At 34.7% G+C, this 72,089-nt stretch overlaps 3 protein-coding genes and 1 pseudogene across 4 annotated transcripts in view; all 4 read right to left on the bottom strand.

Moving 5' to 3' along the window:
* LOC100924765 (keratin, type I cytoskeletal 28) overlaps positions 1-9,189 on the bottom strand; it is an 11,617-nt gene extending 2,428 nt beyond the window's left edge. Inside the window, exons 1-7 of the mRNA XM_031966239.1 lie at positions 8,679-9,189; positions 7,604-7,686; positions 5,933-6,089; positions 3,389-3,550; positions 3,180-3,305; positions 1,258-1,475; positions 25-80 (exon numbers count right to left, since the gene is read on the bottom strand). Of these exons, the coding sequence (XP_031822099.1) occupies positions 25-80; positions 1,258-1,475; positions 3,180-3,305; positions 3,389-3,550; positions 5,933-6,089; positions 7,604-7,686; positions 8,679-9,143 (1,267 nt within the window). The 5' untranslated portion in view covers positions 9,144-9,189. The remainder of the gene's footprint in view (positions 1-24; positions 81-1,257; positions 1,476-3,179; positions 3,306-3,388; positions 3,551-5,932; positions 6,090-7,603; positions 7,687-8,678) is intronic.
* Positions 9,190-30,111: 20,922 nt separating this feature from the next.
* On the bottom strand, positions 30,112-36,661 carry LOC100932884 (keratin, type I cytoskeletal 10). Its single transcript, XM_031968815.1, has 7 exons — positions 36,107-36,661; positions 33,903-33,985; positions 33,141-33,297; positions 32,881-33,042; positions 32,646-32,771; positions 31,395-31,609; positions 30,112-30,337 (listed from the first exon to the last, which is right to left on the bottom strand). Exons 1-7 carry the CDS (start codon positions 36,659-36,661, stop codon positions 30,112-30,114), a joined length of 1,524 nt encoding a protein of 507 aa, XP_031824675.1.
* Positions 36,662-40,747: 4,086 nt separating this feature from the next.
* Positions 40,748-41,167, bottom strand: LOC100922056 (annotated as a pseudogene).
* A 24,464-nt stretch (positions 41,168-65,631) lies between these two features.
* Positions 65,632-71,278, bottom strand: LOC105750380 (keratin, type I cytoskeletal 10-like). Of its 2 annotated transcripts, none has more exons than XM_031966240.1 (8): positions 70,573-71,278; positions 69,374-69,456; positions 68,787-68,943; positions 68,534-68,695; positions 68,299-68,424; positions 67,655-67,869; positions 66,605-66,933; positions 65,632-65,999 (listed from the first exon to the last, which is right to left on the bottom strand). In XM_031966240.1, the coding sequence occupies exons 1-8, from the start codon at positions 71,218-71,220 to the stop codon at positions 65,896-65,898; spliced, it is 1,824 nt and encodes a 607-aa protein (XP_031822100.1). In that variant the 5' UTR covers positions 71,221-71,278; the 3' UTR covers positions 65,632-65,895. The 2 variants fall into 2 exon arrangements, with proteins under 2 accessions (XP_031822100.1, XP_031822102.1); XM_031966242.1 differs by having other exon boundaries at positions 66,625-66,933; positions 70,573-71,277.
* Between the last annotated feature and the right edge of the window lie 811 nt (positions 71,279-72,089).

A 72,089-nucleotide genomic window follows, 5' to 3' on the forward strand; every position in this document is an offset into this window, starting at 1 on the left:
AAAAATAGGAATGCATTTTAATACCTTTAGTTGAATTTCCTGAAACTCCTGACCCATAGCCTTTTGTTTTGGAGCATGAACTATAAAAATAAAAATAAAGAAAGATGACTTTTTTCCTTTTTATTCTTGGTGTGATAGCAGGAATATTTAAATCCAAGTGAACTTTGCATCAAAACTCAAAATCAGATCTAGTTCTGCTGTAGAAGAAACCAAGGCTTGTATATTTAGAACCTGAAATTAAATGACATTTAATCTGAAATGAACATTTATTTAAAAGACCAGAACTGCCTTTTACTTATGAATCTTAACATTCTAAAGTGACAAAATAGACACATAGAAGTGTGAATTCACTTTTGTACTTAGGGATTTATGAAATTATTCTTTCTAGATTTATTTTAGGCAGATAGACTTACAAATTTCTCTTTTTACCTTATTCAGAGTTGCTAAGAAGTTTACTCATTCTCTTTCTCATCAAAACCTGGATTCTGCCCTTGGCACAAAGTTTTATTTTTATAGGGAACTTCCATACCACTTCCTGTGTACCATCCTTCCCCCCATCTCCTTCCAATTTCCCTTTATTTTCTTTCCTAATTGGAATATAAACTACTTGAGAGCAAGGACTGTTTTTCTAGCTTGTTCTAGCTGTTTCTAGCTTATTATTACCACGTTGTCTAGCATATAGTAACCACTTGATAAATTTTTTAAAATTAATTTTATTCATTCATTTTTAACAAATTAGTAGGATGGAAGTTTTCAGGTAGACTTGTCAAGATGAATTTGGGATGGATAATTTGATGTTATTTAGGGAGAATAGACTAGTTATTATGATAAAGTGAGGAATGGTTACTAAATGAAGTTATTTGATCAAATTGGAGTGCCAGAATTAAGGAGAAGAGAGGGAAAGAAGAAAGAGAAGATGGAGTGGAGAATCATGAATCCAATAAGAATCAATTGACAGAGAAACTAGTAAATAAGAACTTGTGAAAATAACAAGGATTTGATTTGAAGGGCAGGTAAACAGAATTCTGTTACATTCTGTGAATGTAATACCATGAGAGAAAGCATGATATAGTCTCTAGAGTTTATCTCAAAGTAAGAAAGACTTTGATTCAATCCTACCTCTGACCTGTGTGACCCTGAGCAAATTATTTAATCTCACATTTCTTTAGGCAATTTGATGACAACATGGTTGTGTTTTCTAAAGTCTTGTGATCCTGAAAATAAATAAAAACTGAATTTTCTAGTGGATTTCCTTACCTTCCATCCCCATCAATTAGTCGACAGTAGGTCTCAATTTCCTTCTCCAGACGAATCTTGGTATCAAGCAGCTGCTCATACTCCAGCTTCTGGCCCTCAGTTTCAGTCCTGACCTGCTGCAGTTGTTCCTCTAGAGCACCAATTTGGGCCTGGATTTGTGATAGCTGCACACAGTAGTTCCCTTCTGTCTCATTCAAGGAACATTCCAATGAGTGTTTCTAGGGGTACAAGAGAAAGGCATATCTAAGATTAAAATTAAATCAGAAAAATCAGGAATGAGTCAGATAGTGAAAATTGGCCCAGTGGATCTAGGGAAAGGATTCTAAATCTAATTTTTGGGTCATGGATTCCTTTTGCAGTCAGATGAAGCTTTCTCAGAATAATGTTTTTGAATGTACATTTATAAAGTCATCTCTCAATGCTGATGCCCTGCATTTCTGTGAATGGACACCTGGACCATCTACATAGAGTATTTGGTCTCAAGCTCATTTTTCTGAGAAATGCTGGGATGATGGACATGATAGAGTTAGCAGTTTAACACTTAAAAAATGCCATATGTCATACATTTCCTTTTCTTCCAGCTTAGTGAAAAGGAAAATGTGTCTCCACGCTGGCCTCTTCAGACACAGCCAACAGATGGGTAAGGCTAAATGGTTTCCATTCTTTGGTCATAATGGGATTTGATTTCTAGTTTTTGTGTTGCTAATGGACAGATAATGTGGCTCAATGGAGAGAGGACTGATCTCAGAGCCAAATAGATATTAGCTGTGTGACCCTGGTAGAGTGACTTAGTGCCCAAACCAACTTTCTAATTTATATATGTATTGCTGATTTTCATTGGTATGAGGAGTTTTCACAATGGGAGCGCCCTAAATCAATAAAACCATTCTGTGTACGCTCTGTTTTTATAAAATTAGATAAAAAATTCAACATAGCATATTAAAGGAATAATGACATAATTTCTTGGTTAAATTTAGGAGGACACATAATTTATAGTTATTTAAAATATTTTTAAAAATAATCCCTATGATTTCTCACTGACTTGTATATATTTTTGTGTGTACATAAGATTATAAAGCTAGAGCTAGAATGAATCTCAGGCCATGTAGTCCCACCTCCATTGTTTTACAGATGAGGAAACTGAGATGAGGGAAGTTGAGTGACTTACTTGAAGCAGTAAGTAATACAAGCAGTTTTAGAATCCACATCCATGCTTTTTCCAGTATACCAGGTTATGGTTTCCATGACAAAAATATAAGTTTCTTAGGAGTGGGGTGAGAGGCTGGAGAACTGTTTCATTTCTGTCTTTGTATCCATACTGCTTAGCATGTAGTAAGCACTTAAGACAGGCTGATGGATGAGGCAGAAATTATTTTATAACATGAACTTTAATCAGTTGACCAATAAGCATTTATTATGTGCCTACAATGTGCTAAGCATTGTCCTAGGGTGTTGGGTATTGGAAAGCCATAACTAAAAGGGTCCCTGCCCTCAATAACTAATTTTTTTTGGGGGGGGGTCTTCAGGTCAGGAAATTTTTCTGTTATGTAGATTTGTTATTATTTTTAAATGAGCATTCAGTCCTCCTTGGGAATAAAATACTATTTCAAGGAGAGAAATATAATTACCTTGTTTCCTTGCTTCCCTCCCTTCCTCTCTCCCTCCCTCCCTAACCTTCCTCTCTCCCTCCCTCACTCCATTCCCTCCATTCTCTCCCTCCATTCCCTCCATTCCCTCCTTCCTTCCTTCCTTCCTTCCTTCCTTCCTTCCTTCCTTCCTTCCTTCCTTCCTTCCTTCCTTCCTTCCTTCCTTCCTTCCTTCCTTCCTTCCTTCCTTCCTTCCTTCCTTCCTCCCTTCCTTCCTTCCTTCCTTCCTCTTTCTTTCCATTTTCAACGCGTTTGATCCGCACAATTCTCACTCACCGTGGCTAGAAGAGACTGTAGCTCGATCTCCAGGGTTTGGACAGTACGCTTCATTTCTGTGAGTTCGCTCCTGGCCGAAGTGGCGGCTCCAGCATCATCCGAGATTTGCTGTTGGAGCGTGGCGCTCTGAATCAGAAAACAGGTTAAGTCAGCGTGGTGAGAACGGAAAAAAAAAGGCGGGTAATGAATATCAGCTGTAATAGACCCACCTTTTCATTGAACCAGGCTTCAGCATCCCTGCGATTCTGCTCAGCCAGATCTTCATATTCGGCCCTCATGTTGTTCAGCAGAACGGTCAGATCCACCCCGGGAGCTGCGTTCATTTCCACATTCACGTTCCCACCTGCAGCGCACTGGAGGGCTTTCATTTCCTGAAAATAAATCACCAAGAAGACTTTCAAGGAGAAGTTTGATGCTAGTTCTTAGAGATCCACCAAACTGCCATATCAGTTTTGTAGGATGAATTTTTTTAAAAATTGAATTGAAATTCATTCCGAATCCTTTCTTTGATGAGATTTCTTGCTTTAAAAAAATGTTGATAGTTTGGTATAATGCAACAATTCCTAACCTGGGATCCATGAACTTCTTAAAAATTGTTTTGGTAGGTATTTCAAAATAATTTATTTTCTTCACAATTCTGTGCATTTTATTTTATACATTTAAAGACTATTCTGAGAAGGGGTCCATCTATAGGCTTTTTTTAAATTGTCAAAGGGTTGTGAGTTAAGTAAAGGAGTCCTAGTTTAGGAAGACATACAATCAGGTCTTGAAGTGTGACCCTAGAATAGTCACTGAATCTCTCAGTGGCCCTGGGCAATTTGCTAAGAATCTAAACGGAAGAACTCTTTATCAATGTACGCTAATAAAATAAATTTCCTCATTGGAACTTCAATTCAATTTAAATAACATTTATTAAGTGCCCACTATGTGCTAGGCACTATGCTTAAGTGATGGGGATAAAAAAAAGAGGCAAAAGACAGTCCCTGTCCTCAAGGAGTTTATAATCTAATGGTGGTGGTAGGGGACACATATAATGTATAAACAAAAAAATACTAATCCCCCCTCAAAGGATAAATAAATAAATAAATAATTTAAAAAGGAATTGAAATTCACTAATACCAATGAAACCATAGGTTTGATTTAAAATTTTTAAAAACCACACTCCCCCTAAAACAACAACAAAAAAACTCTGTTAGATCCCAAACATTTATCAAAAGCTTATAAAACATTGGGTACTGTTTTAAGTACTTTGAGGTAAGAATTTAGAGAAGATATTAAGCAAAGTGAATCAATCTTTCTAAACTGGACAAATACAATCCAAGCTGGATTTATAATGAGAAGATCTGGATTTGAATTCAACATTGACCATTAATTACATTGGGCAAGACATTGAGCTTCCCTAGATCTTGAATTTTTTCCATATAAAATGAGGAAATTGGATTAGATTATGTCTAAGACTAAGTGAGCCCTTATCAAATGACATTATTTTTGTAAAGCACTTAGCACAGTGCCTGGCACATAGTAGATGCTTAATATATGTTACTATCTCTTTCTCTTCCCTCCTATTTTAAACATTAATTTTTGGTAAAACTATATAAAATGTACTCTACTCTGTTAAACAAACTATACCACATGAATATATTTCATTCAAAAATATGTAGTAATCAACAACTAGGTGCAATGCACTGGAGCTGGAGGAGACCTCAGAAGTACCTAGTCTAACCTTCTCATTTGACAGACAAAGACACTGAAACACAGTGTAGTTTTGGGACTTGTCTGCAGTTACACAGGCAGTAGGTATTATAGGCAGGACATGAACTCAAGTCCTGTGATCCCACAGCCAATATTCTTCCCCTTTTACCCAAAAATGGCTAAGACATTTTCCCAGATCTATGTTGTTGCTGCTGGTTCATTATTGAAGATTAGACCAAATGACATCAGGAGGGAGATACCTTGACTTGCAAGTGAATGGGAAGGCTGTACAGAGTTATCAGCCTCACTCTCTCAACAATCACTGGAGAACAGTCGTAACACAACTGGCAATGGTCATGGATGCATTAGGAGATCTTGGCCTTTTAAAAGATCTTTACCAGATCTCAGTTTGTCTGAGACAATGTGCACTCAATAATTAAAGGCTACTTAAGAATTGAGACAATTGAATGCCTAGATTGTCTTCATAACAGAGTCAGTCTGGGATGGGAAAACCCTTAGAATTTCTGGCCAGAACAGAAACTATTACTATGAATATAGGAGATGATTTTTTTGAGATTTTGTAGTATTACAAATTTAGAGCTGGAAGAGACATTTAAAATCAACCCTATAATTTTATAGATGAAGAAACTGAAGCCCAGAGGGGTTAAATGACTCACAAAGGAGTCTATGGCTGGATTTGAATCCAGATTTTACTGTCTAAAAGTCCATTAATTTATCAACCACACCATCCATAAGAACAATGTATTATCACTTTTTTTCTCTTTAAATCGTCCTATATAGATTTTTATTTATATTTTAATATTCCTGGTTGATTGTAAGCTCTTTGACATCAAGAACTCTTTTTGTCTTGTCTTTGTTATGTCTGTGCCATGTACTGTGCCATGGAGAGCTTTTAAGAAGAATCTGACCCAGAATTGGTTCATTAAAGTGGGAGAAATAATTTGGCATAAAGGGGAAGCATGCACGATTATTATATTTGTAACTGACCAGAGGGGAAGTTAGTTGACTAAAGAAGGCGTGGGGCTTTAGTTTACTCCTACCTCTTCATGATTCTTCTTGAGGTAAGTAAGCTCCTCATTCATAGTTTCATATTGGATTTCCAGGTCTGTTCTGCAGAGTGTCAATTCATCCAGGACTCTGCGTAGGCCATTGATATCTGCCTCAACACTTTGATGAAAAGCCAGCTCATTTTCAAACCTTAGAGAACATTGCATTGATTTTCAGGTCAAGGCATGAGGCAAGACAAAAATAAAACCAAATTCCCTTTAAGTTGAAAATTAAAATAGGTCAGGATAGAGCTAGGAATAATTTCTTCTGGGCAATTATTATTAATACATCGTTAAAATATGAATTATACATACATAAACATATATTATTAATAATAATTTCCTCTGGAAAGTTATTATTAGTACCACAAACTGTTCTTATGACAAGTGGTATAAAATGTGGATTCAGTGGTGGGTGGGGTAAGACAGAGAACTCTCATTTACCCCTTACTATATCAATATGAGACCACTGGTTGGGAGGTTATGTTCCTATGGGAAGGAAAAAGCAGGGCGAAATAGAGGTAGAGCTCATTTTTGCACAGTGCCTGGCAGATAGTAAATCCTTAATAAATGCTTCACTATTATTTTGTGTTTATGTTGCTAAAGGGATGTCAATACCATCTTATTGTCAGTTGTTTCAGTCATGTCCAGCTCTTTGTGACCTCATTTTTTGCGTTTTCTTTGCAAAGATACTGGAATGGTTTGCTATTTCCTTCTCCAACTCATTTTACAGTTGAGAAAATTGAGGCAAACAGGTTAATTGACTTGGCCAAGGTTACATGGGTAGTAAGTATCTGAGGCCAGATTTGAACTCAGGAAGATGAGTCTTCATAATGCTCTAGCCACTGTACTACCCAGTTGCCTGTAAATATTGTTGGTGTTCTCCAAATCTGGCAATGTTTCAATTCAGTTTACTGGGGGAAAATCCCAGTTACTCTACCATAGTTATGGCTCTAACAACTAGTTCTCTGATAAACTTAAAAAGCATAAAGAAATTTTTATGCTATTTTATATTTAGAATTTATAATTCTATCTATAAATCAATTAACAAACATTTACTAAATGTTAGGCACTTTACTAGGCCCTAGGGTTACATGTATCTTACTCACAGTAATATCACTTCCAAATTATTTCACTGGTGTAAAGTTCCAAAAACCCATTCAAACTTTTTCTGTCTCATTTTTTCCTTTCTTTTCCTTTCCTCTTTTTTTTTTATATCATAGGTTGTATTTTGTTAAAAATTTAACTATTTTATAATCCTGATTTTGGTTGGTAGTATTACAATATGAATCCCCTTTCCACGTTTTTGTTATTCTTTCTTATTTATTGGATATTGAAACATTCAATCAAAGAAATAATAATAACTAGTATTTATATAGCAATGTGTGCTTTGCAAAGTGTTTTATAGGTATTATCTTATTTGATCACCTCAGGAACCAGGGAGAGAAATGTTGTTATTATTTCCATTTTATAGATGAGGAAACTGATGCTAAGTTTAAACAAGTTGAACAATGTCACATAGTATGGATCTGAGGCAATATTCAAATTCAAGTTTGTCTGACTCAAAATCTAACACTCTTTCCACTGTACTGTGTAGCTTCTTAGAAATAGAAAGAAATATTTCTTCCATAAACATTGTCCCTAGCATTATTGTATACTCCTTACTTCAGACGGAAATCATCTGCAGCCAGTCTGGCATTGTCAATCTGCAGAACAACATTAGCATTGCTTGTGGTGGAAGAGATAAGCTAGAACAGATCAAAAGAGAAACAAACTTTTAACGTGCATTTATAAGCCAAAATCTCATTTCACAAGACCAAATGCGATGCAAAACTAAATGAAGAGCTTTCTTAAAAAGCAATTAGAGTGTTTTCAACTTTAAAAGAAAGTACTGGTATAGTTTTATTTCACTCAAGATCACAGACGTCAATCTGGATTCCACTTAAGTTATCATTTCATATTATTCATTTTATTTTTTGAGTGAGAGATAAAGAGGCTCATTCGTGATTATACAGCTGGTAAATTGCCAATCTTGGAATTCTAATTCCAAATCCAGCTCTAATAATTATTATTATAGCAAATAAATTCTAAGATCAGAGAATTTAGAACTGAAAAGAACTGAAGTTTTCTCCAACTCTTTCTTTTACACTTAAGGAAACTGAGTCTCAGAGAAAATAATTGATAGACCCACTTTTCCTGATTCTAAACTCAGCACTCTTCCTTCTACTTCAAGCTATCTCATGTTAGCTGAAAAGGTTCAAAGTGAGAATACATAATTGAACTGGAAGCATCCAGTCCCAATGCAATGAACATTTACTAAGTGCCTACTGCATGCAAGTCACTATCATAGGGGCTGGGGATACAAGGACAAAATGAAAAAATGGCATTGATTAGTTTTAATAACACTGAAACTCTTGAAATGCCTCTGACTTAAAAGCATAGGGATTGCCAATTAAAATTAATTATAACATTGTACCATATATGATAAATATTAGAACTTTGCATCTCACCTTATCATAGAGGTTTTGCTGGGACATTCATAATACCTAGGCAAAGCATACTTGGAATTCTTTCGAATTTGGAATTTCTTACCTTATTCTTTTTTTAATTTTAATTTTTCAAAAATTTTAAAAGCTTTTTATTTTCAAAACATATGGACGGATAATTTTTCAACATTGATTGCATAGCATTGTGTTTCAGATTTTCCCCTCCTTCACCTCCCTTCCCCTAAATGTCTTACCTTATTCTTAAGCTCTTCAATCGTCAGTTGATATCTGCTGTAGTCATGGTCTAGGCCACGGCAAGAACCAGGACCAAATTTCTCATACCACCCTTTAATTTTTTGCTCTAGCTCAGAATTGGCCTCCTCCAGAGCTCTCACATTGTCCAAGTAAGAAGCCAAACGGTCATTAAGGTTCTGCATGGTGACCTTCTCATTGCCAGAGAGCAGGCCTTCGTTCCCCCCAAAACCAGCACAAGAAGCACTTCCAAAGCTACCACCAACAGGGTTCCCACTGGGGGATCCCCCTGAGCTCCCCCCGAAGCAGCTTCCATAACCTCCACCAGGTAAGTTTCCACCTCCTACAATAGAGCCGCCACACAGGCTATTATTCCCAAAGCTAGTGCTACCATTGGGTATTCTGACTGAGCCAGCTCCAGACCAGGAGCAAATGCGCCTGGGTCCAGTAGAAATTCGAAGAGACATGGCCTTTGAAGAAAGAGCTCAATTTGTTTGTGGGGTAGTTAGAGAGTCAAAGTGGAGAGACTGCTTAGTTTAGATGGTTTCTGTGAGTTTTATATACAATGAGTAGGGGTGTTTCTCTTTGAATTCTGTCTGAGAAAAATTATATCTGCTAGATCAGCATGAATTATCCATAATTGGATGATTTGGGGGGCAATTAATATCTAACTTCTGTGAGTTCTCTCCATATACGTGCTAGCTGTTATTATTGTTATTAGGAAGGCAACCTTAAGGATATTTATTATCTTAAAAATAATAGGGTGGAGCTGGGTTAATTTAATTATTTATCTTCTAATTTTTTGATGAGTAATTCTTTACTTTCATCCAGACCAGTAGACTATAATTATTATCATCTAGTATAAGGTATTATCATATTTCAAAGAAAAAGTGAAAGTTTGATATGGAGCCTGTTTGTCTTTGGAATATCAATATTTGAGTCAATTTATTTAATTCAGAAAACCCTATAGTATAACCCACTGCATCTTAGGTTTAATGTAATAAGCACAATAACATCTATAATTAAAAACATCAGGAGGACTTCACTAACTGTATATAAAGGATTCTTCTTCCATTTAGATTCTGCAAAGAATATTCTCTCTGAAACTAGTGAGCATCTTTGGCTAATATGTCTTCTTATTTTATGTTCTGCTTTATATTGATTCACTCTATGCTTTTCTGCTTTATGAGATGGTACTGTTTATAATTGTCAATCATCCTTCTTTGTTAGATTTTGATGGACAAATTTATTATCTAATTCATTATGGCTTTTAGCAGACATCTTTTTTTCATGTGGGAAACAAGTTAGATTTTTATTAAGCTGCTTTCTGGGTTCTTTAGGTCTTCTTGTTGTGGCAATTACATTGTTTGGAATTGTTTAGAATTCTGAGTAAAATTACAATTAGTATCAGTGCCATTTCTGCTGTTCATTTTTGTTTTGTTTTGGTTCTTAGTAATTCATTTAAAGAATTCAGGATTAATTCTTTTAAATTGCATGCCTTTTATTCATTATTTCTCCTCCTCCTCCTGCTCCTCCTCTTCCTCTTCCTCTTTCTTCCTTCTTCTCCTCTCCCTTCTTTCCTTCCTTTCCTTCTTCCCTCCCTCTCTTCTTACCTCCCTCCCTCCCTTCCTTCCTGCTTCCCTTCCTTTCTTCCTTCCTTCCTTCCTTCCACTCTCTCTGTCTCTGTCTCTCCAGTAAATTTTGACAACTTAAATGAGTTGACTGTGCATAGACTTTTATGACTTATAAATAACTCCCACATCAACAATAGATGTTTTCCTTTATGCAAAGATATAGTTAATTTCATTTTTCTGTTGATATTTTGGTACTCCCTATGTCCAGTACCTACCAATCCTATTTTTGAAGAAAGTGATCAGGAAAAAGGTGGTGCAGTGAATAGAGTAAGGGACCTAGCATCCAAAAAATTCAATTTCCCCTAGAATCCTAGATACTTAGGAATTGGATAGCCCTAGGCACTTAATTTAGTCTTTATCTCCCTTGGTTGGAGATAATAATAGGAACTATCTCCCAGGATTGGCGTGAGAATAAAATGAAATAATATTTCAAAAGTTTTTTGCAAACCTTACAGCACTATATAAATGCTAATTGTTATTATAGAAGAGTAAGGGTTCTGTCTAATCTACAAATCTCATTTCCTTCTCAACCATAATTTCCCATATATTGAATAAATGAATAAAATGATATATAATGATATAATAATAAATATAAAATATGATGTAAAATAAAAGTGTTCACTACATGTAAAACCCTGTGCTAAACACCAAAAACACAAATAGAAAAGTAAGACAGCCTCTGTTCTCAAGGAACTCAAATTTGAAAGTGGGAGACAATACATATAACATTTCTCCCCATTCTTACCCCTTTCCCCTTTGCATTGAAATAGAATATATTTTCATTTGATTTGAAGAATCTTATCAACTTCTTTGTAGAATTTCTCTACCACATTATCCTCAGTAACTGAGTACATGAGCTTTACTTATTCTAATGGTAGTCTTTTTGGAAATAGTTATCATTAGTACTTCTACTCTTAATGTCTAACTATCTCATGCAATAATTTAGGATATCCCAAAAAGTCTTGGTGTAGGTTTAACTTTAATATCTTAATCCTTCTTATTCTTTTAATAGTTTAACATTGCACTAAGATTTTTGGAACATCTTGTCTTACTTTTAACCTCTGGGCAGACAATAAGACCCTTTCTACTAGCTCTTTCTTTGCCTTTCCAAGATGTATTTGTGAGCCATCCTTCACTGAGCTGCAATTTCCTTTGTTTTGCTGGCTTCATTAAAGAAAAGTACATCAAAACTTCTATGATTCCACAGTTCTGGCAATGAGCATATTCATTAATTATTGAACAAAACTCTCATGTTTAAGAGATGAGTAGTCAAACTGTTTTTTTTTTTTTTTTTGGTTATCTAAAAGAAATTGTGTGATTATTCAAACCTTGTACTTTCTTTCTCAATATTCAATCACCATCACTAGGTGATATCAGTACAGGTATATCTTACTTATTTTAGAATAGCTTGCATCTTTTCTTTTTCTTATTCCTCACAGGAAAGGAGCAGGGAGAAAGGGAGCAATCATTAAGTACCTACTATATGCTAGCCATCATATAAATACTTTACAAGAAGTAAATATCATGTTTGTTACAACTCTCAAAAGGAAATATTATTAATTGCTTTTCATAGGAAAACCGAGGAAGCAGAGATTGTGTGACCTGCTCAGGGTCACACAGTAAGTGTCTGAGGCCAAATTTGAATTCAGATCTAATTCCAAGCTTAGTGCTCTATCTTTTGCCATTTAGCTACCATCTACCTAGTAGAATAGAATCTTTTTGAGAACAAGAGTTATTTCATTTGTGTCTTTCTATGCCTGTATTCAGGACATTGCTTTGTATAATGTTTAGATACTTGTTGAATGTGATCTTATAAGATCACAACATAAATATGGGAATCACTTTGTTGGAGAAGAGCCCTTATGGTTGCCTCGTGCTAAGGATCGACCTCTTTTCCCTTAGCTCTTCATAGTTAATTATTTGTTATGTGTTGCAACCTGTTCACTCATACCATCCACTTTCCCATTACCCTCTAAGTAACATTTAATTTTAATTCTTTGGAGACTGTTGTGGTCTATGACTCATCCTGATTATTAATCTCAAGTGGGGAATTAAAAACATTATTTTCCAGAGTTACAGAGAGGAGATATAACACAGTAGCCACAGTGAAGAGGGACTTTGTTTGTGGATAACATTTAGCACAATTCCTGACACATTAAATATTTAATAAATGTTTGTTGACTTACTGACTTGATCTAACTTTTAGCTTGCATCAAACCTTAAAATAGGGAAGGAGGAAGGAGAAAGCGAACAGAGAAAGGATGGAAAGGAAAGAAGAATTTTTAGGCACTATGTTCCAGACACTGTGCTAATAAGCACTTTACAAAAATTATCTCACTTAATTCTCATAACAACCTTGGGAGGTAGGTGATATTATTATCCCCATTTTGTAAGTAAGCAAGAACATTTTGGTGTCTGGATATAGTTCTAGGCCCAAGGTCAGAAAGACCTGAGTTCAAATTTAGCCTCAAGAATACTTACTAGCTGTGTGACCCTGGGCAATTAATTAACTCTGCCTTTGTGAAATGAGCTGGAGAAAGAAATGGCAAACCACTCCAATATATTAAGAAAATCCCAAATGGGGTCACAAAGATTGAACATGACTGAACAACAATAAGAAAACAGTTAAGGAAATTGAGGCAGACAGATGTTAAGTGACTTATTCAGGGTTACACAGGTAGCAAGTATCTGAGACTGGATTTGAACACAGATCTTTCTAATCTCAAATGTAACACTATATTCACTATACCACCTAGTTTAACCTTTTTTGGTTATATACCTAATTATTATTTTTAAAGCATGCACCTCTAATATATGCCTATTTTCCTAAATATAAATTTTTAACATTTATTATTATACTAATAATCATGCTATAAAATTTACAGAAAATCTAGAAATTAACAAGATGAGATAAAGATAAAAATTTGATCCAAATTTCATTAGGAAGCCACAGGAGTTTATTGAGTAGAAGAGTGTCATTGTCAGATCTGTGTTTTAGGAAAAATCCTCAAGGCAGCTCTTTGGAAGATAAATTGAAAACAGAAAGACTGTAGGAAGATAGATTAGGAAGTAAATGATAGCAGTAGCTGGAATAAGAGATGATAAGAAACTGAATCATGGGTTTGACTGTATCATCTCTCTATTCAGCAAATTCCAGTGGCTTCTTATTACTTCCAAGACAAACATCGCATTTTCTGTTTGTTTTTTTAAAGTCCTTTATAATCTGTTCTCTCTTTACCTTTCTGATATTCATACACCTAATTCCCTTCCATGACTACTACCATCTAGGACACTGATGTGTCCTTTACTGTTCCTTGCAGTTCCTCTGTCTCTTGACTTGTCACATCACCCTCCAGCTAATTTTCACTGTTCACCTCTATCCCCACCTTAAAGCTTGGAATTCTTTCCCTCTTGTTCTCTGTCTATTGCCTTCCCTGGTTCCCTTTAGGTCTTAGCAAATGATTTCCCTTTACATCAGTGTCTTCTCTCTGTGGATTATATCCAATTTATCCTTCCTGTATCTTGACTATACATAGCTGGTTGGTTGTTGTCTTCCCTGTTAAGTTATGAACTTTTTCAGGGTAGGAAATGGTTTTGCCTTTCTTTGTATTTCCAGTGCTCAGTATAATTCCTATTACATTTATTGCTGTTATTCAGTCATTCAGATGTGCTCAGTTCTTTGTGACCCTACAGACCAAAATGTCCATGGTGTTTTCTTAGTCCTAAAAGAAGTCTTACACAAGATATTACAAATTTGTCTAGTTTCTCTAAGTGTGAGAATATATATATTGTAGAGGGCTGAAACTACTGAGTCAATGTACTGAGGGCAGGACTGCCGAGCACTTGAGGCTAAGTACCGATTGGACAATACTCTATGGGCATATGCTTGGAAAATGGTCCTTCCCACTATCCTGTGTTGGCTCAATGATTGCTGTATACAGAGGATTGTAGGAGGGATTAGGGGGTGGAGTAAAACTAGTCAGAGTCACTATTCGGTGGTAGATGAGGGAGAAGGCGGTTGCGGAGATTCTGCTTCTATCCTGTTTAATCCTGCATCTAAGACCAGGAATAAAAACTAAGGACTATAGCTTATCCTGACTCTGGCTGATTCTGAAGTATCTGGGGTCCTAGCACAGTTGTCACAATATATGAATATATATGTTTTGGTATATAGAATCTAGTGTGGGTTCTATTTTCCTCTGTTCTCCAAAGTAATTTTTACCTATGTAAAGAACTTTTGTCTTTTAAATTTGAATTTAGTTATTTTTCTTTTGTATTGAATTATTATTCATATTCAAATATGAATAATTAATTGTTGGATTAATTATTTTTCCTTTGCATTATTATTATTTTTGCTGTTTTTCTGTCATTTTTCCAGTTATGTCTAACTCTCCATAATCCCATTTGGGATTTTCTTGGCAAAGATACTGGAATGGCTTCCCATTTCCTTCTCCAAGTCACTTTACAGATGAGAAAATTTAGGCAAATAAGTTTAAGGGACTTGCTTGTCACATAGCTAGTAAGTTTTGAACTCAGGTCTTTCCTATTTTAGACCCAGTGCTCTACCCACTGAGCAACCTAGCTGCCATCACATGCTAGGAGCTTAATAAATAAATATGTGTTGGTTTCACTTGAATTGGGCTGGTGTATATGTGAGTAGAGAAAAGTAGGCAGATGTGAGTGATATGGTAGTAGTAGAAATGACAAGATTTGGCAAAAAAGTGAGAAGTCAAGGATGAAGGCAAGTTTACCAACCCTGGCTACTGAAAAGATGTGGGTGTCTTCAAGAAAAATAGATAGTTTTAGAGAGAGACAAGTGTGAGAAAAGGTAATAAACTCTGATTATTAGCAAGAGGTAATAAATTCTGTTGAATCTGAGATGCCTGCAGGGCATCAAATACCAAATGTTCAAAAAGCAGTTAGCAATTCAGGATTGAAGTTTAGGAGAAAGACTAAGGGTGGATATATAGATCTAGGGGAGTCATCAGTATAGACCATTAAACCCATGTGAGCTATTGAGATCCTTGAAGAAGGGTGTAGAGAGAGAGAAAAGAGAGCCTTGGGATACAATGGCACTTTGCAAATGGCACTTTGCAGGTGTATCAAAATTGATGAGTCAACAGAATGAGAATCAATCAGATTAGTAGGAAGAGAAACAAGAGAGTGTAGTGCTGTGACAGCTCAGAGAAAGACTATTCAAGAGGAGAGGGTGCTCATCAGTGTCAAAATCTGCAAAGATAATAGTGAGAACTGGGGAAAGACCATTGGACCTAACAATTAGGAGACCATTGGAACTTTAGAGAGAATAGTCTTGATTGAATGAGATTTCCAGCATAATGACATTAAGAATCTGGGATATTAGGAAAATGCTGATGCCTTCAAGGTATTGAATTTATATCTAAATTTTTTTCTCAGGCATATTACTTCCCAAAGAAAATCATTTAATAACAAGGTTAGTGAATTACCATTAAATCAGGTCAACTAATCCTTCTGTGTTTAGTGACAATTAATAGGTTTACAGAGCTTATTTTATATCAGAAAAAAAAACTATATTCATGTGACTGGTTCATAAGTTTTACTAGGAAGTAGGTAGATTTGCAGTATTTAGCTGCTGGGCATGTCAGAGTTATAATGAGTTTCTAGGGTGAGATAACCACTAGATTCAATATTTCATTGGTATGGAACTTGTGTCTATCATGTTGTGAATATTTTTGATAGTATTTTATTTTTTCAAATATATCTAAAAATAGTTTTCAACATTAACCTTTGCAAAACCTTATGTTGCAATTTTTTCTCTTCCCCCCCCCCCTTACTCCTCCTAAAGATATCAAGCAATCTGATATAGGTTAAACATGTGCAATTCTTCTAAACCTATTTTCTTAGTTGTCATTCTGTGCAAGAAAAATGAGATCAAATGGGAGGAAGCATGGGGGGGGGGGCGGGGAGTGGGGAGAAAAACCAAGCAAATAACAATAACAAAAAGGTTACTATGCTTTGATCCACCTTCAGTTTTCAAAGTTCTTTCTCTGGATGTGGATGGCACTTTCTATCCCAAATCTGTTGGAATTGCTTTGAATCACCTCATACTTGAAAAGAACCAAGTCCATTGGGAATTTTTTTGAGAAAGATCTTTTAGTGGTGTCCTGAGAATTTCTTCTATGGGCCTATGATGCTCAATGAAAAGTAAAACTAACTCAGTAAAAGGAAAAACTTGGGGGTGAGCTAAGAGTCTCTCTAGGTGTCTGAAAAAAAACAATTGTATTTTTAGTAAAGAGTAATATAATAACTAGGTTTAATCCAAGATTGTTTTATTTTTATTTTTATTTCTATAATATTGATTCTAACTTATCTACTATTAATTAGTTTCTTTGCTAATCCTATAAATTTTATTTTGTGTATTTCAAAACTTTATTCTGAAGAAATATCCATAGATGGCTAAAGAGGTCTTAACAAAAGGTTAAGAACTCTTGATTTATATTTATATATAATCCACATATCCATATCTCTATATATATTATCGACATCTATAATTTTATCTTCTCTCTCTTTTTCTGTCTCTATCTCTCTTTCAGCAAAACTTTTTCTATCTATTTCTCTTTCTCTTCTCTTTGTTTAACTTTATCTTTCTAAATTACTTTGTATCTATTATATCCATATATACTATTTCCACCTCACGTTGAATTCTTTTTTGTTACAAAAGAATACAGTAAGCATAATCAACTGACAATGAATATCTTTGACAATATATGCAATATTCCTTCCGCACATAGTTCTCCATATTTCTTTCCAGAGGAAAGGTGTGTTTTGTGACATTTCCTCCAGGACTAAAATTTGTTGTTGCATTTCATCATAGTTTAGTTTTCAGTTACTTTATTGAACTTATTGTGTCTAATGTCACTTGCTTTCTATTTCAGCAGGTGGCAGCAGGTCTAAATTCTGGTGTAGGATTACTGTTTTCAGGATCCTAGAATTCCATCAAAATCTTTTATTTGGCAGACCCTTAGCTGGACTAATAAATCATTGGTCCTTTTATTAGAAGTGGCCACAAAGCTGGTCTATTAATAATTTCACTGGAGCAAAGAAAATGAAAACAAAATATAATTGTCTAATAAGCAGGTTTTTTTAAATTAAAATTATTTTATTCTTTTTGTTAAATATTTTCCAATAACATGTGAAGAAATTTAACAATCATTTTTAAAATTTTTGAGTTCCAAATTATCTTTCTCTCTCTCATTTCTATTCCCTCCTCCCTCTTTGATAAAGTGAACATTTTGATTTCAATTATATATCTGAGTGTAAGGACAGATCTGTTCTGCCTTGATTATACTAATGTAAAGATGCAATCATCCAAAAGAACAGTCCTACAATAATGGGTAGACACTGAGAATGAAGAAAAATTGGCAACATATGTGTAGATTTATTAGGGTTTATTGGACTAATTGGGACAGTTTACTCATAAGATTTTGTAATATAGTTTGAATTCTGGAACTGCTAGGTCATCTTCCTTAACATTTAGAAAATTATTTCCTTGATATTTTTAACCTTTTCTTTTTCCAGTTGAATTTTATTATTATTTTTTCTAACTCTATAAAATAGTTATTTGCTAATTTGATTAGTATGGTCCTGAATAAGCAAATTAACTTAGGTAGATTTGTCACATTTATTATATTTGAGTGTTCTACTTAGCAATTAATATTTCTCTAATTGTTTAGGTCTATATTTGTGTGAAAAGTGTTTTGCAGTTGTGCTCCCATAATTCCTGGATTTTTCTTGGCAGTAGACTTGCAAGTATTTTATATTGTCCACTGTTATTTTAAATGAAATTTCTTTTCATCTCTTCCTTCTGGATTTTGTTGGCAAAATATAGAAATGCTGATGACTTTTGTGGGTTTTATATCTTGTATCTGCTTAAGTTGTTAATTGTTTAAACTACTTTTTACTCACAGAGAGTGATAGTTTTGTTTTCTCATTGCCTATTTTTATTCCTTCAATTTCTTTTTTTTCTTGTCTAATTGATATGGCCAACATCTCTAGTACAATATAGAATAATAGTAGTGATAATGAGCATTCTTACTTTGCTACTGAGTTTATTAGAGAGGCTTCAAATTTATTTTCATTGTGTTTGTTCTTGGTTTTAGATAGCTACTACTTATCATTTAAACAAAGGTTCCATGAATTCCTATGCTTTTTAGTGTTTTAATAGGCTTTTGATATATTTTATCAAAAGCCTTTTCCGTATCTATTGATATAATCAAATTAATTTTGTTGCTATTATTACTATGGTCAATTATGCTGCTACTTTTCCTAATATTGAACCAATTCTATATTCCTGGCATAAATCCCACTTGCTCATAGTGTATGATTTTTGTGATATATTGCTATAATTTCCTTGCTAGAATTTTATTTAAAAATTTTGCATCAATATTCTTAAAAGATGTATCATTTTCCCATATATATATATAATATAGACACACAGTTTAACCTTATTGAATTCCTTATGATTTCTCTTTCATGTTTACCATTTTATTCCTTATTTGAGTCATATCTGAAAAGTCATTTTTTTTCCCTATTCAGCTCCAGTCTTTTCATCAGGAATGCTTGGAACATCTTCCATTAAATATCATTTTTCCCATTGAAGGATTATATTCAGTTTTTGCTGGATATGTGATTTTTGATTTTAATATCAAGCTCTTTTGCTTTCTGAAATATCGTATTTCACCCTCCTGGAACCCCTACTCCTTAACATGGGAGTGGCTATTTTATGTGATCCTGACTGTGGTTCCACAATATTTGAATTGTTTCTTTCTTCCTTTTTTAAGTGTTTCCTCTTTGACCTAGGAGTTCTGGGAGTTTTCATTTTGAGATCTCTTTTGAATGGTGATTGGTGGACTTTTAAAATTTTTATATTTCCCTCTGGTTCTAGGGATTTTTTTAAAACAGATTCTTAAAATATGATGTTCAGAATTTTTTTGATCATAGATTTCAGATAGCCCAATAATTCTTAAATTGTTTCTCCTTAATTTTTTTCCAGGTTAGTTGTTTTTCCCATGAAATATTTAGTTTTCTTTTTGTTTTAGTCTTTTGGCTTTGTTTCATTATTTCTTCATGCCTCGTGGAGTTATTATCTTTCATTTGTCCAATTCAAATTTTTTAGGAATAATTTTCGTCAGTGAACTTTTGCATCTCTTTTTCCATTTGGCCAATTCTGTTTTTTTAAAGATGTTATTTTTGGTAGTTTTGTGCCTTTTTAAAATCCAGTTGTTAATTGCCTTTTAATAATTTTATTCCTTTTGTTTATTTGTAATTTGATTCCTTTGCTTTAATTTTAATTTAATGAATCTATTAATGATTAATTTAATTGATTTAATTTTTCCTTTCCCACTATTACTTGATTTTGAAAACTGTTTTTTATCTCTTCTAGGACTTCTTCTTGGGCTTGTGTCCAATTCACATCTTTTCTTTTAGGCTTTGTTTGTAGCCTTTTAAAATTCAATGTCTTCTTCTGAGTTTGTTTCTTGATCTTTTCTGTCATAACAGTAACTTTTCAGGTTCTTTTTTGTTGTTGTTTACTAATTTTTCTAATCTATTTTTTGGTTTGGAACTTTTTATTAATATTGGTCTCTGTTTCTCATGTGGGGAGCAGAAGGCCTCTATTTCAAGCTTCTATTTCAAGGGTTTTTTTTTTGTATTATGTTTTCAGAGATAGTTCAGGAGGTTTGGAAATTTTGGGTGCTTTTAAGGTGGTATGATCTGGGAAGAGTTGTAGTCACCACTATTTTGGTCTTCACTTTGATCTGCCTAACTCAGGAAGAACCCCTGATTCTCTGGTATTACAATCAATGCTGCTCCTTAGGGTCCTCCTCTCTTGAGCCAGAAAATGATACTGTTACTTAGGGTCCCTGATTCTTTGGGACCATAAGTGATGCTGCCCCTTATGGCTTCCTTGACTAAAAGTACCCCTCTGTCCTTCAATTGTGACTCAGAAGTTTGCTAAAAGCAATAGAGTTGCCAAATAGTTGCCCTTCAGGGATCCTACTTCTTATGACCGAAAGTGCTGGTCCAGAATCTAGTGCTAGCTGGAAGGGTATTCTATAATCTTTTTTGTCCAAATACTGGGTTCCTTTTCTATTTTCAGCTTGGGAACTCTCAAAGCTTCTTTTGCTTCTGTCTCTACCACCTAGTATCCCCACTGATGTTTCATCCACATAGACTTTGTGCCAACTTCTCTCCCATGTCATAGAACTCTCTTTCCAATTTCCTGTTGTTGTCTTGGACTAGAAGGTCACTCTCTGATCATTAGCTCTGACATTCCAGAATTCAATTTGAAACATTATTTTAAAGATGGATATGGAGACAGGAAGACTTCAAATCTGACATCAGATGCTAACTATGTGATGCTAAACAAGTCACTAAATCTCTGTGTGCCTTAATCTGCTGGAGAAGGATATAGTAAGCCTTTGTCATCTTTGTCAAGAGAACCCTATGGACAATATGGGCTATGACTGAATGATTGAACAACAATGTATAAATTAAATGGGAAGGTGGAAGGGAATATATCATGCCGATTATGTATCAGATATCATGCTAATATTATCCCATATAATCCTCACAATAGCCTTGTGAGATAGGTGCTATTATTATCCCCATTTTATAGTTGAGGAAACTGTAGACAGAGTTTGAGTGACTTGCCTAGGGTCACATAATTGGCATATATAAGGCTGGATTTGAACTCTGGTATTCCTGACTCCAGTCCTGAAATTCTACCCAGTTTATCACCAATTGTTTATGGTCTTGCCCTATCCTCCCTACCCCTTGTTCCCCTTTATCCCCCCAAAAAGATGGTGGTGAGGAGGTATTAATAAATGGCTATTAATTGAATGAGTTGATTGATGAGTGATTGATGAATCACTCAACACATATTCTTTTTATTAAAGTAATAAAAATCTTATTTCATTATTTGTGACAGGTATAGCTAAATGCTGGGAACACAATGAAAGGTAAAAAGTCTGTTTTCAAGGAGTTCACATTTTAGTAGGGAAGACAATATGGAATAACTTGATTCATTCAAGAAATACATAGAATAAGCGGGATATAATCTAGGAGGGGAAAGAAATGGAGGTCTCTGATAGAAAGAAAGATGACACCTGGAAAGACATCCTGAAGAATATTGGATTTGTCTTAAAGAAGGCTAGGGCTTTTGGGTAGCATAAGTGAGAAGGAATAATGTTCTAGGCAAAAGGCACTGCCAAGGCAAAAACAATTGAGAGGGGGAAGAGAGGGATTTTGAACAGAGCATTTAATTTCCCTAGAAGTCCATTTTCCCCCTGAAAAATGGAGAGGTATAGAACTATAGAGACATTCTAAATTCCATTTTATCTTTAGATCTAACATCGAATCAACTGATTTATTAAAGGGAAAAGGGAATAATTGAACAAAAGAGTTATTTGCCCCAAATAACTGACCTCAAACTTCCTATCCAGATAGTGTTGGGAGTTTGAAATAGAATCCAAACAAGTACTTCTCCTTAAATAAAAATTCCATACCAATAGCATCCTGGCATAATGAAACCATGATGATAACAATACATATCACTTGTCACTTGTCCTCTCTGAAGCTCAAAATCACAAATATCTCAATCTTCCCTGAGGAGTGGGTGAATTTATGGCCATACATCTCCTTGAGAATAATAATCTGTGACAAGTCAACCTTACAGGATATTTGTGATTTCTATACAGGCATGTATGGAAGATTGAGAGATTTAGGCAGATGGGCATATCTTTGTCCTCTGAATAGAATTTGTAGGGAATTATATCTCAGTTCTAAGTCATTGTCACCTTAAAATCAATTTATATTTGATAATATAATTTTATTTTCCAATTAGGAATTAACTGAATTTCTTTTAATTCTCTAGAGATATAGAAGCAGAATTAAAATTATTTTTACTTTAAATTATCTTAACATAGAAAATAAATGAATCTTCTTTTGGGGGGGGGGCAGGACATTTGGCTTCTCTACCTAAAAATTCAGATCTTTCAGAGATCCATATTATTTTTCCTTTATGTTAACTCCTACTGATTCAGAATTCTATTTGCACTTTTCTTTCTTTATTATTATTATATTCTTTAATTTTCATGTTCTAAAAGAGGGACCGCAAGGTGGGTGCAGTAGATATTGTGTTGGGCTTGGAGTCAGGAAGATTCATTTTCCTAGTTCAAATCCAGTCTCAGAACCTTACTAACTGTGTGATCCTAGACAAGTCACTTAACCGTTTGCCTCAGTTTCTTTATTTGTCAAATGAGCTGCAGAAGGAAATGTCAAACCACTCTAGTATCTATGCCAATAAAACTCCAAATAGAGAGTTAGACATGATTAAAAACAATTGTTCTAAATCAATTGTGGAAAATATGCATACATGGTTATTTATATTCAATTGGTGTCCTCATCATGTCACGGGAACATGAAGAACCCCAATATTTTGGTGGCACTCCTTTTCTAAAAATTAGGAGAAAGTATGATAAATGTATAGGTAGGTTGGGTTGAAGTGCAATGTGCTTATTAAAGGGAAAGGTCACATTATAAAATCACAATTTCAGTAGAATATTGGAGTATGTACATATTCATATATGCAGCTATTTCCCTGAGAACTATCATCTTTACCCCTTAAACTGGAAAACTGAACTATCCCCTAGAAGTACTATGAGCTTTTATAGGACAGCTTTAACATTATCTCACCCACATTTAGGCCTCTCAAGAACTTCCATGCCACTTTTATGTGATGCCATCCCTATTTGTGCCACTCCTTTCTATTTTTCTTTTTATGTGTTGCTTAAAGTCTCTTAAATTCTTTTTATTCCAGTTAAATGGTAGAGTAGAGAACCAAGTCTGGAGTCAGGAATACCTAAGTTCAAATTTGGCTGCCCACACTTACTAGCTGTATTATGCTGGGCAAGTCACTTTGCCTGTTTGTCTCATTTTCTTCATCTGTAAAATGACCTGGAGCAGAAAATGTCAAGTGACTTCAATATCTTTGCCAAAAAGACTCCAAATGGGTAACAAAGAGCTAGAAATGATTGAATAACAAGAAGTTCCATTTTGTTCATCAATAATTTATTTAGTACTTTTAATTTGACAGAACACTATACATATATTATTTTATTTGGTCTTACCAAAAACTTTATGAGTTACATGTCATTATTATCCCCGTTTTATACATGAGGAAACTAAAGTGTTACTGAAACTAATTCCATTGCTCTTAGCCACTATTCTACCTTGTTACTTCAGTTGCTTTTAATGATTTTTCCAGATTTGAATACTGATTCAATCAATATTGATTCTCATAAACAGGTCTCTTCACTAATAATGATAGACATTTATTTTGTGTCACATCATTTTCCAAATTCTTTCCACATGTAACCTCATTTGAACCTCACAATCTCCTGTGGAGGTGGTGATAGATATTGGACTTGTCCATAGTTCTAAAGTTAGTGAGTCACAGACAAAATAATAACAAGGTCTCTGCTGACTCCAAGTCTAATGTTCTTTCAATTACACAGTGCTTCTTGACAATGAAGAAACTGTGGGAGGGGTTGGGTTGGGAAAGACCCAGAACCAGGGAGGATGGGTGTCACAGCACACTGCTGTTCTCATCCATATTCAGTCTCTCCCCTTGAAATACAATGTCTGCACTATTTTTTTGATCATGCTTTTAAATGGTATAATAATTCTTAAATTATCTCTCCTTGATTTATTTTTCAGGTCAGTTATTTTTCCAAAGGGGTATTTCCCATTTCTCCTATTTTTCATTCTTTTGATTTACTTTATTATTTTGATGTTTCATAAAGTCATTAGCTTCCACTTGTCCAATTCTTTTTCTTTCTTTTTTTTTTTTTCTGAGGCAGTTGGGTGATTTGCCCAGGGTCACACAGCTAGGAAGTGTTAAGCATCTGAAGTCAGATTTGAACTCAGATCCTCCTGACTTTAGGGTTAGTGCTCTATCCACTGTACCACCTAGTTGCCTCCCCCAAATTCTATATATATATATATATTAAAACAGATAACTTTTTATTTTCAAAATATATGGAAAGATAGTTTTCAACATCTGCTCTTTCAAAATCCTGTATTCCAAGTTTTTTTCCCTCCTTTCACTTCACTTCCTTCCCTGGACTGCAAGCAATCCAAAATATGTTAAACATGTGAAATTCTCCTATACATATTTCCATATTTATCATGATACACAAGAAAAATTAGATCAAAAAGGAAAAAAATTAGAAAGAAAGAAAAAAAGCAAGTAAGCAACAACAAAATAGTACTATGTTGTGATCCATGTTCAGTCCCCATTGTCTGCTTTCTGGATAGAGATGGCTTTTTCTATCACAAGTCTATTGGAGTTGGCCTGAGTCACCTCATTGTTGAAAAGAGCTAGAGCATCATAGTTGATCATCACATAATCTTGTTGCCGTGAACAATGTTCTCTTGGTTTTATTCACTTCCTTTAGCATCAGTTATGTAAGTTTCTCCAAGCATTTCTGAAATCATCCTGTTGATCATTTCTTATAGGACAATAATATTCCATAACATACATATGCCATAACTTATTCAGCTATTCCCTAGATAATAGATATTCATTCAGTTTTCATTCCTTGCCAGTACAAAAAGGTCAGTCACAAACATTTTTGTATATGTGTATACTCTTCCCCCTTTTTATAATCTCATTGGGATACAGACTCAGTAGAGATACTGCTGGATGAAAGGGTATGCAACAGTTTGATAGTACTTTGAGTATAATTCCAAATTGCTCTCTAGAATGGTTGAAACAGTTCACAACTCCACCAACAATGTCCAGTTTCTAATTTCTAAAGCATTATTTTCTTCAGTGAGTAACTCCTTTTCCATTTGGCCAATTCTATTTATTTAAGGAGTTATTTCTTCAGTGAATTTTTATGTTTTTCTCTTTGGCCAGTTTTGCGTTTTTAAGAGTTCTTTTCTTCAGTTTTTTTTAAACCTCTTACCATTTGGTCTATTGTGTATTTAAAAGTATTATTGAAAATCTGAAGATCACTCTTTAGACCTGAATTGGCAGTGGCTAGTGAGATGCCTGGAGGAATAATTGCTACCTTGGTTTCCAGGGGTGATCTTGTGGGAAACCACATGTAACATTGTATCTGAGAGCTACTATTCAGTGCTTCCCTTAAGCACTCAACTAGTAGATGGTTATTTTTTAAATTTAAGTCTTATTTCCTTCAGTTACATGTAAAACAACATTTTTCTGGATTATATGTGTACATTCATTTTTTTACATTTTCCATATTAATTATATTGAGAGAGAAAAAAATCAGAACAAAAGGGAAAAACCACAAGAAAAAAGGCAAAAAATAATAAAAAAAAATATGAACATAGCATATGTTGATTTACATTCAGTCTCCATAGTTCTCTTTTTGGATGTGGATGGCCTTTTCCACCCAAAGTTTATTGGGATTGTTTTGGATCACTGAACTGCTGAGAAGAACCAAGTCTATCGTAGTTGATCATTGTACAATCTTGCTGTTGCTGTGTACTATGTTTTCCTGGTTCTGCTTGCTTCAGTCAGCATCTGTTCATGTAACTCTTTCCAGGCCTTTTAAAAATCAACCTGCTCATCAATTTTTATTTAAAAATAACATTCCATTATTTTCATATACCATAACTTATTGAGCCGTTCCTCGATTGATGTGCATCTACTCATTTTTCAGTTCTTAGTCACCACAAAAAGAGCTGCTACAACATTTTTGCATATGTTGGTCTTTTCCTCTCTGTTATTATTTCTTTGGAATATAGACCTAGTAGTGACACTGCTAGATCAAAAGGGTATGCACAGTTTTATAGCCCTTTGGGCCTACTTCCAAATTGCTCTCCAGAATGATTGGATCTTTTCACAACTCCATCAACAATACATTAGTGTCCCAGCTTTTCCACATTCCCTCCAACATTTATCATTATCTCTTCCTGTCATCTTAGCCAATATGACAAGTATGAGGCAGTACTTCAGAGTTGTTTTAGTTTGCATTTCTCTAATCAATAGCGATTTAGAGAATTTTATCATATGATTATAGATGGCCTTAATTTCTTCATCCAAAAATTACCTGTTCATATCCTTTGATCAAAATCCATTTATTGATAAATGACTTATATTCTTATAAATATGACTCAGTTCTTTACATATTTTAGAAATGAGGCATTTATCAGACACACTGTCTATAATTTTTTTTCTCCCAGCTTTCTTCTTCCCTTCTAATCTTGGCTGTATTGGTTTTGTTTGTACAAAATCTTTTAAATTTAATTTAATCAAAGTTATCCATCTTGCATTTCAAATGTTCTCAGGTTCATCGTTGGCCATAAATTCCTCCCTTCTCCCAAAATCTGATAGTAACTATTTCTCGTTCTCCTAATTTGTTTATATTATTGCCCTTTACACCTAAATCATGTATCTATTTTGACCTTAGTTTGATATGGGGTGTGAGATATGGGTCTATGCTGAGTTTCTGACATTATTTTCCAGTTTTCTCAGAAAATTTTGTCAAATGGTGAGTTCTTATTCTAGAAGTTGGAATCTTTGAATTTATCAAAGAGTAAACCTTACTATAGTCATTAATTATTGTGTTATGTATATATAACCTATTCCACCGATCACTCCTCTATTTCTTAACCAGTACTAGATAGTTTTGAAGTCTGCTTTATAACAGAGCTTTAGGTCTGGTACTGCTAGGCTACCACCTTTTGAATTTTTTCCCCATTACTTCCCTTGACATTCCTGATCTTTTTATTTTTTCATAAGAATTTTGTTATTATTTTTCCTAGCTCTATAAAATAATTTTTCGGCAGTTTGATTGGTATCCTACTGAACAAGTAGACTAATTTAGATAGAATTGCCATTTTTATTATATTAGCTAGGCCTACCTCTGAACAATTGATAATTTCCAATTGTTTGCATCTGACCATTTGGGTGAAAAGTGTTTTGTAATTGTGTTCATATAGTTCCTGGGTTGTCTTGTCAGGTAGACACTCAAATATTTTACTTTGTCTATAGTTATTTTAAATTGAATTTCTCTTTCTGCTGGGTTTTATTAGTAACATATGGAAATGCTCATGATTTGTGCGGTTTTATTTTATATCTTACAATTTTGCTAAAACTGTTAATTGTTTCAAATAGATTTTTGGTTTATTGTCTAAGTATTCATTGCCTATTCTAATTCCTTTAATTTCTTTTTCTTTCTTATTGCTAAAGCCAACATTTCCAGGCCAATATTTAATAATAGTGGTGATAATGAACCTGCTTGTTTCACTCTGATCTTCCTGGGAATGCATTTAGCTTTTCTCCATTGCCAGTAATACTTGCTGATGGTTTTAGATTAATGTTGCTTATCATTTTAAGGAAAACTCCATTCCTATGATTTTTAGTATTTTAATAGGAATGCTTTTTCTGCATCTACTGAGATTATCATGATTTCTGTTAGTTTTCCTACTGATATGGTCAATTATATTGACCCATTCCTGCATTCCTTGTATAAATCCCATTTGGTCATGGTGTATTATCCTACTTATAAGTTGTTGTAATAGATGATTCTTTAAAAAACAAAACAAAACACTTTTGCTCATATGACAGAGAACATAATTACCAAGCACTCCAAGTAGAGTTATAGTACAATAGTTGTGAGGCACGTGTGTAAGAAACACAAATGCCTGAGGTAACTTAGAACTTCAAAATTGTAGACCTTTCTTATTTTTTCTTTCTCTGGAGAATCCTCATGGATTCACTATGGAGCATGGCATTGGAGATGGGTGAATTGCTCTGTTGTTAAATGGGTTTGTTCTTCATAGGACTCCCAGGAGTATCTAATGAACAGGCTGAAATGCTGTTGAGCTGTTTCCTCTTCATGAACAATTGATGCCCCTATACCAGGGGCATGTCTGCTGCAATACTGTGTCATGCAGTTTGCTTGGCTGCTGAGCTTAGCTAATGCTAGCCTGGGCTGAAAAGGTTATTTGATCACTGAAATTTTACTGAATGGATGAATCTATTTGAATCCTGGCTTTGCTCTTTGACTGATACTTATCCTTCTCACCTCCTCTAGCCCTTGGCCTAGCTGGGTATTTATGTGATGCTTTTTGCTTGGATGTTATTTTTGTCCTAAGTGACTCCTCACATCTTTGGCCTTGAAGTTTGTCAGTTCACAGGTAAGAGGTATGCCCTCTCTTGTTAGAGAGTTTTTCTCCTTTGTTAGTTGGTTCATTTCAGTGAATTATCCCACCCTTACTTAAAGTGACAAGCAAGTTACAGTTCTCAGATTCTTGTTTGGACCTTGTGCAAGGAAGTAGCTGAGGACAAAGGTATTTTTTTTCCTTCCCTGAAAAATGACTGGGTTGGACTGGATTGTTTCTCTAAGAACTTACTTTGATTCGTATGATACTATAAACTTTCATGTTAAAGTTATTAATGTCTCATTTAAAAGAGAAAGATAACATGTACATAATTACATTGTTTGCATCAGTAAGAAAGTTTATTGAAATATATCAGTATATAGGAACAGAAAGTTTCTTTATGAGATTTTCACTGAAGAATAGTCTTTGGCAAAGTGAAAAGAAATAGAAAGGAAATCATGAGAAACCTTTTAGATCCCTTATATTTAAAGAGAGAGAACTTGTCTAAGACCATTAGGAATGATGGAGATTTTCTTTATCCAGTCTTGATATATTGTGGTCTTCAGAAAAGAGATTCTTCCATGTTCATATTAGCTAATAACAGTGCTTCTTGGTCTATGATTCCACTCTGGATGAAAGGACTCTATCATCAGAGGCTAATTCCCCAACAATGGTCTTGATCAACTGGTTTCTATTAGAATCTGTAAGTGAAAAATGACCAATACTTGTATTTCGACTATATAATGAAAAAACACTTCTTTAATGAAATTGAGGAGAATTTAAGAGCCTCCCCCCCAAAGCTCCACTTGAGCAAGGAAAATAAGAAGCAGTAACTGAAATCATTAATTTCATAATGATTTCATAATTTCATAATTAAGGGAATACATTCCTCTAATCACAGAAATTGCAGTTTGGTCCTTGAAAGGCATATTTACTAAGCACAATACTTTTATATATATATATATATATATATATATATATATATATATATATATATACTTCTGATTGAAAGGAAAACATGAAAAAAGAGTCCAACAAAAACGGCTCCTTCTGAGCCCTATTCAAAATTTCATTTTGAAATTCTCTATCATGTAAATATTTAAGGATCCATGATTTTGTTAGCATGAATATTCATTTTGCCAGCACAGACTACAGCCCTGAGCATTCACTAGACAATTTCTAGAGTTGTCCTGACTAAAACAGTCTTCATTATTTAGTCAACCTCATTAGGAACTTCTCCTAATTTAGTTGGGAGGGTTCTCAAACAATCAATCATTTGACTCATATTACAAATCTTGCCTCTAGAAACTTCCAGAGTTTGCATTGGATGCCCGTGCACGCTCTCTCTCTCTCTCTCTCTCTCTCTCTCTCTCTCTTATTGCTAATGTTATAAGAAGATGCCATTTCAATTTAAGTGACTTTTAGTGATAGTGACCTCAAGTTAAAACATAAAACTATATCCAAAGTCAATATTTTTAGCTTCAAAATTATTATCAAAACAATTTATTTCTGAAAAGAGAAGCTTTCTTTGATGCTTGTGTTTCCATATTTAAGAAGAATGAAAGAAGGAAAAAAGGAACTTCAAAAACAAAATCCCCACAAGAAATTAAAATGGCTTCTGAATACCCTAGTTAATTTCTGCTGACCTTGTTCCAGAGCTGTTTTTAGATGAAGATTCTCCACCAGATTCAGTGCTTCCTCCTTGTTCTCCACTTGAACCTCCTCTGGAAGTAGAACTTTTGAGTCCTCCACTGCCACTAGAGCTTCCTCCATATCCACCCCCTTGGCCACCACTGGAACTTCCACCATATCCACCACCAGAGCTTCCTCTATGGCCACCAACTTCGGATGAGCTACCAGAAATATAAAAAGAGAGATAAATTTTAATGGTTATCTTCCCATAAGCATGAGAAAATATATGTTTCTTTTCCCAGATTTTATTAAACTGTTAGAGTAACAATAATTTGAGAAAAGATTGATGACCAACTGTGATGGATATGTCCATAGTCCCTCCCACTGGGGAAGACTGAGACTGATGGATCACTTGAGTTTGGGCATTCTGAACTTCAACAGAGATAAAACTAATTGGATATCATCATTAAATGTGCCACCATAAAGTGAACCCTTGGGGACAGAGGGTCATCAGGCTATCTGAGGAAAGGCAAATCATCTATGATGGGAAAAATAGAGCAAGTGAAAGTCCTCATGTCAGTCAGTATTTGAAATTGAACCAATGAATGGACATTGCACTTTCATCCTGGGAAAGATAGGGGGAAGCAGGAGAGAGAGAGAGAAAAGGAGAGAGAGAGAGAGACAGAGACAGAGAGAGAGAGAGAAGAGAGAGAGAGAGAGAGAGAGAGAGAGAGAGAGAGACAGAAATAGAGAGACAGAGAGGAGGAAGAGGAGGAGGAGAAGAGAAAGGAGAGAGGGAGAGAGAGGAAAAGAGAGAAGAGAGAGGAGGGAGAGAGAGAGAGAGGAGGGAAAAGGGAGAGAGGAAGAGAGAAAGAGAGAGAGAGACAGAGAGACAGAGAGACACACAGACATAGAGAGACATAGAGACAGAGAGGCAGTGAGAGAGAGACAGACAGAGGGAGACAGAGAGACAGAGAGAGACAGAGAGAGACAGAGAGACAGAGAGACAGAGAAAGGAAAGAGGGAGGAGAGAGAGAGAGATAGAGACAGAGACAAAGAGAGACAGAGAGACAAATAATTTAAAAATACTTGAAAAGAGATATTTTTTTTGGCCAGGATGATCATTCCTTGGCCCAAATAAGGCAGGATGAATCCAACTTTTCAAACAGAGTATTTATCCTCTAACAACTCTTTCCTTCCCCAAAATTGGGAGTTGCTCACCTACCTAGAAAATTCATAGGCAGGAAAATTTCCAATAGTGAGATTTCTTTCACTCACCCTCCTTCCTCTAGCAGGCTACGGTAGGTCTGAATTTCATTCTCCAGGCGGATCTTGATGTCGAGGAGCACCTGGTATTCTAAATTCTGACTTTCTGTTTCAGCCCTGATCTGCTGTAACTGCTCTTCAAGAGCAGTGATCTGAGCCTGGATTTGTGACAGCTGTACACAATAACGACCTTCTGTCTCTCCCAAAGTTGCTTCCAGGGATTGTTTCTGGGGAGAGGAGCATTGTGTGAATGGACAAGGTCATTGGTTAAATGGGATTCAACAAAACTCCAATTGGAAATTTATGGAAGAATGAAGAACTTTGATTACATTTAGAACTATGTGATCTGACTGAGTTTTAGCTTTTCAGTAATTTCAGACCAATACCACCCACACTTTGGCCTTGATATGGTGCCTTGCTTGTATTTCAAAAGCCTGATATTACATACTTTGCTTCTTTCTCTATATACTTGTTGTTCATTCATTTAGTAATTTCTGACTCTTCATGACACTATGAACCATACAAAACCTGGCCTTTCTGTCTTGCATTATCCCTCAAAGTCTTTCCGCGTTCATCTTCATTGTTTTCATGACACCATCTATCCATCTCATTCTTTGCCATCCACTTTTTTTTTCGGGCTTTTCCAAGGGTTGTCTTCTCATTACATGGCCAAAGTATTTAAACTTTAAAATAGTAAATAGCCTGAATTAATTTCTTTAAATATTGATTTGACTCCCTCCTATACAAGGGACTCTCAAAAGTCTTCTCCAGCACCACAGTTTGAATTGATTCTGCAGCACTCAGCTTTTCTTATATATTCAAGCTCTCAGAGCCATGTATTGCTACTGGAAAAACCACCTTTGATTATACAGAACTTTGTTGGCAAAGTAACATCTCTGCTTTTTAGTGTATTGTTCATATTTACTACAACTTTCATTCTAAGGAGCAAGTCTTTTAACTTCATGGCTGCAGTCACTGTCTTCAGTGATCTTTGAACTAAAGAATATAAAATCAGACACTACTTCAATTTCTTCTTCATCTATATGCCATGATCTTAGGCTTTTACTCTCTTTTCTTTCACTCTCACCAAGATGGTCTAATAATGCATTACCTAATTTAGTGAACACTCATACTTGGCATCATAAAATTAAAAAATTAATGTTCCAATGTTTCAAAGTTTTGTATTTTATTGAGAAGTGCATTAAAACATTTTGGAAACACAGAGTTTATTTTATGGAAGTAGACATCTTATTGGTAACTTACCAGGGCCATTTGTGACTGTAGTTCAATCTCTAAAGCTTGAACATTTCGTTTCAATTCGGTGATCTCAGATTTGTAGCTGGACACTTGTTCAACATTGGTATCAATCTCTGTGGTCAGCTCCTTGCTCTAGGATTATAAAAGCAAAGGAGTGGAAAGAAAGAAAAGAATTGTTAGAAGATAATAACCACCTTTATGATGAGGTCAGTGGCTTTTAAGCATGATAAGTTATTTTCACCTTTTCATTGAACCAGGCTTCAGCTTCTTTGCGGTTTTGTTCAGCCATAGTCTCATATTCGCTTCTCATGCGGTTTAGATATTCAGTAAGATCCACTCCTGGAGCAGCATTAATTTCCACATTCACATCACCTGTAGACACATTCTGAAGATCTTTCATTTCCTATGGGAAGAAGAGAATCCATATGTTTCTATGGCTTTTGTGAGAATTTAGGGGATAGGGTATATAGCATTGTGGAATGGAACAGAACTTTTTCTTACTTCTTCATGGTTCTTCTTCAAGAAGTCCAGTTCCTCATTCAAGTTTTCAAGCTGCATCTCCAGGTCAGTCTTGGCCAAGGACAGATCATCCAGGACTCTGCGCAGGCCATTAATGTCAGCCTCTACACTTTGATGCAGGGTTACTTCATTCTCATACCTCAAAGAGACATGGTATAATCATGAATATAATTCAGTCTATTTAAGTGGATATCTTTTGAGAAGGAGAATAGGAAAAAAGACCTTGAGGAAATGTAAATTTGCAAAATATAATACAATATAATAAAATATCATGTAAAATATGATGAAATACACATTAATTAAGGGCTTATTGCATCCAGGGTATTTTTCTGGGTGCTAGAGAAATTGTATTAGTCTGAAATGACCAACTTTATTAGTAATAGATTGTATTTATTACTAATAGAATAGTGACTTGATTATTAATAGAATTAATTTCATAATCTCGCAATTATTTAACTTAATATTTTATTTAAGCATGTTCATTCTACTTTACACACAAATGATAACTATTTAAAAAACAGCAAGTCTAAAATGACTTAGAAGTCAGTTACAAAATAATTCTCAAACATATTAGAAAAATTCTCTGATGGTCTCTAGATAATGTTCAATTTTGAATGATTTTTTTTGGTCAGGCAGGATGTTCCATTTCAAGACCATTGGAAACTCATTTTGATTTTGTTAAGCAATCATCAGATTCATGCCCAACAATTTCAGGGGCACATACTCTTTATTCCCTTTGCTTACTTCAGTCTGAAGTCTTCAGCAGCCAGTCTGGCATTGTCAATTTGCAGCAGCACATTAGCATTGTCAGTACTTAGATTCAGGATCTGGTAGAGGAGATATAATTTAGAAGGAAGTCATATATATGGATTTTTGAAAAAAAAGCTTTTAAAGAACAGAATTTAACCATTTATCATCTCCCAGAGTTCTATGGGAATACTTCTATCTTTTATGGATGAGATACCATGAGGAGGTGGAGCCAAGATGGCAAGAGAAAAGGCAGGAACTTGCCCAAGGTCTTCCCAAACTACTCCAAATTCCTTTAAATAATGACTCTAAATAAATTTTAGAGTATCAAAATATCAAAAAAGATGGAGTGGAGCATTTTCTAACTGAGGCAGAAAATGGATGTGACACCAGGGTGGGAGTCCAGCATTTAGTCCCAGTGTGCACATGCCAGTGCAGCCCTGGACCCAGCCCCAGCCTGGGCCCAATCTCGAAATCAGCTGAAGTACTGGTGACTTCCAGACTTCTCAGCCCAGAAACACCAAAGAGGATCTGGAAAGTCAGCATAAAAGGGACTAGAGTGGAGCCCAGGGTGAAATCCTGGCATAGGCCTGGCCTCAGTCCCAACTCCAGCCCAGGCCAGAGCTCTGGCCCTGACCCCAGCATCAGGGTAGCAGAACCTCTGGACCAGCAGTCGTGCTAGAGTGTTCTGGACCTTTCACTCCAGGAACACTAAGGAGGATTAGAAGGGTCAGTGGAAAGGGTCTGTGCAAGAAGGTGGGAGTCTGGTGTGACAGCTTTGGTCAGCCTTAGCCAGTGGAGCCCCATCCCAGGCCAGAACACTAGATCTTGGAGCTATAGTGGAGTGGGTACAGGGCAAAAATGACTGCTTGTGGTCAGATTCCTAGAAGAATTTCTGAAAACAACTGCATAAAACCCTGGGAATTGTCCATCCAGGAAACCCTCCATCCAGGAAACAGAGCCCTACTTTAACAAAGAGTTAAGAGCAGAGTAATAGGCTAGGAAAATGAGCAGAAAACATAAAAAAATGTTTCTGACTATTGAAAGTTATTATGGTGACAAGGAAGATCCAAACACACACTCAGAAGATGATAATAAAATCAAAACTCCTACATCCAAAGCTTCCAAGAAAAATAAGAATTGGGTTCAGGCCATGGAAGAGCTCAAAACAGACTTTGAAAATCAAGTAAGAGAGATAGAGGAAAAATTAGGGAAAGAATTGAGAGAAATGTAAACAGAATACAAAAATCTAATGAGGATAATGCCTAATGCCTTAAAAAGCAAAATTGGTTAATTGGGAAAGGAGGTACAAAAGCTCATTGAGGAAAATACTTTTTTAAAAAAAATCAAATTGAGTAAATGGAAGCTAATGACTTTATAAGAGATCAAGATGCAATAAAACAAAAGAAAAATGAAAAAATAGTGAAATATCTCATTGGAAAAATAATTAACCTGGAAAATAGATCCAGGCTCTCTTATTGGTCTACCTACCATGATCAAAAAAAGAGCCTGGACATCATCTTTCAAGAAATTATCAAGGAAAACTGTTCTGTTATTCTAGAAGCAGAGGGTAAAACAAATTGAAAAGAATCCATTGATCATCTCCTGAAAGAGATTCCAAAATAAAAATTCCCAGGAATTTTGTAGCCAAATTCCAGAGCTCCCATGTAATGGAGAAAATTTTGCAAAAGAAACAATTCAAATATTGTGGAGCCACATTCAGCATAACACAAGAATTAGCAGCTACTACATCAAATGATCAGAGGGCTTGGAATATTATATTCCAGAAAACAATGGAGCTAGGATTACGATTAAGAACCATCTACCCAGCAAAACTGAGTATAATCCTTCAGAGGAAAAGGTGGTCATTCAAGGAAACAGAGGATTTTCAAGCTTTCATGATGAAAAGACCAGAGTTCTTTTTTGGTGGTAGGAGAATTAGAGGTTGAGGCTGGATCTAAGTAGCTGCCAATGAGGAACTCCCTTTTATAATACAGATGAACACCTGCTTTGAATCTTAGAGAATTGCTTATAGACACTGGATGAAACACTTCTCTTGGACCATGTAACTATTAAGCTTCAGAGAAAACTTGAACCTAGGTCTCCTGACTTTGAGATCAGCTCTACAATATATTTTTAAAAATAAGACTAAGGACTAAGTACAAAACTAGTTCAGAAGCAGCATAAATGATGTTTCTTACCTGATCCTTTAGTTCTTTGATTTGGTCATAATAATGAGAGTAGTCACGAGGTTCTCGCTGATTGGCATTGCCATTTTTCTCATACCATTCCTTGATTTTTTGCTCTAGCTCAGAGTTAGATTCTTCCAGACTTCGCACTTTGTCCAGGTAGGAGGCCAGGCGATCATTCAGGTTCTGCATGGTAACCTTCTCATTGCCTGTGAGGAGCCCTCCATCGCCTCCACCAAAGCCTCCCCCAAGAACTCCACCAAAACTTCCCCCACCATAGTTTCCTTCACTATAGCTTCCTCCACCAAAACCATAACCACCAAAGCTGCTCCCAACATAACTGCCGCCGCCAATGCCTCTTCCAAAGCTCCTTATTGATGCACTGCCAAAGCCCCCTTTTGAGCAGCTGACATAACTAGAACCCCCACCTGAGCTAAATCCTCCACCAATAGAGCCAGTCCCATAGACAGAGCCTCTACTGCTTGAGACTCTGATGGAAGAACCTCCTCCTCCTCCTCCACTGTGGGAGGAAGAGTATTGCTTGCTGGAATTATATCTCTGGGACATAGTGATGCAGTAGAAGTTTAACTCAAGCAATGCTTGCTATCCAAAGTTTGTCCAAGCCTTTATATATACTGTACTGGGAGGGTGTGTCCCACCTGATGGATTTTCTTTTCACTAGGCTGACTTCTTTTTGACAATTTAGCATTATCATTACTAATAACCAATCTGATACATTATGGTGTGTGTTTTGCCCTTGAAACAAATAGCACATTTATTATGTTGAAATGGAAGATGGGTGGAGTTCAATAGAAACTCTTTCATTATTTTTTTCCTCTTTTGCAGAACATTGAGCAATTGGTTAAAAACTATATTCTCAGCAAAAAAAAAAAAAGGAATGAAAGTGATGGATTTGGTGGTAAATTTGTCAATCTTTCTGTCACACATGAACACACAAGAATCATCTTTGCAAAAAAAAAAAAAGCAAATAGCATGGCAGAAAGTATTCCAAGTGATAGTCTGAAAAAATTAATTTCTTCTAGAGAGTAAGAGCTTTTTGACTTTTTGCCTAAAGATGGTGATGATTAATCTTTTTGGGGTAGAGAAACCTTTATATTAAAAGAATTCGTATCATTTTGAATTTTTTCTAACTGCTGAGCACATGAAGTCATATCAGTTTTTATTTTTCCTTTTAACTCATCCATCATCATTGAAATGTTAGATTTTGTTGATCTCTCCATAGAAAAACTAAGGAGTATAACAGATGAGCTCAAAGACCCAGGATTGGTTCAGGTGACTTGTAAAATTCTTCCTTCCTTTCCCATTTTGTGGTTTGTGTGTGAATTGGATTAAAGTGAGGCAGAGTTGCACAATGTCTTTAACCCCACTATCTCTTCCACAGTTATTGAACTCTAGTGTCAGAACATTTGTCAAAATGACTGGTGATGGCTTGGGATGATCTTGGTTTCTTTGATGACTGATAAGATTCTAAGTGCTCCACAGCTCCTGTCTTAGCTACCTTCATTTTAAATTGGAACAAATTGTTCTCATTTGCCCATTTCACTGGGGAAAAGTTTTTACATGTTTGGGGTAGTTTCTCTCCTGATTTACTAATGAGTTTGAGGCCCATTCATTATTCTCAATAAGATTCAATCCATCTTCTGAGATGGTTTACTGAGGTGTGGCTGCTGTTAACTTTCTTGAAACCACAGGTAAGAATTGAATGCCAGTTGTACACAAAAAGTGGATGTGCAGCCCTGAAAAGTCCTCAGCAAGCCTCACACAAAAGATGCTAGTCTTCTTTGAACAAATTATATTCCCTATCCAAGAAAGTTAAAATATTGATTGAAAAGTGAGAATGTACATATGATTTTTTTCCTCTGGAAAGAATTAATATCCCATCATCATCATCATCATCATCATCATCATCATCAGTACAATTTATATAACACTTTAAAACTCCCAAAGTTCTTTAAATATGTCAATTCAATCGATGCTAATCATTACTAAAAAACGGATCCCCATAAATTAGTAGCCAAGCTGTCCCCATATACTTAACGTAGTTTCTTGAATTAAATTCTTTTTTCAATAAACATTCCCATTTTCTTAGTTACCTATCACATGTGTAATCATGGGTGAGTCCCTTTGCTTTTATGAAACTCAGTTCCATTGTATATAAAACAGGGGTAATAATGTCTGAAACCCTTCCCTCCTAGAGTTCTTGTGAAATCCAGATAATCACAAAGTCATGATATAAGCAATGTTTACAAGATTAAAGTGCTATGTAATAAATGACTAAGATAATTATCATTAATAGCAATATAGGCCTGAGTTAGAGGTATTAGTTGTTCTAGGTCATTGCTTGGGTATGTACTATAGATAGAGGGTCAACACCTGTGATTACCCTGATGTCCAGAACTCTTGTATGAGAAAACTCCTCCACCAAAGCAAATCAGGTAAGTATAGTCTTAGAGAGCTGCCTAAAGCACTGAGGTTAAAAATGATCTGCCTCAAGATCCCATAGCCAGTGTATCTCAGACATAGGATGTAACCCCTAGTTGGATGTCAGTATTCCCTCTCACTTCAAATCTGCAATAATAACAATAAAAGATAGCATCTATATAACACTTTCAGGTTTGCAAAATATTTGTCAAATACTGTGTCATTTGATCTTCACAACAGCCCTGGGAGGTATATGTTATTATTTTGTCCATTTTATGGATGAGGAAACTGAGGCAAAAAGATTTTAAATGCCATAACTAGTAAATGTCTGGACAGGATTTGAACTCAGATCTTCCTGACTCCAGGGTTTATCCATTATGCCATTTAGCAGCCTAATATGATAGGTGAATCTTGAATCAGAAACACTCTTCTGACTTTCACTATTATGTTTCTTTTTTTCCATACCAATCTATATGCGTATAATCACAGTGACTGACATTATATAGCAACTAAAACATTGGAAAGTACTTTACATGTATTATTTCATTCGAACCTTGCTATAGCTTCTTTGAGAGAGGTACTGAACCTGTTATCATGCCCATTTTTTTTAAAAAAAGAGAAAGACAATTTATTTAAGAAAAATTTTTACTAATGCATTAATTTAAAAATTAATTGCAAAAATTCTGCAATCCTTGTGAAAGGCAGACATACTGTTACAAGCTATAGAAAAACCAAAAAAGGTTTGATACAATTGAAATATTAAACCAACTTCTGGGATTTAGTATGGATTTAGTATGTATGACCAACAAATCCATAACAGAAATTAAATCTGGAAGATTAGATCCAGTATTAGCATGTACCATATCACTGGAAATAGAACTTTAATTCTTTCATTCTTTTCTAGTAAATCCCTTAACATTTTTTAAAAAACAATGCTCTCAAACCATGATGATTAATTTAATTTTCAAGTCTTTGAAAACACTGTCATGAAGAATGTAAGTAGAAGACAAACACATATTAAGTTAGATTTTTGGAAGTTTTACTCAGGAAATATTTATATTATTTTATCTTAACTAATTACATATCTATCTGTATCCTGAATACTGAATTCAAGGCATGTTTATGATTCATAAGTTTTGCTAGTGGAAATAGTGAAATATGAACATATATAGTATTATTCTTCCCTAATTGCTTTCCCCACAAGTTATATTTATATCAAAGCTATAAGGAAACTATTCATTATACTTGCTTATTAATGGATAGAGCAAGTTCTGCTATATAGGTCTGATGTTTAGCATCCATTTTATTCTTCTTATATAGTTTTTATAACAAAAGCAACACCTACTGGATCTCTCAACATTCATGGCAGTACAATAATGATATAAAATTCTCCAAGGAGAATCAAGGTAACTGGAAATCACATGACATACTGGCTTGCTTAGTAATAAATGCTACATTGAAAATAAATAGTATTATACATTATTTTTCAGTATGAGAAATTAACAATAGAAACAGATCTCCTGGCAATCCTGTGAGTTCCTTGAGATCTGTGAGATGTGTCAGTAGAACATAATCAAAAATTATGCCCAGAAGAAAAAAATATTTTTCAGTTTAGGAAAAATGAAATTAAACCTGGATATTTTTTTGCCAAAATGAAAAAAAAAAATGACTTGGTAAAGATAACAGCATGAGTATTGAGCAGAACCAATAGTGCTAGTGGCAGATAAGAATTTACAAATCTTATTTTATTGAATTATTTTGTATTTAAAAAATGAAATGCTTTATTGTATTTTCTCAGAAATAACTACAAAGATTATAGAGTCTTACATAGTTTAAAGATGCAGAATGGGTGCTGAGTGATAGATGTCCATAGGAGTGGAATTTTAGAAAGTTAATGCTTGGAATAGAATGGCACCATCACTTTGGTAGTAAATATGACACATGGGCAAAAATCCATTTCTCTATCATATTCATAGGCGTCAATATAACCTTTTTCCCACAGCATTTCCTAGGACTTTCGGGCATACCTCGATGATACTCAGACTACCCAGATGCTTACACAGCATGAAACATACTATCTTCAATTGGCTCCTTTATCTCTCTTACAATGACACTTGGACACAAGTTGGGGACACACTACACTTGGTCAGAGACAGGAGAGAGTCCCATTCTCAGATGGACCCATAGACTTTATGTTTAGTTTCCCCTATTTCATATCTCTGTCTTCATACATGGTAATTTCAGTAACATCAAGTCTTCTCTCAATCGGGTGTGTCAGAAGCAGGGCACATAGAGCATAAGTTTTCTTATGTGTGCCTGAATACATTTGGTGATTTTCTTCAGAACATTCTTATCATGTATTTTCATGCACAAAAGATAGTATATATGCTGCCAAACAAGCTAAACAGCTTCTAAGGTAAGATTGGCCCCCAAGCTTTTCTGTTTCTGCAGAAAGGTTATTTAGAATATGAACTGTTTTTCTAAACTGCAGTTGGTCAATCCAGTTCTCCAATTCAGGGTAAACTTGGTCTGGAACTGACAGTAGGTGCTGCTGCTGTAGTCCTGCTGGATGAATTCTTTGCTGGACATGAACAGCTCCGTGGAACTCCAGCGGCTATAATGTACCTTCATTTCTCATTTCCTTCATCCCTACCCTAAAACCTCCCCCTTACCTCTTTCTCCTAACCCTATGATTCCCATTTTATAGGCCTTCACCAATCATCTTGATTTTTGTCTTGTCCCTTGTCTTGCGCAGTCAGTGACTCAAAGAGAGTGAGATTGACGACTTTGCATAATTCTGCCTCACTTAAATCTCATTCACACACATGTCAAGACATCACCTCATGACATCTTTGGTCCTATTCAAAACCAAAGAATGAACAATAAAAATTGTGGCTGAGAATTTAGTTGACTTGCTTAGGGTCACAAAATATCTTAAAGTTTAGGGATGAGGTTTGATCTTATAGCTTTCCTGTCTGTATAGCCTTCCAGACTGTTTGCTCTCCTATTTCTCAGAGCAATATCTGCATATTGCATGAGAACACCAAGGTTACTTTGTCACAAATTCCTTTCTTTCTAGAGAAACTTTGTTCTAAATTCTAAAAAAAAATCCTCAGATATGATGAATACAGAGAAGCGTGTAAAGATTTACATGAACTAATGTAAAGGTAAATAAGCAGAACCAAGAAAACAACGTACACAGTAACTGTAATGATATAAATGAAAAGAACACTATGAAACATACAAAAGTAAATGTATCAAAATCACAAAGAATAAGGTTGGCCATCCAAGAAGAAATATGAAGAGATACTTCTACCCTAGCCCTTTGCAGAGATAGAAGGCCCATGAATATAGTTGTCTGCATGTAGTTCATTTTTTTTGATGAATTGATAAGCTTTCCTGATTTTTTTTTCTGTTCTTCTGATGTTCCTGCCCCACTTTTTAATCTTTAAAAAATATTTTTTGCTTTTCTGGGTAGCTCTTTTGGAGGAGAGCAAAGGGATGTTGACAATAATATTTGTGATATAAAAAATTAATAAAAATTGTTATGTTTTCCTCACATAGCCCCAAATTTAAAAAAAAAAACTCAAGAAGGAAGTTCTTGGAAAGATCTTGAAAAATGAGTTTGGATATTTGGCATCTCTCTCCCATTACTGATTAGTTTTTCCTATTAAATTTGAAGCTACTTATTGTATTTCATGATAACAACAGAAATAATTTCTTCTGGGACCAAAGACTGGTTGCAAGCATTCCCACAAAATTTATTATCCTAACATATTGCAGGTTCTTTACCTTGTCAGGACATGCCTGTGGAAGAAGAGTACATCAGGAAAAAAAATTCTCTGGGACTGATCCTTCAGGAAGATAAGAAAGTCAAAGAAAAGCTGTAAGTTTGCAGAAAACTTGAATAACACACAGGGTAGGGTGAGCAGGTTCAGAGAGTTATCAAAGCTTTGAGACTTAAGAAATCATGGAAAGAGCCTAAGCTCCTCTGAGTTTCTCAAGACATTTATAAACTAAGTGGATAAAATGTTGGACCTAGATTTAGGAAGATATGAGTTCAAATTTTCTTCCTACCTATGTGATCATGAGTAAGTCCTGTCTGCCTCAGATCCTTCATTTATAAAATGGGCGTGATAGCAGTATCTACCTCCCAGGGTTTAGGATCAATTATTTTTTATTTTTATAAATTGCTTTATAAATCTCAAAGTGCTGAATATAGATGCTAACTACTATTTGATGGCATTGTGGACTTCTCTGAACCAATCACAATCTGTTTTGTATTAAGCTCATTTATCTATATGTCTTAACACTCTTCTGGCAAGCATAGTGAATTCTATTTTATTTCATCTTTATTTCAAGAGCACCTTAACAACGAACAATTAACCAACATTTGTCAAATAGAAATGAATTGTGTTTAATTAGGGAAATGAGAGGATGCCTGTATGCCTGAAGAGATAACTCAGGAAATGAGTGACTAGAAGTTCAGAAGAGGGAAGAACCATTTGGATTGGAATAAATGGGAAAAGCAGAATTCAATCTAGATATTCTGTGAAGAGTAGATAATACTTATTGATAGTGTATTAAAAGTGTTATTTTTAGAAAAATATGATTTGGGGTGATGAGAGAGAGGACATGTAGAAGAGAAAAGATATGAAGGTCTCGGAGGTTAAAGATGGAAATTTTGTTACTACATTGTTAAATAAAAAAAAAACATTTTAAAAGCTCCACATAAAACTAGATCACTATTTCATATGTAATTCCTTATTTTTGTTTATGTTTCTATTTACTGAAATGTTCCTGTTTCAACATGATTTTCAAGTTCAAAATAAAAAGAGAAAATATTCTTAAAGAAATTAAAAGCAGATAAATGAAACATGTACAGATACTTGACTAATTTGACTTGAGCAGGAGTGGTTTATGTATGAAAATAATAAGAAACCCCCAGCTTTTGGAATAAGAATTCACTATTTGATAAAAATTGCTGGGAAAATTAGAAATTAGTATGACAGAAACTAGGCATTGACTCACCCACATCTAATACTGTATACCAAGATAAGGTCAAAATGGGTTCATGATTTAGACAGAAAGAGTGAGAAGAACAAAGGATAGTTTACTTTTCAGATCTGTGAAGAAGGAAGGAATTTGTGGCTAAAGAAGAACTTGAGTACATTAATGAATGCAAAATGGATAATTTTGATTATATTAAGTTAAAAAGTTTTTGTACAAACAAAACCAAAGCATACAAGATTACAAGGGAAGCAATAAACTGGGAAAAAATTTATGTTTAAGGGTTCTGATAAAGGCCTAATTTCTAAAATGTAGAGAGAATTGACTCAAATTTATAAGAATTCAAGTCATTCTTCCATTGACACGGTCAAAGGATACAAACAGACAATTTTCAGATAAGAAATTAAACCCATTTCTACTCATATGAAAAAGTGCTCTAAATCACTATTGAGCAGAGAAATACAAGTTAAGACAACTTTGAGGTATCACTACACACCTTTCAGATTGCCCAAGATGTCAGGAAAAGTTAATGATGAATGTTGGAGGGGATATGGGAAAACTAGGACACTAATACATTGTTGGAAGAGTTGTGAACTGATTCAACCATTCTAGAGAGCAATTTGGAACTATGCCCAAAGAGCTATTGAATTGTGCATACTCTTTGATCCAGCAGTGTTTCTATTGGGCTTGTATCCTAAAGATATCATAAAGGAGGGAAAGGGACCCACATGTGAAAGATGTTTGTGGCAGCCGTTTTTGTAGTGGCAAGAAAATGGAAATGGCATAGCTGCCAATTAGTTGAAGAATGGCTGAATAAGTTATGGTATATGAATGTTATGGAATATTATTGTTCTGTACAAAACGATCAGCAGGATGATTTCAGAGAGACCTGGAGAGACTTATATGAACTGATGCTAAGTGAAATGAGCAGAACTAGGAGATCATTATACACGGCAACAACAAGATTATACGACGATCAATTCTGATGAATATGACTCTTTCCAACAATGAAATGATTTAGGCCAGTTAGAATGGTTTTATGACAAAGAAAGCTATTTATATCCAGAGAGGGGACAGTGACAACTGAATGTGGACCACAACATAATCTTCTCACTCTTTTTTGTAGTTTTCTTGCATATTGTTTTCTTTCTCATTTTTCCCCCTTTTGATCTGATTTTTCTTGTACAGCATGATATTTTTGGAAATACATATAGGAGAATTGCAACATTTTAACATATATTGGATCCCTTACTGTCTAGGGGAGGGGATGGGGAGAAGGGAGTGAAAAATTAGAACACAAGTTTTTGTAAGGGTGAATGTTGAATATTATTCATATATATATATATATACATTTAGAAATGAAAAGCTATAATTAAAAAAGAAAAAAATAATAGGAAATATCTTACAGATATTTCCTATAGATAGGTTGAGAATGGTTTAGGAACAGAGTTATGGCTTTGTACTTTATCATGTAGGTAAAATGTTCAAATAGAAGAATGACATTCTCAGAGCTGTGCTTTAAGAAGATGAGAGTGTGTAGATTGGATTAGATTGAAGAAGTGGAGATCCTACAAGTAAGGCTTTTTTATAGACTGCTAAAACTGTGAACTGACAACGTCATGAAGCAGTATGGAAGCTGTGGGAATGGAAAGTAAGTAATAGATAAAAGACATAATACATTGTAAAGATGACACTGTTAAAGAATTTACTGTATTGGTCCTTAAACTGTGAATAACTGGAGCTGCACAAAGTGGGTCAAGAAACAGGTTTTTGGAGATAATGATTTGCAAACAAAATTTTCCTAAGCAGGAAACCTCCTTTTGCAATAAAGGCAGAGAATTTATACACAAATCAGAAGTGGGAAGGGAAGAGGAAAGTGGATTACAATACAATGATTTTCAAAGCCTATATGGTTTCCCAAGACAAGCCCATGAGTACAAAACAAAATGAGTGTTCTCCAGTCCTGTGGGGAACAGTTATTAAGTAATTGTTTCAAATCCTAAGGATTGTTACTTGGTGGTTTGAGGTTTATTTCCTCTCCTATAAATTAGGGAGTTGCGCCTTATGACCTGTAATATTTATTCCAACCCTTAATAGTCTTTGAGTACAAAAGTCATAGAAGAGGAGACTTTCCCTTGTCCAAGGGAGAGTATAGAACACTATTGGATTGGATAGGACACTGGACTTGAAATAAGGAAGGTGGTACTTACTAGTTGTTTGACATTGGGCAAGTCACTTAATTTCTTTAATATTTCTTCCTTAAAATGGGAAAGCTGATACTTGTGGACAAAAATGCTTTGTTAAAGGTAAGCCTGGACCTATTATTATTTAGTCATTCCAGTTTTTTCTGACTCTTTACGACTCCATTTGGTGTTTTCTTGGCAAAGGTATTGGAGTGGCTTGCCATTTCCTTCTCCAAGCTCATTTTACAGATGAGGAAACATAGGGTTAAGTGACTTTCCCAGGGTCACACAGCAAGTGTCAGAGTCTGAATTTGAACTTAGGTCTTCCTGTTGCTCTACCTAGGTAGAGCGCCTATATTGGTGTATACACACACACACACACACACACACAGAGGAGAGAGAGAGAGAGAGAGAGAGAGAGAGAGAGAGAGAGAGAGAGAGAGAGAGAGAGAGAGAGAGAGAGAGAGAGAGAGAGAGAGAGAGAGAGAGAGAGAGAGAGAGTTCCTTTTAGTTATTATCTACACCCCAATCTACTGAAAAATTTGGCTTTAGCCATGGAATCAACCTGAGATTTGATAAACCTGTTTTAACCTTATCTTGTCAGAATACAAGTCGCTATAGGATTGCCTGCTTATTTCCATGACATAACAAATCATCTTCACTCAGGCCCTTATCTTCACTGTCTTATGTTGGGAAATTAGACTGTGGGATATAATCTATTTGTAGTATGAACTTTCCAGTTTTTTTTGTGTGTGTATGCGTGTATGTTGCTTTCTTCCATGAAAATAAATATGTCTGTAGAGGACATGTACTGGCTTGCTTCCTTATATTTATATCTAGAACTAGTTAGCAAATCCTTAATAAATTTTACTTTCTTCTTTTCCTCTTCTTTCTTTCTCCTTCCCTTCCCTCTCCCTCTTTTTCCTCCCTTCCTTTCTTTATCTCTCCCTCTCTCCCTCTCTCCCTTCTCCTTCTTTCTTTCTATTTATTCATTCATTCATTTATCCATCTGCCTAGGTAACTATCTGTATTCTTTTTTGACATTTGACATTTGACAACATTTAATATATTCAGTTTCATTTCAAGTTGCCATTCCTTTCCTTTTAAAAAAAATTGGTTTCTTTGTTTTTCTGGTTATACATGTACATTAATTTAAAAAATACACATTTCTCTATGAATCAGGTTGGGAAAGAAAAATCAGAACAAAAAGGAAAAACTATGCACAAAAATAGAAGAAAAAGGGGGAAAAGTAAATATAGCATATGTTGATTTACATTCATTCTCCATAGTTTTCTCTCTGGATATGGTTGGAGTTTTCTATTCAAAGTTTATTGGGATTGCCTTGGATCACTGATTTGTTGAGAAGAACTAAGTTTTTAATAGTTGATCTTCATATAATTTTGCTATTGCTTGTACAATGTTTTCCTGGTTCTGCTTGTTTCAGTCAGCATCAATTCATGTAACTCTTTCCAGGCCTTTGTAAAATCAACCTGTGTATCAATTTTATGGAAAAATAATATTCCATTACTTTTGAATACCATAACTTATTCAGCCATTCACCAATTGGTAGGTATGTACTCACTTTCTAATTCTTTGCCACCACAAAAACAGCCACTACAAATATTTTTGCACATGTGAGTTCTTTTCCCTCTTTGTATCTTCTATTCAATGATAATAAAGCTGATGTGTAGGAAAACCTCACAAGTAGCTCTCTGACAAGTGATATCTCTCTTTTAAGCAAGAATGTGCATATTAGTTATCTTCAGATTTAGGGAGCCTGGTATCACTTTCATATCCATCTGAATAGTGAGTCAGGTAAAGTCAGATGTACTCTGAGTATCTGATACCAGAGCCTATTTACTCATCCTAGGCACTATTGTTGTTGTTTGTCCTTCCTTCTGGAAGAGAACCATGACATCAGGGAGATGATGCCATGACATACAAGTGAATTGGATTTAAATAAGGGATAACTGTGTAAAGTCATCTGCCTCACTTTCTTCTCCAGAGCCATCTGGTTTCAGTGGCCAGAATAGATCAGGATGACTGGAGATGACGCTGGATGAAAATGAGAGACACTGGCCTTTTTAAAGCTAAGGTCTTCAATTTTAAAATGAGTTTTGGAATTCATGTGTGTTTTGAGTTTCAAAATTTTACTACAAATTACATAGGATTCCTACTCATTTTTACAATAGATTATGTATCTAAATTTTTTAAAAAAACTATCTTCTTGCCCATAAAAGAGAAATTTATTTAAGAAAGTAATTTGGATGGGAGTAAATTTTTAACTGGATAAATACTTTGGTTTCTTCTGTGAATGATGCAACCTGTATTATTTGAATGAATCAAATTTTTGTAACCAGTTAAAGATTTGTATGCTTGTTGAGAATATCTTAATGGATTTTAGGTGTTTTCACTTTTTTAATAAATAAAAGAATTGTAACTGATTACTTATAAATCAACAGGAGTGTAGACAAATTAATGGCAAAAACTGTTTCAAATGAAAGTATGCAATTTAAGAGTACTTAATAAGTCACTGGTTTTGTTGAACAATTCAAGAAGACTTGGAGCAGAACAGGGGTCCTTCTGATACAACCTGAGAAAATCTGACGAAAGACCTGGGGTTGGAGATTAACCTGTATGAAGTTCAGACACCTCCTGCTTAGCTTGGAGAAACATGAAGTGGGAACTCTTTGGACTAGCTGTATGTGGCCAGAGCCCCAGCAAGAACCAAAGAGACTTTCACCTCCCAGACTATTTGTGGAATTGGGATTTGAGTTCTAGAAGATTGAGCCAACCTCAGCTGATTGGGAACAATGGGCCAAGGGTGCTGCTGGAGATGGGGCCCTAGACAAGAAGGAACCAGCACCCAGTGAGGGCAGAAGAAGCAAGGCAGGGATGCTGCTGGCTGTAGGCCCTTGCAGGACGATTGAGTTCTTGTTTTGGGGTTCCTGGTCAGAGTGGAGAGCTGAAGGGAAGTTTGAGACACCATCCTCCCAACCCACAATTAGAGTTGCTTACACTAATAGCTCTTATTTTTAAAAAAATGAATTGGCAAAGAAAAAAGAACCTCACCATTGAAACATGTTATGGGAACAGGGGAAACCAGAGTTCGTCTTCAGAAGAGAACACTTTATTAAAAAACAAAACAAAATGCTCTACCTTAAAGAATAATGTGAAATGGCTAGCTGCCCAAAGAGAATTTACAGAAAAACTCAAAAAAGAATTTAAAAATCAAATGAGAGTCATTCAAGGGGAAAAGAGCCATCCAAGAAAAACAAGAAGCTTATGGGAAAAAGTTAACCAACTAGAAAGGGAGGGTATAAATGTTTCAAAGATGAAAATAATTCTTTGAAAATTAGGATTGGACCAGTGAAGCTATGAGAGACAAAGAAATAATAAAAGTATAAAGAATGAGAAAAAAGAATAGAATGTGGAACATCTTATGAGAAAAACAACAGATCTGGAGAACAGATCAAGAAGAAAATAAGAATAATTAGACTGCCACAAAGTTGCGACCAAAAAGAGAACCTTGACACAATAATGCAGGAAACAATTCAAGAAAATTGTCCTGGAGTGATAGAACATGAGAGGAAAGTAGAAATAGAAAAAACCCACTGATCACCACTTTAAAGAGATCCTTTGTGGGAAACACACAGGAATATTATTGCCAAATTTTGAAACCCCCAGATCAAAGAGAAAATTTTGCAAGAAACAAGAAAAAAAAACCAATTCAAATATGCTGGAGTTACAATTAAAATTGTACAAGTCTTATCAGCAGTCATAGTAATAGATTGCAAGTCCTGAAACTATATCTACCAACAATCAAAAGAACTAGGCCTGTGGTCAAAAATCTCATATTCAACAAAATTATAATTTTGAATGAGAAAAAGTGGATATTTAATGAACTTGCAGATTTTCAGAATTAAACATTTAAGAGTCAATAAGAAAGATCAATTTTAAGAAACTTAAAACAGACAAACCGTTTAAACATGGACAATTGCTTATTTTTTACATGAGAAAAAATATGCTATATGTTTAAGATTCACATCAACAATAGGATAGGTAAAAGGAAAGATTGGCAGAATTAAGGTACAAATAATAATCATGTAATAAAATGAGGTGCAGAGGAAAAATAGACAGTGGGGGGGGGGGAAAGGGTTATAGTTTTGAAAACCTACTCACATCTGGAATGGATTCAATAGATAACACTACATATATACCACGAAGGGTATAGCACTCTCCAAAATGTATAATGAGGGAGAGATGAACAGATAGGGAAGCAAAGGGTGAGGAAAGAAGACAAGGGAGGGATCCTTGTGTGAAAGGAGGTTAAGTAATAGCAAGACAAGTTCTAGAGCAGAATTTAATTAAAGAGGCTGCAGGGATAGGAAAGACATGTATATATGTGGGTGTGAATGTGTATATATGTATATATTCCAAAGTTTTACTGTCTAGTTATTTTAAATAGTCTAAAACAATATTGTTTAATGTAAATTATACAGTATGTAGTATAGTTTCTCTATTTCTCTTTTTTGATTAAATATATTTTAGTTTTAACTTTGTCTGAGCTCATGATTATTATCCCTGTTATTTTTTACACAATAAATGCCACTTCTGATATTTATTTTATGTTTGTATGTATCTCTTATTTCGTATCCCTCCTGAGTCCTCTGTTTTACTTCTACTTACCACCTTGCCTTTCTATTACTTAATCTATCCCCACTCTGAGGACTCTTCCTTTATTGTCTCCTTTCATCCTTTCTTTTTGCACTTTTCTTTCTATTTGGATTTAGAAAACTTTTATAGTTTTCCAGATTTTTTTATCTATCTATATATGGAATTTCCTTCTTTATCCCATCCCCATTAATCCATACATCTTATCCCATTCCTGTTAATCTATACAGCTTTCTACACGACCCCCTTTTTTATTTGCATATATATATATATATATATTTCTCTTTTTAACTCAGATCTGAGTAGGTTTCTAATTAAAAATCCCTTCCTTATCCTCTTCCCACTTCCTATCCCCTTACTCTCTTATTTCTGCTTTAATTTAGAAGAATTTTGTACCATATCTATCTATCTATCTATCTATCTATTTATCTATCTATCTATCTAGTTCCCTCTTTCCTAATTAGAGTAGGGATCCAGAAAAATAAGCCCTCCTCCTCCATCAAATGTGTCAGTTTTCTTCTCACACTTCATTTGTATAAGATAATTACTCATTTTACCTTTACTTGCATGGTTTTGCTTTTTAGAATCACATCATACTTAGCTCTACCCCAATCTTTCATACTAATCATTTACTAATGACAATCTTAGAAATATGGTTTACATTTCCAAATATAAAAAAAAATTGTTTGTTCTTATTGAATCCCTCGTAATTAGTCTTTGATATTTACCTTCTATTTTTCTTGGATCTTGTATGTCAAATTTTCTATTAAGTTCAAGTGTTTGCAACAAAATTCTAAAAGTCTGGCAATACATTGAATTTCCATTTTTTCCCATTCCAGATTTATGTTAACTTTGCTGGATTTGATATTTTTTTTACTGCAACCCCAGTTCTTTAGCTCTTTTATATATAGTATTCTAGGACCTGTGGTCTTTTAAAGTAGCTGCTGCTAAATTTTATGTGATTTTAATTATGGTTTTGTTGTATTTGAATTTTGTTGTTGCTGCTGCTGATGCTCATAATCTTTTTTTTCCCCTGTAATTTGGTGGTGAGTAGTGCTTTTCTTGATCTAGGGGCATTACAGAAAAATGTGAGAGTATTCATTGTAATTGAAATTATAAATTGGGATTCTATGTGATGCCACTTGGAAAATAGATCTAGGTGTGAATGGTTTTATTCTAATCTCCTTTTAAGTGAAATGTGTCTCCTAAAAAGACAGGATTAGTCAGAATATATTGTATTATTTAGCTTTAAGACAAAGTGTTGGGAAGATGCATTGATCTAGAAATTTGTTAGGATCTTAAAATAAGTTATCTCAGTTCATCAATTTGTGCCATGAATAAAGATAGCGCCTAATATTTATTTGATAATCCATTGTATTAGAAATATTGACAGAATGGTCAATTCTTTTAAAATTTGGATTCTTTTGGGAAAGATAAAACTGTTATTGATTAGATTGTTTATAGAATGATATAAATTAATAGGAACTTTTTATTTGGTAATTTATGGATAGTAAACATATAATATAAATATATAATATTTTTCCTATGGATTTGATGTAGCAAATATCTTCTTATGATGTCCTCTGTGTAATGGAATTCTAAAATGTTATCAGCTTTGCAAGTAGAGTAAGTTATTTTTAACAAAGTGGCTTATAATGTTTAGCTAGCATATTTTGCATTAACCTAACACTGAATTTGATCTAGTAATACCTTATTTGTCTTATGTGATTTCATTCGATGTGTGTGTGTGTGTGTGTGTGTGTGTGTGTGTGTGTGTAAAACTTTTTGCTAATTGGGCCTTTAATGAAATGGGAATGTATTTCATACTAATTCCTTTCCTAATCTATGATGATTTTTAATTTAAAAGTCATTTGTAATAGTATGAATAGTTTTCTATGTAAAAGTAATATGAAAACTTACTAATTTAATATATCTGAGTAATACTGTTTTATTTCATGTTTTAAATTTATGAAATAGGAAGTACTATTATTATACTTCTAAATTTTCTTATAAATTCTAGGAAACTGTTGCATAGGAAATTAAATTTTATCATTATTAAGATAAATTATTAAGGTAAAAATCATTGGAGATTTTTTTATTTGAGTAATGTGAATTTATTAAATTATTAGGAATTATTGTCATGATTTTGAAACCTAGGAAACATTTAATTGAGCATATTTTAAAAAAAGAGAAAAATAATTGATTACTTTTTGGAAAATAGGAATGAGAGAAAGACTTTCTATAAATATCTTTATTTACAAATCTACCAGCTTCAGCAAGGTTGTAAATTATTATTAGCTCTATGAGAGACTTAGTGAACCCTCTGCCATTGCAAATATTCCTTGAATAAGGGGAGGGGGGAGGATTAAATTGTTTACAGTACATAAGTTATTTATATACTACTTTATGGTTTTGAAAATTATGATGTTAAAGATTAATAATTGCATTTTACATCAGGCTGATTTTTAAGCTTTATTGAGATAGGGAAATAATACAAAATAAAGTTATGTAAAAAATTTTTTTTCTTTGTGTGTTTTTAGAAAGTTTGATGCCTTTTTTTGTTTGGTAGCTAATTTACTGCAACAGCTTGAAAGTGTTGAAAACTATTGTTTCTAGTCCTACTGTGATTAGTGAAACTGGTGTTTAAAGGTGCATCCTTCTGGGACTGTGAATTTTCTTTCCAACGTCATTCTCAAATTTGTTTTCCTTGAGCCAATGTTTCAACACTTCAGAAAAGTGTCAGTGGTTCATTGAGAGTGAGATCTGTGATTGATGACCACTGAATCTTTGTTCTTGGAAAATAGTTGGGAGTATGATCTTGAGAAAGCCTCTTGATTTAGTTTCCCATACAAGAATTACTCCCATTTGGTTAATTCTGAGTCTAATTGTGGCATCTTGTCATGCACTTGACTGCTTCTAGTCTTTTTACCTCAAATAAAATAGAACTAGGAATATTTTATCCTATTATACATAAGTTGAGTTATTCTGTGCTCTTGGACTTACTTAGGCACGGAGGACCAGGACTGATGCAACGATAGCAGTCAAAGCCTGCTTCTTCCTTGCATAGCGAATCTCTTTAATCAAAGCAAATTCTGTGATTTATTTTTTTAATAATAAATCCTGTTGTTATAATACTTTATACTTAATACTTAATATATACTTAATACTTTAGCATCTCTGCATATATACAATATACAATATATACTATATACAATATCTCCAACATGGATGAGTGCTCGTTTGTCATCTGCCTGTTAATAGTTATACATTCTTGCATTATATGTGATTCTTGAAATATCTCAAAATACTATGAAAAAAAATTAAGCACTGATATAAGAGTTTGTGGGATCAAAATATAAGTCTGTTGATTAATTCAAATTAAAATAGGAAACTTCTTCAAATTTGTTTTGAAGAAAAGAATTTCAATCCAATTACTTTCTCTAGAGGATAGTGACTTATAGAATATCATTATCTCATAGGAAAAATAAATTTTGCTTAGGTTTATTATTTAATATGGGATTGACACCTATTTGTGGTGCATCCCCTGAAGTACAATTATGTTTTTATTATGATAAAAACAACTCATTTGATTTACACTTTTTTGCATACAATTTAAATTTAATTATTCAGTATATGACTTTTGTTACCACTTGGGTAAAATTTGTAATGTATTCATTTGTGTAGTAGAAATCATCGTATAAAAAGTGTTGTTACCTTTGTTTTCATTAGATCCTTATCAATCTCTATTCCTTTTAAGAGAGGGATTGAATTTGAATTAATTGGAAAATTAAAGGAATTAATTAAAATTTTGGAGTTCTAAATAATTGAAGTAAAAATTGAATATAAATGTTGAGAAGGCAACAGGATCAGATGATTATATATGTAACTAAAAGGATTTTAAGAATCATTCCTTCTGTGGTATTTTAAAATATTTAGCTTTTGATTTTTTTTTCAGTTTGTACTGAATTTTTAAAAATATAGCATTGTAACAGTTTGCTAACTTACATCATAGGGAATTTAATAGAGTCAATGCTAATTTAGACAAAAACTCTTAGCCCTAACTTGTATGCCTAATTAGGTAAATATTAACTCTTTAATTAGAAGGATTCATTTTCAAGTCAGATTCTCATAGATTTTAAAAAAAGATCCTTTAGCTTATTATTGACAGTGTTTACATCAGGTACAGAATTTATTTTTAAAACATTTTTAGTCCTACTTTTAAATTTTAGAATCTTATTGTTTTTTCCTGGTTATACATTTACATTATTTTTTTACACATTTCTTTATGAATCATGTTGAGAGAGAAAAATGAGAACAAAAGGGAAAAAATGAGAGAAAAAAAGAAAAAGGGGGGAAAGTGGACATAATATGTACTGATTTACATTCAGTCTTCATAGTTCTCTCTCTGAATGAAGATGGCATTTCTATCCAAAGTTTATTGGGATTGCCTTGGATCACTGAACCATTGAGAAGAATCAAGTCCTTCACAGTTGATCGTCTCATAATCTTGCTATTATTGTGTACAATGTATTTCTGGTTCTGCTTGTTTTGCTCAGAATCAGTTCATGTAAATCTTTTCAGACCTTTCTAAAATCAGCTTGTTCATCATTTTTATAGAACAATATATACCATAACTTACTCAGCCATTCCCCAATTGATGGGCATTAACCCATTTTCCAATTCTTTACCATCACAAAAGAGCTGCTATAAACATCCTTAAACATGTGGGTTCCCCCCCCCATAATTTTCTTGGGATACAGTCTCAGTAGTGGCACCACTGGGTCAAAAGCTATGCCCAGTTTGATAGCCCTTTAGGTATAGTTCCAAATTGCTCTCCAGAGTGAATTGTTTCACAATTCTACCTATAATGCTCAGGTACAGAATTTAGATGAAAATAGAAACAGCAAGGGATATTTAAAATTCTTTAAAATTCCAATGGAACTATGAGTTCCTAATTTATATCAGAACTACAAAAGTTTGAACTTATTTTAATCATAGAAACTGATTATTAGAGAAGTAAAAGAAGTAAAATTTGAGAAACTGTCCTAAACTGTTCTATAAATGATTTTTTATCAGGAACATATAAGAATTTCTATAAGCAATATGGAAACAGATAAGCAAATCTACTAAAGAGGAAGCTTCTTCAGAGATGAACTGAGGACTAAACCTATTCCAAAATGTCAAAGAGAATATGTTCCCAAATTTACATGCAATACCTGAGATTTAAGGTGAAATGTGTTGATAAAATGGACATTAGCAGTAGGTTACTGTTATCTGAGGAGCTTTGATATTAGTTAATGTTCCTAATCATTATTGTATTACCTTGGCTTTTTACTTCAAAAGTATCTATAGTTATAGAAGAATTGTCTCTCTTCTAAATTTAGTCCATTTTGATCTCTGTATTAGTGACTGTGTTAAAGTCTGTTTTGAACTTCTCACAGAAAAAAATTGTGTTAGCGCACACAATGTTGATAATGATTATATTAAAGATCTTATAGGATTAGTATGTAGACAAGTAATCCATGTATCTAATTATATTATGCATATATATATATATCAAAGGACAGAATTGAGAAGATTAAGATTGATCATATATCACAGCAACTGGGTAATGCAGTAGTCCCTGGAACCAAGTACAGAATTCAAATCTGTTCTCAGACAATGATTAGCTGTGTAATCCTAGGCAAGTCACTTAATGCTGATTGTCTCCAAAAAAAGAAAGACTGATTCTGTATCATTTATTTATTTATCTTATTTACAATTAATTGATTTTTGTCCTGTAACTGCTTTTATTCTTTAGTGAGTAAGTCATGATTTTTTGTCTTTGAAGTTACTTCAGGATTCATCTGACCAATTACATTGAAGAATCTAACTCTCTGCTTATCACCGATCTATATTTGCTTCATAGAATTTAACTGATCTTGACAGATGTATGTGAAAATAAGGGAGTCAAGTCTAATTTCTTTATATGACCAAGCTATCATTTAAGGATTTAAACATTGTGGTTTGTGATCTTGCACCTGCACTCTCGGAAGAGAAGGTTGTTGCCAGCCCCCATTACCAAACTTCCAAACCATCATCTTGTTTACCACATCTGAACTCTGTAACTAATCATGTTGCCCTCAATGATACGATGTTCAGTTCTTTGTTCTATACTCCTCAAGGATTAAAGAAAGGAACTGTCCTTTTGCTTGGAGTTTTTGCCATAAATGGAGGTATCTTGCATGTAGAATTGCCTCAATGTATGTTCTTGTTAAATTTTTATCACAGCAAAATCCAATCTTTTCATTTTGGTTAAAATGAGCTGTCCGGGGTTACACTACTAGTACCTGAAGTAGGATCTGAATCTCTTGACTTTTCCTGATTTCAAATCCAGAGCTTCATATAGGTGCTAGAACTCATATTGGCATTTTAGGCAACATATGACATCACAGGATCATAGTTTTACATTTGGAAGGTATACAGAGACAGAGACCAATTCTGTCATTTGACAGAAGAGGAAATTGAGGTTGGGAGAAGTTACATGATTTTTCTAGGGTTACATGAGTGATACATGTCTGAGGTAGGATTTGATTCTGCTTTTAACATCATTATTCTATTCTGATGTATACTGTGTAGGTCTGGAATGGTACAAGTCATGATGCTGTATGAATACAACTTTAGATACTTACAAGCTGTGTGACCCTGCAAGTGTCACTTAAATTCTCTGTGCTCTAGTTTACTCATCTATCATTTATATGATGCTTCTAAGTTGGCAAAAATACTGTACATATATAATTTGATCTTCACAAAAACTTTATGAGGTAGATGATACTATTATTCTTGTTTTACAGATGAAGAAACTGAGAATGAGGGAGATTAAGTGAAATCGTTAAAGTCACAAGCAACTAATAAGTGCCTCTGACAATAACTAATAAATGTTTCTTACAAGATTTGAACTCAAGTCTTCCCAACTCTAATTCTAGGACTCTGACCCATCTCAGTCACTCCTAATGGCTTTTCTAGATCTGAATATTGACCCCATGTTCCTCATAAACATATCCCTTCAAGGGGTGGAGCCAAGACAGTGGAGCATTTCTATGTGACCTCTTCTGAGCTTCCTTCAAATCAACAACAGATTAAGCCTCTGAACTGGTTTTGGAGTGACAGAACCCACAAATATTTGGAGTACAACCAATTTCCAGAAAATATTTTGGAAGAACTTCAGAAAAGGTCTGTTTCAATTGGGCAAGAGAGGCAACTGAGACCAGATCACAGTGCAGGGAGCCCCAGGGCAAGGAGCAGATTTGCTGTAAAACACTCAAAGCATATACAAGATGAAATTTGTAAGCCCCTAAATCCCAGAACTTGGGACTTGGCTATGCTTACTGAGCAACAGAAGTCAGTCAGAAACACTGGCTCCAGGGCAAATTAAAGCAGTTGCTGCTCTTTGCCTTAAAAGCAGACCTCAATCTTTAAAAATGAGCAAAAAAGCAAAAAGAACTCTGAACATACACAGCTTTTATGGAGAGAGAGAAGAATAGACCTCAAGTCCTGAGGTTCCTAAAGGCAAATCAGCTCCAGATGAAGCCCCAAAGAGTGATATGAGTTGGTGCCCATTTCACAAGGCTTCCTTGGAAGAATTCAAAAAAGATCTTAAAAGACAGAAGAAAAATGGGGAAAGGAAATGATATCTTTGCAAGAGGGTGTGGAAAAGGAAAACAAGAAATTATCTGAAGAAAACTTAAAATAAATATGATGAAATGGGAAAAGCATATAACTTCCTACAAAATAGATTTGATGAAATGGAAAAGGCATATAACTCGTTACAAAATAGATAGGAAAAAGAAACCCATTCACTGAAAAACAGAATTTGTTAAGTGAGAAAAAATGCCATTAACAGAACAACTCATTTAAGTATTCAATTGGCCAGATACAAAAGGAGATAAAAAAGCTGACTGAAGAAAATAATTCACTAAAAATTAGAATCAAATAAATGGAAATGAATGACTCAGTAAGACATCCAAGAATCAGGCAAACAAAACAAAAAAAGTGAAAAAATAGAAGAAAATGTAAAATATGTCATTGGAAAAACAATTGATATGGAAAAAAAGATCTAGGAGAGACAATCTAAGGATTATTGGACTTCCTGAAAATCATGATGAAATAAATGAGCCTAGTCATCATCTTTAAGGAAATCATTAAGGAAAATTGCCCTGATGTCTTAGAACCAGAAGGTAAAATAGCCAAAATGCAATTTGTAAGCCCCTAAATCCCAGAACTTGGGACTTCGCTATGCTTACTGAGCAACAGAAGTCAGTCAGAAACACTGGCTCCAGGGCAAATTAAAGCAGTTGCTGCTCTTTGCCTTAAAAGCAGACCTCAACCTTTAAAAATGAGCAAAAAAGCAAAAAGAACTCTGAACATACACAGCTTTTATGGAGAATTCACCAATCACTTTCTGAAAAAGATCCCAAAATGAAAACTCCAAGGAATATTGTAGCTAATTTTTATCATTATTGGATCAATGAAAAAATATTGCAAGGAGCCAGAAAGAAACAATTCAAATATTAAGGAGCCACAATCAAGATTATCCAGGACCTAGAAGCTCCCACTTTAAGGAATCAAAGGACCTGTAATTTGATATTCCAAAAGTCCAAAGAACTTGGATTGCAGCCAAGAATCAACTACATTGAGCATTATCTTTCTGGAAAGAAGATGGACATTCAATGATACAGGTGAGATTCTTTTATTTCTTGATTGATGAACTGAACTGAACAAAAAAATTGATCTCCAATAGAGAACTCAAGAGAAGTATAAAAAGGTAAAAAGGAAATAATTCTTGAGAACTGTATCTCTGTTATTGGCATACTTAGAGAGTGTGGGTATAATTTGATTTTATTGTGATAATATGAAAAAGAAACTAGAGGTAGAAAAGGATTCGTACTGGAAAAGAGGAAAATGGAGGTGAAATGAGAAAATTATATCTCATAAAGGGGAAAAGAAGATCTATTTTAATTGAGGGTAAAGAAGGGAGGGGGATGGACATGGTGTGAATCTTACTCTCATCAGATTTGGCTCAAAGAGAGAATATCAAACATTTTTGGTTTCACAGAGAAACTTCTCTCTTCTTATAGGGAAGTGGGATGAGAAAAGGGAAAGAAAAGGGAGAGACTAATAGAAGGGAAAACAGAAATATAGGGGAAAAGTATAAGAAAGTAGGAGGGGTTGTAAAGGGGAAGGGCTGTTTGAGAGAGGTGGTGGTCAAAAGCAAAATACTGGGGAGGAGAGAAGGGAAAAGGGATGGCGGTAAATACAGAATTAATCATTTTAACTGTGAATGTGGATAGGATGAACTCTCCCATACAGAGATGGGACAGAAGCAGATAGTAGACTGGATTAAAAGCCAGAATCCCACAATATGTTGCTTACAAGAAACACATTTAGAGTGATGCATACAGAGTAAAAGTAAAAGGCTAGAGCAGAATCTATGTGCTTTAGGTAAAAAAAAAAAGGCAGGGGAAGTGATCCTGATCTCAGATTAAGCAAAAGCAAAAATAGATGTAATTAAAAGAGATAGGAAGGAAACTCTCTTGCAAAAGGGAACCACAGATAATAAAGCAACATCAATACTAAACATATATGCACCAAGTGATATAACATTCAAATTCTTAGAAGAGAAGTTAAGAGAGCTGCAAGAAGAAATAGACAGCAAAACTATACGAGTGGGTTATCTCAACCTTGCTCTCTCAGAACCAGATAAATCAAAGCCCAAAATAAATAAGAAAAAACTTAAGGAAGTAAATAGAATATTAGAAAACTTAGATATGATAGATCTTTGGAGAAAATTGAATGGAGACAAAAAGAAGTATACTTTTTTCTGTGTGATTTATGGAACCTATAGAAAAACTGATTATATATTAGGACACAAAACCTCAAAATCAAATGCAGAAAGGCAGAAATAGTAAATGCATTTTTTTTTCAGATTATGATGCAATGAAAATCACATTCAATAAAAGGCCAGGGGAAAATAAACCAAAAATTAATAGGAAATTAAATAATCTAAAGAATGAATAGATGAAACAATAAATCATAGACACAATCAATAATTTCATACAAGAGAATGACAATAATGAGATAGCATACCAAAATTTGTGAGATGCATCTAAAGTGGTTATTAGGAAAAATTTTATATCTCTAAATGTTCTCTTTCTTAAAATAGAGAAAGAGATCAATGAATCAGGATTACAACTAAAAAAGACATAAAAGAACAACTTAAAACCCCCCAATTAAATGCCATATTTGAAATTCTGAAAATAAAAGAGGAGATTAATAAAATTGAAAGTAAGAAAATATTGAATGAATAAATAAAACTGAGTTGGTTTTATGAAAAAAAAACCCATCAAAATAGAAAACCTTTAGTTAATTTGATTAGAAAAAGGAAAGAAGAAAATCAAATTGTTAGTCTCAAAAATGAAAAGGGAGAACTTTCCACCAAGAAAGAGGAAATTAGAGCAATAATTAGGAGTTATTTTGCCCAACTTTATGTCGATAAATTTGATAATTTAAATGAAATGGAGGAATACCTAAAAAATTTTGGTTGCCGAGATTAACGAAAGAGGAAATAAATTACTTAAATTGATCCATTTTAGAAAAAGAAATAGAATAAGTTATTAATCAACTCCCTAAGAAAAAATCTCCAGGGCCAGATGGATTTACATGTGAATTCTACCAAAGATTTAAAAAACAATTAATTCCAATACTATGCAAACTATTTGAAAAAATGGAGAAAGGCGTCCTACCAAATTCCTTTTATGATGCAAATATGGTACTGATACCTAAATCAAATAGGATGAAAACAGAGAAAGAAAATTATAGACCAATTTCCCTAATGAAATTGATGAAAAATCTTAAATAAAATATTAGCAAAGAGATTACAGAAAGTCATCTCCAAGATAAAAACATCATGACCAAGTAGGATTTATACTAGGAATGCAGGATTGGTTCAATATCAGGAAAACTATTAGCATAATTGACTTTATTAATAACCAAACTAACAAAAATCATATGATTATCTCAATAGGTGCTGAAAAAGCATTTGAAAAAATCCAACACTAGGAATAAATGGCGTTTTTCTTAAAGTGATTAGTAGCCTCTATTTACAATCATCAGCAAGCATCATATGTAATGGGGACAAACTAGAACCATTCCCATTAAGATCAGGGATGAAACAAGGTTGTCCACTCTCACCATTACTATTCAATATTGTGTTATAAATGTTAGCTTTGGCAATAAGAGATGAAAAAGACATGAAAGGAATTAGAGTTGATAATGAGGAAACCAAATTATCACTCTTTGCAGATGATATGATGGTATACTTGAACCCTAGAGAATCAAATATGAGAAATAATCCACAACTTTAGCAAAGTTGCAGGATACAAAATAAATCCACATAAATAATTAGCATTTTTATATATTACCAACAAAGTCCAGCAGCAAGAGATACAAAATAAAATTCCATTTAAAATAATAGTTGATAGCATAAAATATTTGGCAGTCTATCTGCCAAGGCAAAGTGAGGAACTATGTGAATACAAGTACAAAACACTTTCCACACAAATAAAGTCAGATCTCATGAATTGGAAAAGTATTAAGTGCTCAAAGGTAGGCTGAGCGAATACAATAAAAATGAAAATACTACCTAAATTAATCTACTTATTTAATACCATGTCAATCAAACTCCCAGGAAATTATTTTACAGATGTAGAAAAAAATAATAAAAAAGTTCAGCTGGAAGAACAAAAGGTCAAGAATTTCAAGGGAATTAATGAAAAAAATGCAAATGAAGGTGACCTAGTTGTGCCAGACCTAAAATTATATTATAAAGCAGCGGTCATCAAAACCATTTGGTACTGGCTAAGAAATAAAGTAGTAGATCAGTCAAATAGGTTAGATCCACAGGACATAATAGTCAATGACTTTAGTAATCTAGTGTTTGACAAATCCAAACACCTCAGCTTTTGGGATAAGAAGTCACTATTTGACAAAAACTGCTGGGAAAATTGGAAACTATTACGGCAAAAAGTAGGCATTGACCCAGACCTAACACTGTATACCAAGGTAAGATCGAAATGTGTTCATGATTTAAACATAAAGAATGATATTATAAGCAAATTAGAAGAACATAGAATAGTTTACCTCAGATCTGTGGAGAAGGAAGGAATTTGTGATCAAAGAAGAACTGCAGATCATTATTGAACACAAAATAGATAATTTTGATTATATTAAGTTAAAAAGGTTTTGTACAGACAAAACAAATGCAGACAAGATTAGAAGGAAAGCAATAAACTGGGGGAAATTTATATTCAAGGGTTCTGATAAAGGCCTAATTTCTAAAATATATAGAGAACTGACTCAAATTTATAAGAATTCAAGCCATTCTCTAACTGATAAATGGTCAAAGGATATGAACAGACAATTTTCATATGAAGAAATTGAAATCATTTCTATTCATCTGAAAAGGTACTCCCTCTCAGATTGACTAAGATGATAGGAAAAGATAATGATGAATGTTGGAGGGATGTGGGAAAACTGGCACACCAATACATTGTTGGTGAAATTGTGACCATAGCCAATCATTCTAGAGAGCAATTTGGAACTATGTCTAGATAGGTATCAAACTCTGCATGTTTTTTGATCCAGCAGTGTTTCTGTCGGGCTTCTATCCCAAAGAGATCTTAAAGGAGGGAAAGGGACCCACATGTGCAAAAATGTTTGTGACAGCCCTATTTGTAGTGGTAAGAAACTTAATCTGAGTGGATGGCCATCAGTTGGAGAATGACTGAACAAGTTATGACATATGAATGTTATGGAATATTATTGTTCTGTAAGAAATGATTAGCAGGATGATTTCAGAGAGGCCTGGAGAGACTTATATGAACTGATGCTAAATGAAATGAGCAGATCCAGCAGATCATTTTACACAGCAACAAGAAGATTATAAAATGATCAATTCTGATAGATGTGGCTTTTTCCAGTAATGAGATGATTCAGGCCAATTCCAATAGTTTTGTAATGATAGGAGCCATCTCCTTCCAGAGAGAGGACTGTGAGAACTGAGGGAGGATTACGACATAATATTTTCACTCTTTTTGTTGTGGTTTGCTTAAATTTTATTTTCTTTCTCATTTTTTAAACTTTTTAATCTGATTTTGTTTTTGTGCAGCAAGATAATTGTATAATTATGTACACATATATTGGATTTAACATACATTTTTATCATGTTTAACATATGTTGGATTAATTGTCATATAGGGAAGTGGGTGGCAGGAAGGGAGGAAAAATTGGAATACAAGATTTTTCAAGGGTCAATGTTGAAAAATTATCCTTGCATATATTTTGAAAATAAAAACTTATATAAAAAATAAACCTGTCCTTTCACTAAGAAAAATTGGAATTTTATGCTGTGTTATATTATTTGCAAAGTTCTTTTAATACATAATCTTATTTGAATCTCATTACCCCACAGATGTAAGAATAGTATTGGATTTGTCCATGTTAATGAATCACAAAACAGAAGAATAAGATCTGTGCTGATGTCATGTCAAGTCAAATTTCTTCAATTACACTGTGCTTTTCTATAATAAAAAAACTGTGCTGGGGTGAGGTCAGGAAAGACCGAGGACCACAGAGAATGGGTGTCATAGCAATATGGCTGCTCTCATCCACATTTAGTTTCTCTCTTCTCTCCTTTTCTCACTCTTTCTATAACCTGTTACTTACCACTATACTTGGGCTGGCTTGATCTAAAGAGACCATAACTCCCTTGACATCCATTACCTGCTTCTCTTTCTATTCCATTGTGAAATTGCTGGTGTTATCAACTGCTATTTATTTTAGATGTGTCAGTAATTCATCTGGATGTTACTGGATATCACTTGTACTCTCTTCTTCCTCCATATTCTTCAGGGAAATTCCCTTGATTAGCCTGACATTTTCTCCTTCCCATCACAATTTCACCCAGGATCCTGACTCATTTTCACCCTGACCTTGGTGAATACTTAAATAAGTATTTGTATAGTTTTCCTCTAAATCAAGGTTTCTTAACCTTTTGTGACATAGATCCCTTGGACTATTAGGTAAAGTCTATGAACCCCTTTTTAGAATTATGTTTTTTAAATGCATGCAATAAATAGCAAACAATTATAAAGGAATCCACTTCTGTTGAAAGGAAGATACTCTCACACACATACTTACTATGTGCATTTGTGTATATCTCTATCTATATATCTATTTTGATCCAAATTTATAGCTTCCAAAGTCTATCGATGGAGAATGTCTATTCTTAATCACCTAATTTCCCTGGAACTTAATGACCCTTGGGTTGAATGAGATACATTTTAGTTCCCAAATCTGGAAAACCTAGAATGAGATATAAATTCATCAACAATGGGAAAACATTCTTCTTCAGCACACAGATGGAAGGAAAGAAACTGACCCACAAGTACTTGGTAACACTAATGCTCCCCTACCTCCTCTGCTTTTACCTGTCCATCTTCAAAAGTGTTTTGCTTCTGCCTATACCCTCCTCAAATCCACCCTCCCTATACGCTTCTTTTATCCTTTCCTCTTCTTTCTTCCATGCAGGATAATATGTATTTCTGTATACAACTGAATATGGATGTGAGGAGGCATTCACATTTTTGACTACAGAATAGGAGGAGACAGGTGAACAATTCCCAAATCTATTTCTGACATTGTAATTCCAATTACTTTGGATTTTTGGAAACCATGTAATTGGATCCCAGAAAATTAAAAGAAGATACACATACACACTCTCTACCTTTATGGAGGAAAGTACTCTTGAAATTGGCAATGTGTGGGTACTGTTTTTGGTAAACTGCTTTATACATTCTTAGGATAGTAGTTTGAAATAGGAAAAGACTTTGAAGGAAATTTTGTATGAACAACTTTCAAACACAGAGGCTCATTATCAAAGGTCAAAAAAACCCTGGATTTAGAATCAGATGGCACAGGGTCAAATCCCAAACTTGGAATGTTGCACTTGTATGAGCTTTGGAGAAGCCATTTCCTTTCTCTGAGCCTCAGTTTCCTTTCCTACAGAGAAGGAATGACTAAGTTGGATTGGATGGTTTCTCTAAGATCTTACTTTGACTCATATGATAACTTTTCCTGGTAAGGCTATTAATATCTCATTCAACAGATAAAGATAACATGTACACAATTACATTGTTTGCATCAGTAAGAAAGTTTATTGAAGTATTGCAGTAAACAGAAACAGAGAGATTCTATATGAATTGTTTTCCTTGAAGAATACTCTCTGGTAAAGTGAAAAGAAATAGGAAGAAACCATGAGAAACCTTTTAGACACCTTATGTTTAAAGGGAGAGAAGGTGTCTAAGACCATTAGGATTGATGGAGATTTTCTTTGCCCGGATATGTTGTGATCTGTTGTGGTCTACTAAAAAAGATGCATCCATGTCAGTATCATTACTAGTAGTGCTTCTTGGTCTCTGATTCCACTCTGGATGAAAGGACTCTACCATCAGGGGCTACCTCCTCAACGATAGTCTTGATCACATGGCTTCTATTAAAATCTGTAAATGAAAAATCACTAGGTGTTGGTATTTCTACTGTATAATGAAGAGTACTCCTCTTTTAGAAATTGAGGAGACTTTAAGAGGCCCCCAAAACTGCACTTGAACAAAAAAAAATAACAATGACTGAAATTATCAACTGAAATACTCTTCTATAATCAAAGAAATTATAATTTGGTCCTTGAAAGGCATATTTATTTACTAAAATACCTTAATGTAGATATACAAATTCCATTTCTAATCTAAAGGAAAATGTGGGGAAAAATGAGCTAACAACAATGGCCCTTCTTGACTTTTATTCAAAATTTCACTTTTGAATTATTCCCTACCATGTCAATATTGAAAGTCTGTGGTTTTGTTGGTGTGGGTCTTGCCTACACTCACACAGGTCACAAACCTTTAACATTCACTAGATGGCCTTCTTAAGTTTTTCTAAAACAGTCCTCATCATGTAGAGAGCCCAAGAGGAGCTTTTCCTATCTTAGCCATGATGATTCTCAAACAACAGATACATAATTGTTCAATTGGTTTATATTAAAAATCTTGAATTAAAAAAAGGGTCCATAAGCAAAACCTACAAGAAAATTAAAATGGTTTCTGATTACCCCAGTAAGGTTCTGCTGACCTTGTTGCTGAGCCGCCTTTAGATGAAGATTCTCCACCAGATCCAGTGCTTCCTCCTTGTCCTCCACTTGAACCTCCTCTGGATCCAGAACTTTTGAATCCTCCACTGCCACCAGAACTTCCACCATATCCGCCACCTCCAGAGCTTCCGCCATATCCTCCACCTCCAGAGCTTCCACCATATCCTCCACCTCCAGAGCTTCCTCCATATCCTCCACCACCAGAGCTTCCTCCATATCCTCCACCACCAGAGCTTCCTCCATATCCACCACCAGAGCCTCCTCCACGGCCACCACCTCCAGATGAGCTACTGGAAAAATTAAAAGGGAGACAAATTTTAATAAGTTATCCACAAACATAAAATGTGTAGCCTCCCTCCCAGATTTTTTTTTTAGACAGAGAAACTAAATAGTTTGAACAGAGATAGATGGCCATGTGTGATGGTACATGTCCATAGTCCTCCTCCTAGGGGAGATTGAGATTGGTGGATCACTTGATTTTGGGCATTCTGAACTTCAATAGGATTAAGGTGGATTGGATGTCATCATTAAATATGGTACCCATATAATGAATCTTTGGGGGCAGGAGGCTACCAGATTGCTTTAAAAAGGGACAAATTATGCCAGATGGGAAAAACAGAGCACGTGAAAGACCTCATGTCCGTCAGTATTGGAATGGAGCACATGAATGGTCAATGTATTTTTAGCCTGGGCAAAATAGGGAGAAGAGAGAGAGAGAGAAAGATATGGATGGACAGATAGAGACATAGAGACCAAAACAGAGAAAAACAGAGACAGAAACAGAGACCAGTGGAGACAAAGACAGAGACTGACAGAGACAGAAATAGACAGAGAGTCATGATGTTCATGATCATTCCTTGGCTCAAATCAGGCAGATGAGCTCAACTTTTCAGACAGAGCTATGCATTTCTCCTTTAACAATTCTTTGCTTCTCAAAAATTGGGAGAAGCTCCCCTGCCTAGAAAATTGGCAGGCAGCAAAATTTCTAGTAGTGAGGTTTCTTTCACTCACCCTCCTTCCTCTAGCAGGCTGCGGTAGGTCTGAATTTCATTCTCCAGGCGGATCTTGATATCGAGGAGCACCTGGTATTCTGAATTCTGGCATTCTGTTTCAGCCCTGATCTGCTGTAACTGCTCTTCCAGAGCAGTGATCTGAGCCTGGATTTGTGACAGCTGTACACAATAACGACCTTCTGTCTCTGCCAAAGATGATTCCAGGGATTGTTTCTGAGGAGAAAGATGCATGGTGTGAACTGACAACATCATTGATTAAATGAAATACAACAAAATTCATTCTGAATAGAAAATTCATGAAAGAAAAAGATATTGGATGTCAAATAGAAATTTGTGAACTGACCTAGTTCTAGCATTTTAGTAATTTCAGACCAATATCACTTACAATTTCTATCCTGATGTGGTGTTTTGGTTGTATTTCTAAATTTTGATGCTTTCTATTTTGCTCCGTTTGTCTTAAGATGCCCTAATGATGATATTCCCTATCTTGGTTATGAGTCCTTGAGATCACAAAATTTTATTGGAAAGCTTAAAATTAAATGGGAAAAATTTATATTTTATAGAAAAGTATAATTACATGAAAAGTGAATTAATCCTTTCTGGAAACATAGAGCTCATGTTCTCAGTTAATTGTTAACTTACCAGGGCCAGTTGTGACTGCAGTTCAATCTCCAAAGCTTGAAGGCTGCGTTTCAATTCAGTGATCTCAGATTTGTGACTGGACATTTGTTCAACATTGGTATCAATCTCTGTGGTCAACTCCTTGCTCTAGGATCATAAAAGCAAAGGAGAGGAGGCAGAGAAAAGAATCATTAGAAGACAATAATAACCTTTATAGTGAGGTGAGTATCGTTTAAGCTTGACAAGTTATTTTCACCTTTTCATTGAACCAGGCTTCAGCATCCTTGCGGTTTTGTTCAGCCATAGCCTCATATTCACTTCTCATGCGGTTCAGATATTCAGTCAGATCTACTCCTGGAGCAGCATTCATTTCCACATTCACATCTCCAGTGGACACATTTTGAAGATCTTTCATTTCCTGTAGAGGAAGGAGAGCCCATGATATGCTTTCATGAGGATGCTGAAAACTATGGGAATGGGTGGTGTGATGGAACAGAATTTTTTCATACCTCTTCATGGTTCTTCTTCAGGAAGGCCAGTTCCTCATTCAGGCTCTCAAGCTGCATCTCTAGGTCAGATTTGGCCAAAGTCAGATCATCTAGGACTCTGCGCAGGCCATTAATATCAGCCTCCACACTTTGACGCAGGGTCACTTCATTTTCATACCTGAAAGAAACATAATCATGAATATAACTCTATTTAAAAGAATATCATATGGGGAGGGAGTAGGACATGGGAGCCTGAGGAAATACAGAGAAATATGATATATTATAATACCTTACCATAGCAGTCTAGATCATACAGTACACACTAATTAAGTACCTAAAAGTACAGAGCATTTTTCTGGATGCTAGAGAAATTGTGCTACTCTAAAAGAAGGACCAATTCCATTAGTAATGGTTTGTAGTTATTACTGGTAGAGTAGTGACTTGATTATTGATAGAATTCATTTCATAGTCAGGTAACCAATTGATTTCATATTTTCTTTAAGCATGCTTATTTTACTTCACATACAACTCAATTGTTAAACAATTAGCCACACCAAATTCATGTCTAACAATTTTAGGGGCACATACTCCTTATTCCCTTTGCTTACTTCAGTCTGAAGTCATCAGCAGCCAGCCTGGCATTGTCAATTTGCAGCAGCACATTAGCATTATCAGTACTTAGATTCAGGATCTAGTAGAAGAAAAATAATTTAGAAAGAGGTCATGTATATGGATTTTTGAAAAAGGCTTCTTAAGAACTGAATTTAACCATTAATTTACAGAGTTGTTTGGGGATACTTTTGTCATTTAAGAATTAGATAACATGCATGGTACCACCTGTTTGCTAAAGTTTGACTCTTCCAGGACTTCTCAAGTTGTGCCTTTTCTGACCAGGCATTTATTTTTTTTTTCTCAAACAAATCTGTTCTTATTACTCTATGTTATTTCACTGACTCCAGGATACCTCTGCCTTATTTGTTACTCTGTATATTCCTAAGTAATTATATTTAGAATTTGTCCAGCATGTCTGAATTTTAGATATCCTTGGAAGATATAAATTGCATCTCTCTTGCTTCTAATTGGAAGAAATTCATACTTCTGGAAAATGTAAAGTTTCTATGAGAATGGAACATGTATTATTCACCCTGTTAGAATTGGCAGAGATTCCACCCCCATCCCCACCCCCGTCCCCCATTCCAATGGTTCTTTAGTTTTTTCTTTTATAATTTCTTCCTTTCATTTCTTTGATTTCACTTGCTTTCTTCAGGAGTTCATTAGAAGTCCAATAGCTTTCATCAGTCTGACATCCTTAATGACCAATAATGGCTTGCCATTGCATGTTCCCTCAACTTTTCTGAGTTTGGATTACACTGAATTATTCCCATGACCATGCATAAAATGGGAAACAATAATTAGCAAGCTTATGTTTCTTGATTTAAGCTTTCTTTATCTCAATTCTTTTTTTGGGGGAAGGGGATTGGAGTTTGGGACTGGATCTATGATTTCATTGGTCCAAGTAGCTGCCAATGAGGAACTCCCTTTTAATATGCAGATCAACACCTGTTTTTAAACTTAAAAGTCTTAGAGAGTTGCCTAGGGGCATTGAAAGAGATTAATTAACTTCTCTTGGACCATATACCTATAAGGCTTCAAAGAAAACTTGAACGTAAGTCTCCTGACTTAGGAGATCAGCTTTACAGTATATCTAATATATATATATATATATATATATATATATATATATATATATATAACTAAGGATTAAGTACAAGACTGGTTCAGAAGCAGCATAAATGATGTTTCTTACCTGATCCTTAAGTTCTTTGATTTGGTCATAATAATGAGAGTAGTCACGAGGTTCTCGCTGATTGGCATTGCCATTTTTCTCATACCATTCCTTGATTTTTTGCTCTAACTCATAGTTAGATTCTTCCAAACTTCGCACTTTGTCCAGGTAGGAGGCCAGGCGATCATTCAGGTTCTGCATGGTGACCTTCTCATTGCCTGTGAGGAGCCCTCCATCACCTCCACCAAAGCCTCCCCCAAGGCCTCCTCCAAGGCCTCCCCCAAGGCCTCCCCCAAAGCCTCCTCCACCAAAGCTTCCCCCACCAAAGCTTCCCCCACCATAGCTGCCCCCACCAAAACCGCCCCCACCAAAGCTTCCTCCACCAAAGCTTCCTCCACCACAGCTTCCTCCACCAAAGCCACCACCACCAAAGCTACTCCCAAAGCTGCTGCTAGCACCAAAGCCTCCTCCTCCTCCTCCAAAGCCCCTTACTGATCCACTGCCAAAGCCCCCTCTTGAGCAGCTGCCATAGCTAGAGCCTCCACCAATAGAGCTAACCCCATAACCAGAGCCTCTACTGCTTGAGATTCTGATGGATGAACTTCCTCCTCCTCCTCCTCCACTTCGGGAGGAAGAGTATTGTTTGCTGGAACTATATCTCTGGGACATAGTGATACAGTAGAGGTTCAGCTCAAGCAATGCTTGCTGTCCAAAGACAGTGCCAACCCTTTATATACTGTACTGGGAGGGTGTGCCCCATCTACAGTCTTCTCACTAGGCTAGCTTCTTTTTGCCAATTTAGCATTATCATTACTAATAACCAATCCAATACATCCTGTGCTTCGCCTTTAAAATAAATAGGACATTTATTATGTTGAAATGGAAGATGGGTGGAGCTCAGTCAAGAGTCTCTATCATTATTCTTTTTCATCTTTTGCTGAACATTGAGCAACTGGTAAAAAAAAAAAAACTATATTCTCAGCAAAAAAAAAAAAAAAAAAGGAATGCAAGTGATACATCTAATGGTAAGTTGACAATTTCACATACACATAAACACACAGAATTTTCTTCTCCATGAAATGCAAAAACCATGGCAGAAAGTATTCCAAGTGATAGCCTTAAAAAAAGTAATTTAAAAATTATACTTTATTGCAATAATCAATATTGTAAGTGAGCAATATAGGTGCTGGATCAGGTGCCAAAGTTCTTTCATGAAGCTGAAGGCATTAATAAATCCTTTAAATAAATAACTCACAGTGTTTCAGAGCTATTATGTACACAGGATTCAGAAGAGTCATAAATACCTAACTTAAGAAGTGTCTACATATTTCTTTCTAGAGAAGCTTTTCTTCCAAAGAGTAAGAGCTTATTGACGTTTTTTGCCTAAAGATGGTGATGATGAATCTCTTTGGTAGAGGAGCTTTTAAACTGAAATGATTTCTGTAATTTAAGATTTTTTAAAAAATCTGCTGAGCACAGGAAGTCATCCCAGATTGAGATTTTTTTTTTTTTTGCCTTTTAACTTATCCATCATTGAG

The sequence above is a fragment of the Sarcophilus harrisii genome, chromosome 4 (genome assembly GCF_902635505.1).
Source record: "Sarcophilus harrisii chromosome 4, mSarHar1.11, whole genome shotgun sequence".
NCBI lineage: Eukaryota > Metazoa > Chordata > Mammalia > Dasyuromorphia > Dasyuridae > Sarcophilus > Sarcophilus harrisii.

Excerpts from the sequence above, each read along its gene's own strand:
- LOC105750380 (XM_031966240.1), bottom strand. The coding sequence starts at position 71,220 with ATGTCCCAGAGATATAGTTCCAGCAAACAATACTCTTCCTCCCGAAGT. Across the intron at positions 68,696-68,786 it reads TGAAGAAGAACCATGAAGAG|GAAATGAAAGATCTTCAAAA; the intron begins GTATGAAAAAAT and ends CTTCCTCTACAG. Across the intron at positions 66,000-66,604 it reads GTCAGCAGAACCTTACTGGG|ATTTTAATAGAAGCCATGTG; the intron begins GTAATCAGAAAC and ends TTTCATTTACAG.
- LOC100932884 (XM_031968815.1), bottom strand. The coding sequence starts at position 36,661 with ATGTCCCAGAGATATAATTCCAGCAAGCAATACTCTTCCTCCCACAGT. Across the intron at positions 32,772-32,880 it reads AAGCCTGGTTCAATGAAAAG|AGCAAGGAGCTGACCACAGA; the intron begins GTGAAAATAACT and ends TTATAATCCTAG. Across the intron at positions 31,610-32,645 it reads TACAGTCACAAATGGCCCTG|AAACAATCCCTGGAAGCAAC; the intron begins GTAAGTTACCAA and ends TCCTCTCCCCAG.